The 52453-nt window shown below is 39.5% G+C and overlaps 1 protein-coding gene across 1 annotated transcript; it reads left to right on the forward strand.

Annotated features, from left to right (window-relative positions):
- Nucleotides 1-20380: 20380 nt before the first annotated feature.
- On the forward strand, nt 20381-48094 carry LOC101340630 (myosin heavy chain 2). Its single transcript, XM_004375975.1, has 40 exons — nt 20381-20401; nt 20646-20688; nt 22321-22549; nt 22642-22785; nt 25318-25474; nt 26884-26911; nt 27413-27527; nt 27607-27699; nt 28088-28151; nt 28303-28401; nt 29196-29299; nt 29831-29969; nt 30318-30436; nt 30526-30675; nt 31873-32043; nt 32172-32478; nt 33015-33088; nt 33953-34040; nt 34126-34243; nt 35396-35519; nt 35609-35745; nt 37366-37621; nt 39189-39431; nt 39550-39726; nt 39809-39954; nt 40039-40129; nt 40216-40605; nt 41278-41404; nt 42081-42199; nt 42309-42505; nt 43422-43605; nt 43682-43847; nt 43951-44075; nt 44243-44551; nt 44640-44843; nt 45385-45510; nt 45603-45773; nt 45857-45961; nt 46083-46178; nt 47813-48094. Exons 3-40 carry the CDS (start codon nt 22346-22348, stop codon nt 47963-47965), a joined length of 5820 nt encoding a protein of 1939 aa, XP_004376032.1. The 5' UTR covers nt 20381-20401; nt 20646-20688; nt 22321-22345; the 3' UTR covers nt 47966-48094.
- The last annotated feature ends 4359 nt before the right edge of the window (nt 48095-52453 follow it).

The raw sequence follows: 52453 nt of genomic DNA on the forward strand, positions 1-52453 counted from the left end.
GGGAGATCCAGATCAGCAGGAAGCCACACAGTGGTCTTCCTGGCCCAGAGAGGGAGAAAGCTGAGTGCCTGGGGTGCCTCTGGGGACTTACTGGCAGGGGCTAAAAGAGTTTGGTAACACTTGCCTGAGCAGGGCAGAGGCCCAGGGCCAGGGAGAGGCGTGCCTGTGAGCACAGCTGAAAACAGGCTGTCCTGATGGAAGAACTGTATCCTGAGTGTTCTTGAGCCTGAACTGCAACCTGTTACTTCCCTAATAAACCCCATAATCATAAGTATTGTCTGCGAGTTCTGTGTGGCCATTGCATTGTATTATCGAACCCAACAGAGAAGTAGAGAGGGCCATGAGAGGGACGGTTGGTATCAGAACTGGTAAAGATAGCAGAGAGAGGAGGCACGTCTGACCTCTGCCTCACGGGAATCAGCCTTGGGCTGTTGATCTTGATTCTCTTCCCACCCTGTGAAGTTAGAGGTCAGACACCACCTCCACATTGTTTTCACACATGGTTATATAAGATGTTAACCTAAAGGGAAACGGAGCGAAGGGCATATGGAACTTCCTCTGTGGTGTTTCTGTAAATCTAAAATTATTCCAGAATAAAAAGTTAATTTTGAAAAAAAGTCTTAAAGAAAAGAGTTTGGATGCCTTATGACTTTAGGGAATGAACCACTGAATTAAGACCAACAATGGCCTACCTCCAGATTTCTTGCTTTGTGAGAAAAATGAAACCCATTTTTAAAGACCAAATGTCACTTAGACTGTTACTTGCAGTTGAATAAACATGAACTGATAAAATGTATTATTGTTCTTCTGATGCCATCATCTCATAAAACCCACTGTTGAGCACAATGGCGCGGACTACCTCGCAGCAGCTGGGCCAGTTCCTTACACTCAGCACTAACCAGAGATGTTGTTTCAGCAGAGCTTGGGTGACCACCACCTCACCCTTCCCTCATGCCCGTCCCCTCGTTCACATGAAGGAAACACAGGAAGTGAGGAAGAAGAAAGTTGTCTCTTTGAGGACCTGCCTAAAGCAAACAACTAGATGACCCCTTAGTAAGTAGTTCTGATACAAGATCAACACACAGAAACAACAGCTTTCTTTTCCATTGACTATAATCAATTAGAAAATATAATGGAAAACAAAGTTATTCAAATATCAACAAAAACTTCAAAATTCCTAGGAAAAACCTGATAAAAATGTGCGAGATCTATTTGAATAAAACTATACAAGTTTACAGGACATGAAAGAAGACTTGAATAAATGAAAAAAAAATATTATGTTCCAGAATGTAAAGATGCTATAAAGATGTCAGTTCTTCCTAAATTAATCTATACATTAAATATATTGTCAATCAAATTTCCAATGTAAAACTTAAATCTCACACTCTATACAAAAATTAACTCAAAATGGATCATAGATCTAAACGCAAAACATAACTATAAAACTTTTTAGAAAATGACAGAAGAGAAAATCTTCATGATCTAGGGTTAGACAAAAAGTTCTTGGACATGATATCAAAAGCACAATCCATAAAAAAATCGATGAATTGAACTTCATCAAAATTTGAAAATTTTGTCCCAGGAAAGACACTATTAAGAGAATGACAAGCTACAGACTGGGAAAAAAATATTTGAAATCATATCTCCAACAAAAGGGACCAGCTATATGAAGCCAGCCCTGCTAACAAAGGACTTGTATCCAGAAAACAAAAGGGCTCTCAAAAGTTAACAGTAGGAAAATACACTTTAATAGTGGACAAAAGATTTGAACAGACACTTCACTAAATAAGATACGCTGTTGTGTGCTGTTGCATCAATTCCAACTCATAGTGACCCTATATGACAGAGTAGAACTGCCCCATAGGGTTTTCTAGGCTGTAATCTTTATGGAAGCAGATCAGCAGGTCTTTTCTCCTGCAGAGCAGCTGGTGGGCTCAAACCTTTGACCTTTTGGTTAGCAGTCTAGCACTTAACCGTTGCACTACCGGGGCTCCTTAAATACGGTATAAGTATGGCAAATAAGCACATGAAAAGATGTTCGAGTTCAACATCATTAGCCATGAGAGAAATAATAATTAAAACCACAATGAGATACCACTACGCATTGATCAGAATGACTAAAACAGAAACTACTGACAATACCAAATGCTGATGACGATGTGGAGGAACTAGAACCTTCATACATTGCTGGGGGAATGCAAAATGCAACAGCCACTCTGGAAAACAGTCTGCCAGTTTCTTGCAAAGTTAAACACATACTTACCATACAGCCCAGCAATCCCACTCCTGGGCATTTACCCTAAAGAAACGAAAACTCATTGTCCTAGGCTGGGTTCTCTAGAGACGCAAAACCAGTGAAGTGTCTATACACATAGAAAGAGAGAGAGAGATTTACATCAAGGAAATGGCTCATGTGGTTGTAGAGGCTGGAAAGTCTCAAGTCGGTGGGTCAGGCTAGAGGCTCCTTCGGACTCACGTTGCTGTAGGGGCTGGCAAACCTAAGATGAGCAGGTAAGCTGCTGGCTCAAGTCCCAGGAACCAGAGTTCAGAGGAACAGGAGCCAGCTGTAGGATTCAGTGCAAGCAAAAGCCTGCGAGCCTTGCCAGAGAGTCCACCTATATTGGATGCAGGCCACAGCCCCAAGGAAACTCCCTTTCAACTGACTGGCTACTTATAGCAGATTCCATCATGGAGGTGATCACATTAGATCAGATCTCATTATGGAGGTGATTAAAATCATTTTAAGACTGCCAAACTACATCATAACTGCCAAACCACTGAGAATCATGGCCCAGCCAAGTTGACACACAGCCTTAACCATCACAGTAACCATGTATCTGCTAATGGTTTACTATCTCAAATATATAAAGTACTCCTGCAACTCAACAACAAAAAGACAAACAACCCAATTAAAACATGGGCAAAGGACTTGAATAAACAGTTCTCCAAAGAAGATATTACAAGTGGCCAATAAGCACATGAAAAGATGCTCAATGTCATTATTCATTAGGGAAATAAAAAGCAAAACCACAATGAAATACCACTTCACACCCCTTAGGACAGCTATTATCAAGAAAAAACAAGTGGTGGTGTGGAGACAGAGAAGTTGGAACCTCCTGCGTTGATGGTGGGAACGTAAAATGGTGTAGCTGCTGTGGAAAACAGTTTGCTAGTTCCTCAAAAAGTTAAACATCAAATTACCATATTCCACTCCTAGGTAGGTACCCAAAAGAATTAAAAGCAGAACTCGAACAGATACTTGTACCCACCGATGTTCACCACAGCACTCTTCACAATAGCCAAAAGGTGGAAATAACTCAAGTGTCCAACAACAGATGCACGGATAAACAGCATGTGGTCTAACCATACAGTGGAATATTCTTCAAGCATAACGAGAAATGTAGATCTGATACATGCTAGGAGAACACTATGCTGATTAAAATAAGTAGCACACAAAAGTACCAATATTTTATGATCCCACTTACCTGAAGTATCTAAAATGGGCAAACACATAGAGCCAAGCATTTATTAGTGGTTGTCAGGGACAGGAGGAAGCGGTAGGCATGGGGACTTACTGCTTAAGGGGTACTGAGTGTCTGTTTCAGGTGGTAAAAACTTTTGGAAATTGATAGTGTTGGTGGTTGCACAACATGATGACTGTAATTATTGTAATGAATTGTAACCTTAAAAATGGTTAAAATGGCAAATTTTGAATTATATATATTTTATCACAGCAAATTTTTTTAAGTTTCTGGGGTAATTTTTTAAATGGAACTTGGCACACTAATGCTAAAGTCCAGCCAGAAGAGAAAATGTACCAGGTTAATGAAAACATTCTGGAAAAGGACAGTGTTTGAAGACCTGCCCTGCCAGATTTGAAAACATTCTAGAAGATTACCATAACTGGCAAGTATGGAACTGCTAAAGACAAATAGATCTGCAGACAGACGAATGAATGGAAGCATCTGAAGCAGGTGTACATCAGGACTGGGAGGTTATGACAAAGTTAACATTTTAGACCAATGGGAACAAGATAGACCATTCAATCAGTGCATGGGAACTAATGGATATCTTCTTACAAAATAAAATTAAGTTAAACTTGTACCTGATATTATATATAAAAATAAATTTTAGCTGCATTGAAGAATTGCATAAACAAAATTATAGTATTCTTCAGAAATATGTGCATGCGTGTATGTGTGTGTATATATAAGAAGTGTTTGCTGGAGCATTGTTTGTAATAGTAGAGAGAGAGAGAGAAGAAAGAAATGTCCACCAGAAGTTAAAATACATGCATTTGTAACATAGAATAAGTGTTCTGACATGAAAAGAGAGAAAAAAAGATTGTAGAACAAAATGCATAGAATGATTCCTTTTTTTGAAAACATATTTTGTACGTGCATCTTAAAATGGCATAAAAATTGGTCTGGAGGGCTATGGACCAAATTGCTGACAGTAGGCGGGAGGGAGGGAGGGAAGGGAAGAAGAATTTTCACTTTTTACTCTACATACTTATATACTTAATGTTTTAAAAAGTATATCCCATTGCCATCAAGTCGATTCCGACTCATAGTGACCTACAGGACAAAGTGGAGCTGCCTCAAAGGGTTTCCAAGGAGAGATTGACTGGTGGATTCCAACTGCCGGCCTTTTGGTGAGCCGCAAAGCTCTTGACCACTGCGCCACCAGAGCTCCTATCACTGCACATAGCAATGTATTATTTATTGGCCAGGGGGCTGTTTGTCAAGGCAGACCTTTCCCTTTGCCATCCACGGCCCCAGTTCCACAGCAAGAAGTAGCTGTTAAGGCAGAAGAGTCCTCATCTAGCTGAGATCCAGACCTGGAAAGGGTTTACCGATTTACACTTTCCAATACTTTGTATAAGAAGAAGAAAACGTAAGAAAAAGAGAAAAATCAAGGCAGTGTTAAACTATGAAAAAAATTCTCTATTTGTGCTCTAAAATATGACTGCCAGTCATATTCAATGTTACTAACTGAGGTTATAGCGTGAAACTAATAATGAGGACCACTGAAATGCCCTGATAACATTTTCCCGCTGGATGTATAAAAGCGAGCCATTATAGAACATCATCAATAATAACTTATATTTATATACTGTTTTGCAGTTCACAAAATCCTCTATATACAATCCCCATGCTCCCCAATGACTGTGATCTTTTGAAAGTAGATTGCCAGGCCTTTCTCCTGAGGTGCTTCTGGGTGGATTTGAGCAGCCAACCTTTTGGTTAGCAGCTAAGTGCTCAATCATTTGCACCACCCAGGGAGAGATCCTTAAAGCAAGGCATGTGTTATTACCCTGCCTTTACCAAAAAAACAAACCAAACCTATCACCATCAAGTCGATTCCCACTCACGGCAAAGGTATATGACAAAGCAGAACTGCCCCATAGGGTTTCCAAGGCTGTAAATCTTTACAGAAGCAGACTGCCACATCTTTCTCCTGCAGACCCTGCCTTTATAGAGAAGTAAATAGTAGCTTGAAGAGGTTTCATGATTTGACAACAAGCCTCTTACCAGGTCACGTGTCTGGCCTGGGAAGATATATCATACAGAACAAACCAGAGTCAACTTTGCAGATTCTTTAGGAAACACACAGAAAGGACCATCTCATTTTAGCAATCACTAAAAAATATTTAATTGGTGATTATATAAATATAACACATTTATTTATACGAACACATAAAAACTCCTTTTGTTAGAAGTATTGACACCTCAAGCAATAAGACAGAATTCAAAATTACTTCAATAGAATAAACAAACAATAGTACTGTCAAGGTAAATCAAGTACTGCCTTGTGTTTTCAAATTAATCTCAGTCACTTTTATTTTGCTTGTAAAACACATTGCTGCAAGGAGGGAATTCCTTTAGCTGTGCTCCTAATTTTCAAAGAATACTCATAGTCCTTTTATATTGCTTGAGTAAATTGGAGCTATATTTGGAAGTCACAGGAAGTTAATTCTCACAAGGCTCTTGGGTAAAATTATCCTCTATGACAAACAGAGTTTACCACTTTAATTGAACTCACACAAGTTTCTACAAGAAAAAAAAAATTTAAGGTAACATATATAATTTTTTATGAAAACATTTGTAGTTTCAAAGTTATAAGTCAGCAGTCCTTGGAACTGCTAAAATGTAATTTTTACTACTATGGGAAATCACTTTGCTCATCTCAACAACGAGACATAGAGAAATGAAACTTCATGTGAGAAGATACGGAGTAATTACCGACTTATCTTAAACCTTGTGTAACAACGTGCTAATCTTTTTCTTATGTTCCAACACGATGTGATGGCTCCCTGAGTGCTCATCTCAAAGCATCTGAGTCAAGGTTTCTTTGTAAACTTCCAACTGGTTTTGTAGTTTCCGTCTTCAGTTATAATTTCTAGCTAAAACAAAACAAAACAAAGACAAAAAACCAACCAGTTGGCTATTAACTGTAAGGGTGGCGGTTCAAATCCACCTATAAACAAAAAAGCAAACCCACTGCCATCAAGTTGATTCCAACTCCGAGCAACCCTATCGGGCAGAGTAGAACTGCCCCATAGCGTTTCCAAGGAGCACCTGGTGGATTCAAACTGCTGACCTTTTGGTTAGCAGCTGTAGCTCTTAACCACTACACCACCAGGGTTTCCAATCTACCTATAGGGACTTGAAAAAAAGGCCTGGTGATCTACTACTGAAAAATCAGCCATTATGGAGCACAGATCTGCTCTGACACACATGGGGTTGCCATGAGTTGAAATCGAGCTGGCAGCAACTGGAATTTCTAGCTCAGAATGAATTAAAGAAGACGCGGCTTAAAACCTTCTGTTTCTATAACAGCTAATATTTACCACACAGTGTGTTAAGTGCTTTATCTGCATTATGTCCTTTAGTCCTCAGAATATTACAAAGAATGAGGCAACGGAAGTTGTCAAAAGTTAAGCAACCGAAGGAAGGATGCGGCGTTAGTGCGGCAGAGGTACTAAGTTTCTGCTCGGCGTGATGAGAAATGTGGAAATGGATTGTGGCAATGACTGTACAACATGGTAAATGTAATCAATGTCACTAAATTGTACATTTAAAAAATGAATACAATGGTAATTTTTGTTACATATGTGTTACCACAATATGATTTAAAAAAATAATATTAAGAGGAAAAAAAAAATTAAGCAAGTTGCCCAAGGCCACACAGCTGTAAATTTCAGAACCAAGTCTTGAATCCTGTATATCTGTGTGACTCCAGGGCACAAGTCTTCATCAGAGAACATGAAAATAATGACCTAAATGTGGGACCTAAGGCTTGAAAAGTAGTAAACGCAACATTTAGCTTTGTAGTTTCTTCATCAGTACTTCACTCAAGAACTACTTATTGTGCCCCACCATGCTGGCATCAGGATTGGAGGAAGACTCATTAATTGCGTTATGTGGATGACACAACCTTGCTTGCTGAAAGTGAAGAGGACTTGAAGCACTTACTGATGAAGATCAAAGACCACAGTGATCAGTATGGATTACACCTCAATATAAAAAAACAAAAATCCTCACAACTGGACCAATAAGCAACATCATGATAAACAGAAAAAAGATTGAAGTTGTCAAGGATTTCATTTTACTTGGATCCACAATCAACACCCATGGAGGCAGCAGTCAAGAAATCAAAAGACACATGGCACTGGGCAAATCTGCTGCAAAAGACCTCTTGAAAGTATTAAAAAGCAAAGATGTCACCTTGAAGACTAAGGTGCACCTGACCCAAGCAATAGTGTTTTCAATTGTCTCATAGGCACATGAAAGCTGGACAATGAATAAGGAAGACCAAAGAAGAATTGATGCCTTTGAATTACGGTGTTGGTGAAGGATATTGAATATACCATGGACTGCCAAAAGAACGAACAAATCTGTCTTGGAAGAAGTACAACCAGAATGCTCCTTGGAAGCAAGGGTGATGAGACATCGTCTCACATACTTTTGATGTGTTACCAGGAGGGACCAGTCCCTGGAGAAGGATATCATGCTTGGTAAAGTAGAGGGTCAGTGAAAAAGAGGAAGACCCTCAATGAGAGAGACTGACACATTGGCTGCAACAATGGGCTCAAGCATAACAACGATTGTAAGAACGGGGCAGGACCGGGCAGTGTTTCCTTCTGTTGTACACAGGGTTGTTATGACATCATCAACAACAACAACCACCACCACCACCACGCTGGCCAGACACAGCAGTAAATGAGACTCCTGGAGCCTGTGTTCTAGTGAGGAGAAAAGACACAAAGAAGCAAATAGATTTTTAAAAGAAAAAGAAAAACACTGAATAAGGGCTCCGTAGAGAACTAACGACAAGGCCAGTGGTGGGTCAGTGGTAGAATTCTCCCCTTCCATGCGGGAGATACTGGTTCAGCTCTGGCCAATGCACCTCCATCTGTCAGTGGAGGCTTACATGCTGCTATGATGCTGAACGGCTTTCAGCAGAGCTTCCCCACTAAGAGAGACTAAGAAGAAAGACCTGGCAATCTACCTCTGAAAATCAGCCAACGAGAACCCTTGGATCACAATAGTCAGATTCTCAACCGATCATGAGGATGGCACAGGACTGGGCAGTGTTTCCCTCTGTTATGCAAGGGGTGGCCATGAGTTGGGGGTCCACTCCACGGCAGCTAACAACTACAACAGAGAATTTTTGAAGAAAATCAGGGATTGAGTTATTTGTCTTCCCTATTCTCATCTTCTCTCCTGGGTTGTAAGCTGTCTGCAAGCAGAAGTATCTTTCCCGTTTTGTCTTAAACAACAATTTGTATGTAGTAGGGTCAGTGATACATTATTTAAAGGGCAAAGTGAGCCCTCTGACAACCTGCTATTTGAATGTAAACCACAGTCTTTTGGAAATAATAGCAGAGACCTTTGAAGCTTTAGTTTCTTCTACCTGTATTTGAACAAAGAATACAGAACGATTTTCCTCCTTTACTCTGTAGGTCCAGGAGCCCATTTCGTATTCACTGTAATCAGGAAGAACAGAAAACCCAGGGAGCTCAACATAACAATTTCTCCTGATAGAAAAAAATGCACAATTTAATTTAACTCAATGAAGATATTTAGGTTTTAAAAACCTGACTTTTGGGCTTGTTTATCAAAAATTTCCCACAACCCAAATCACTATCTGGAGCTATTAGATGAGCCCCAAGTTCCTTGTTTGTTAAATAATAGATGCCCCACAATAAATGGTACTTCGAAGGGACTATTCATCTTCTGAAGGGCTTGCTGTACCTAATTCCTATAAAAGTCACCAGACACTGAGAAATACAGTTGCTCATTCCTTGATAAGTGGACCTCAAAAACTGCATTTCCTTCTTTTTCTCTAGACAAATAATTTTACGTTTCAGCCATGTGTCGGGCACTGAGACAGGCGCTGGAGATACAAGGGTAAGAAAAGCCCCACCCTGCCCTTGACTTCATGGAATTTACCAAATAATGGTACTTTTTCATACAGATTTTTTTTTTTTTAATTCCACCTTATATCTTCTGAATCAAAATCCCTAGCTCAGTGGTTCTCAAACTTTAGAACCAGTTGCCGTGGAGTCAACTCTGACTCATGGCAATCCCATGTATGTCAGAAGTTTTCAATGGCTAATTTTGCAGAACTAGTTTGCCAGGCCTTTCTTCCAAGGCACCTCTGGGTGGATTTGAACTGCTAACCGTTTACACCACCCAGGAACTCCTCTCAAACTTTAGTGTATAGTAAAATCGTAGATTGTCAGGTCCCACCCCTAGAGTTTCTGATTCAGAAGGTCTTGGGTGGGGGTTGACAATTTGCATTTCTAACAAGCCCCCTGTTGATGCCTATGCTGCTGGTTCCAGGACCGTGCTTTGAGAACCACTGTGCTAGGGTGATTCTGACGTGTGCCCAGGACTGAGAACCAAGGGAGTGCTGTGTTATTGGTTGCAGTTATTGCAGGAAATGTCAAAAGAAGCACAAGTCCAGTCCCTGCTTCCAAGAAACTACACTGAGATAGAAGAGATAAAACACAAGGTGGACATTTTATGAACAACTGGAGTGCCTTGCTCGGTGCTATTATAATACGGACACGCAGGCTTCAGAAATGTGGGATCTCAGTGGGGTGTTGGAATGGGTGGAGAAATCTGCTGGGTCTTCAGATACAAGCAGTGTTTGGATAGGGAGTGGGAAAATGGGATGTTATTCTGGGGCCATTAAGCTGGTGTCTATTTCCTTCAAACATGGTGTGGGCAATAAACCACAGTGCTAGTAGCAGTGCCTGTGACTTGGTCAAAGAGAGAAACTACAGGTATTTTCAAATCGTATTTGAAGAGTTGTAAATATTTCAAAGTATTGTTTGGAGGCATCACTACACTGAAATTAATAATAGTTATAGATCTGTATCTAGATCTTAATGTGAAATAGGAATATATTTGTTTCTTTATTAACACTATTTTTAACATGGTTTATTTTATGCATTTAAAAGCATTATACTGAAGAGGAGTCTATGGTATGAATGCAGACGTGGTGGAAACAGCATTAGCATAGCACAGAGGCCACGTGAAGGAGAGTCTGAGCAGAAGACAGTAAGCAGGGCTTGGGGTCGGGGATAAAAGTAAAATAAGGTTGGACTGGTTGGGTGGGGCCTTAAAGACCAGGGAGAGGATCCATAAGGTTCTATAGATTCGTTATCATCTAAGAAACGTAATTGTCTAGCTTTATTTCTGACTGAACAGCTATATTAGTGCTTCTCAAACTTTACTATGAGTAAGAATCCTCTGGAGAGCTTATTAAAACACTGATTCCTGGGCACCTCCTGCGGAGACTTAAATTCAGTAGGTCTGGGGTATGGACCCCAAATCTGCATTTCTAATAAGTTCCCAGGTGATGCTGAGGCTGCCTGGCCACACAGACCCCACTTAGATCACCCTGATGTACATAATGGCACACTGAAAACAAAGCTCAGACACAGCTATACGCTGTGTTAATGCTTTCCGGCATTTGGCAGTATGGTACTAAGTACTAAATGGAAAAAAGAAAATACCAAGGTGAAATAAATTTATGAAAAACTTAGTACAATTAAGTTAGACTTAGGCTGGGAATCTTTATCTTACCAATGTGCGTGGTTGCTCTTCAGGAAGGAATAGAATATGCAGTATGTCCCAAGCTCATCTGACTGAAAAACTGCTTTGTCATTAGTCATGCTGGACTCAACTTTCAAAGCACATATTTTGAATAAAGCTAGTCTGTGGCACTTTTGGAGAACTCCCCGAGAGGAGGTGAATACCAGAGATGGGGGTAAAAGCAGTCTATGGACAGGACTTGTTTGTTTGTAAACCTTTGACCCTAGGTCCTGAGGCCAACCATTTTGGAGAACAGTAGCTCTACCAACATTGAAAGATTCAATTGAAGCCAGTTTCCAGAAGTTCAATTTCCTTAATCTACTTAAATTATTAATTTTCCTGAATGCCAATTTATCATCATCTTTTTGTAGTAAAACATTAGTGGGTAGGGTCTATCTAAATACCCAGCTACCCCAACAATGAATCTGAAGAATCCAAGAAAGTAGCTCCGTCTTTCTTGCCTTTCTCTACCTGCCCAGGATACTTTTTATTAAGCACAGGCTGGGTACGTATCTCACCCTCACCTACACCTACAAGCACTGAATCCTTAACCCATCATTTCTTCACTTAATCTCTCCTTTGAGGGCTGTTCAAAATTGGTCAGCTAACATTTTCCCATAAGAATATGGCATATCTTGGGGGTTTTGATGGTTATTTTTGGAAAGAATACAGTATATAAGGCTAGAGTCTCCCACAGTGCAATCGAAACAAAGCAAATGCCCACGTCCATTGATAGTGACAAAGAATGAGAAAAAACACTCAGACTTCTGCAGTTGAGTTTTTCGGATGGAAGAGAATAATGACTGAGTTTCCGTAGCATTTGGCTCTCAGAACCTGACCTCTGACTGCATCCCTTTTGAAGTGTGGTTCTCAAGGCCTGCCAAGGCCTAGCTTCTACACAGGACTAATGCTTTGGATGACATTATCATCCTTCCTTCACATAAAAAAAACCTTCTTCCTCAAGACCTAAAAATACCCCTCAGCCTTGGAGTGTGGTCTTGTTTTCATCAGCTCCTGTCTGATGGACTAGTTTTTGGACCTGCGACAAAGCCAAAACTGCAAAGAAAAATAAAGAGTTTCCAAGAAGCTGGTCCACATCTGGGGCTCCTTGAAATGTCCAGCTCACAGCAAATAGCAAATATCTTTCCTCCTTCAACCATGACAATTTCATCCTTAGCCCCAACTCACACTTCTTTTTTTCTTTTCTTTTTGGGATTTTTTTGAGGTGGGGGAGAGTCTTGGCAGGACAGAATTTAAAAAATTTTTTAATTTTGTGTTTTATTCTTGCAACTGGGAGAAAGGAAGCAGAGTTGGACTAACAGAATATTTTTTTCCATTTCTAAAAGTTGACTCTGAAAAATCTCATGATAGTCATGTCACATAAAATAAAACTTTCTCATAGAAACTTTGGGAAGATTTTATTTTAAACCATTTTGTGAGAAGACTGTAGTGCTCAATGGTATAGCATTCTAAATTCATCGAAGTGCTGTTTTGGCTAATAGGCCCATATTTGGGGCTAAATATTTATTTTATTCCAGTCAAATTCTCATGCCTAGCATTCAAGACCCTTTTCTGTCACATCCTGTGAATGGGCTTGGGAGCACAGAGTGGGAGCTGGGTGAAAGCCATAGTTGTTTCCAGCTGCAAGAGGCATTCTTTGGGAGGAAGGACCTTGGTTGAGGAGGAGGTTAAGGGGTTCAGTGTCCTGCCAGTATTGGGGCAGAGATCAAGGGAAAAGGAGGAATAAGACTGGTGGAGGCCGAATAAGAAGGCAGAGGATAGAAAACCAATCTGAGAGTCCAGAACTGAGTGAAAAATTAGGAGACTGGGGGATGGATGGTCTGGGGACAAGAGCAGAAAGCTCCCACATCAGGAACTCTGGTCAGCTTCACTGGAGTTCTGGGGCAGGACACTTACTTTTAATGAAGCAGTCATAGAAACAACTTTAACACAATGTGCTTCCAACTGATCTCCCTAGACTTCTCCTCTACACGTATATTACTCTCTTGTCAGACAAGACCGCTCCCTCTTTCTCAAAATAATTCAGACGTCCTCTCTTCCACACTCTTGTTCTTTCTGTTTCCTTTCTTGCATCTAGACTGTCTTTCTTCCTGGATCTCCATCTGTCAAATGCTACCCATTCCTTCAAGGATCATCTCAAATGCCGCTTCCATGCAGCTTTTTCTGATTCCTTGCCCAAACATCACCTCTTAAAGAAGTTGCATATACTTTCATTGTCAGTGTGCTAATTTTGAGAAGACTGAGAGAAAGAGGTAGCAAAAGGTTAAGTGGGAGGGGCTATTCCATTCCATCTCCTCTGGGGCTTTACACTTAAAATTTTAGGCATTCTGGAATAATTACTGGCATATTTATTTTACCTTCCCCACAATAGCGTAAGATGCCTTGGTAAGGCTAGTATTTTCCTAAATTATACCCTAATAGTCAACCTAAAGGAGTTAGATATATTAGGAGTTACATATATTAGGCATTAGAAGCAATGATAGTGGAGCAAAGGATCTTTATCTGAGTTCTACTCTATTTAGGCAAGCCATTTAACACCGCTCTGAATCATGGCTTCCCCAACTATAAAATGAGGAGAGTTATTTGTCCTACCCATGTCCCAGAGCTATTGAAAGACAAATGAGAGATAATGTTCACAAGATGTTTATAGGGTATAAAATGATATGTATATAGGATGACATGTATGATACGTAAATAGGACATTATCAGTATAATGTTCATTTATTCATTAGTCTTTATTAGTCATCCAACTAACATGTATTAATACCTACTTTTTGATAAGCAGGAGGATGATAGAGACTGTATACATAATGATTAATTCTCCTTAACTGCATAATCAGATTAATCTTTATTACTTGCTTACCCCAATGCAACTTGGTAAGGAAATGTTTGGGTATGCAGAAGTGAATGTTTTCTTCTACAACTACCATTAAAGAAATAACTTGCCATGACTTTTATTCTTTTGTTGTTCTTTCTCCAAATTTCTAGAATTTTCCTATACCTATATTATTTTTGTAATTAGGAAAACAAACAAGCACTGGTTTGATCTTAGAGGAGTTAGTTTTGCGTCTCCAAAATTTCTCCATGAAGGGTCACCAAAGTCCCTTATCTACATACAGGTTGTACACTTTGTACTGATGGAACTTCTGGGTGTTAGGCACCAAGTATGTCCATCATCCGCTCTCCTATGTACTTAGCAGGATTGCTTTACCTACAAGACTTTGGAGTCTTGTTGGATTTTAATATAGCACACTCCCAGTAATCTCCTATATAGTTCTACTGATGAATGCTCACGGATACAAATGTTCTTTTTTCCCTTTTCCATACCTGTTTTAAATTAGGACTAATTATTATTTGAAATGTAAATCCGGGACTACCAAAAAGAGTCATATGATATATGACAAAACCAAATTATAAATGCCTTTTGAATGATTCTTACCACCTCTCTAATAACTTTAAATGGTAAGTACTCCTATAGGTCTCTTGCAAGCTTTTTTTTTTCTTTATAAAGAAAATTCTATGACTGGACATTTGGATTGCTACTGGTGGGACTTTATACAAGTGGGTTGCTGTGCAAAGGTATCAAGTTTGAACCAAGCACATTCCTAGAAAACAGCATGGAAGCCCATAGTTTTCAGTATGCAGACTGAAGGACCTGGAGTTTGGTCTATAGAAAAGAGAGTGAAGTGGATACTAGAAAACTTACATCTTGAGTCCTGCTCTAGGACTTATTCTTCTCTTTTAATTGTTTGGTCATAACTTCTTAGAAATCCACTCATTCTTTTCCTTCATTTTTTAGGCAGGGTGCTCTTTTTACAAATGATCACTTCTCATTTTTAAAGCAGTAATACATGTACCGAGTACAAAATGCAAATGGTACAAAAGGGTATAGTATGAAAAGTCAGTAAAGTCAGTCTCCCTTCCACCTTGTCACCAAACACTCCGTTCCCCTCCCTGGAGATCACCCCAACACCCGTTACCATACCCGTTCCAATTCACAGCAACCCTATAGGACAGAGTAGAACTGCCCCATAGGGTTTCCATGGAGTGGCTGGCGGATTTGCATTGCCGACCTTCTGGTTAGCAGCCGTAGCTCTCAATCACTGTACTACCAGGGCTCGGTGGAGATCACCAGTTAACTAATTTCTTGAGCACGCTTTCTTTTCCATTTCTACCACCAACTCTCTAGACCGGGCTCTCATTTCTTCACACCTATCTGTATGTAACGCCAGTTTGTCTTTCTCTCGGTCAAGTTACCCTTCCCCGTCAGGAAGAAAAACCAAGAAAATTGTCTGGGTAAGATCTGAGCTGGATTTTGACATAGGTAAGACATATAAATGATATAAAAGAGGGGAGGGCATTCTATGGTGGCCATGGGGAGCTTACCTAAGAGCCTTACATACAGTCAAAGCTTTATAGATGTTTATTGGGTGATTGAAAGAGTCAATGAAACCAGCATGTCTTGTGTAGGGATCAGAAAGGAAACTAGCTTCAATGCAAGAGGATGCCAAATAAAAACTAACAAAAGTTGGGGGCCATAGTAATCACAGTTGTTGGTATCAACTAAATGTGTAATGGGTGCCAGATTTGTTCTAAGCTTCCAAGCACTTTATTACCTTAGTAATTCTTCACAAAACCCCTATGAGGTAGCATTTTATTATCCATTTTATAGAGCAGGAATCTGAGTCTTGGGAAGATTAAGTAAACTGACAAGGACATGGAGCTGGTGTGCAGTCAAGATTCAAATCCAGGTTCCAATTTCAGTTTACAGGGACACAGATAATTAGGATAAAGACACCTAGAGCAGCTTGGAATTTGTAAACTAGAATTTTGGTTGCACTTTCTCTATATTAACACCATTTTAGGTGTTGATGAGGATCAAATAGATGCATAAAATATGAATCTTTCCCTCCAAAGAACTTGTACACGGTATTTCTTAAACCTGTTGTCATGTTGTTTTGAAGGTGACACAAGTCATTTCATTAGAGCTCTCCTGGTTTCTCAGATTATAATCCTCCTGAAGACAGGGTCACTGGCAGCTATTTCCTGTGAACCTCCTTGCACAACATAGACCGGTATTCTTTTTTTTTTAAATTTTATTGTGCTTTATGTGAAGGTTTACAGTGCAAATTACTTTCTCATTCAAAAATTTACACACAAGTTGTTTTGTGACATTGGTTGCAATCCCTGCATTGCGTCAGCAGTCTCCCCCTTTCCCTTTGCACCCTGGGTTCCCCATGTCCATTCATCCAGGTTTCCTGTCCATTCCTGCCTTCTCATCTTTGGTTTTGGGCAGGTGTTGCCCATTTGGTCTCACATACTGGCTTGAACTAAGAAGCGCATTCCTTGCACGTGTTGTTATTATTTTTTTATAGGTCTGTTTAATCTTTGACTGAAAGGTGGGCTTCGGGAGTGGCTTCAATTTTGAGTTAGCAGGGTGTCCAGGGGCCATCGTCTCAGGGGTTCCTCCAGTCTGTCAGACCAGTAAGCCTGGTCTTTCTTTGTGAATTTGAATTTTGTTCTACATTTTCTCTCTCTCTCTGTCCGGGACCCTCTACTGTGATTCCTATCAGAGTAGTCGGTGGTGGGAGCGGGCACTATCTAGTTCTTCTGGGCTCATACTGGTTGAGAGTGTGGTTCATGTGAGCCATAAGTCCTTTGGACTAATACTTTCCTTGTGTCTTTTGTTTTCTTCATTTTCCTTTACTCTCGACAGGATGGGACCAATAGATGTATCTTAGATGACCACTTGAAAGCTTTTAAGACCCCAGATAATCACCAAAGTAGGATGTAAAACATTTTCTTTATGAACTATGTTATGCCAATTGACCTAGATGTCCCCCAAGACCACGGTCCCCAGCCCTCAGCCCCAGTAACTTGGTCCTTCAAGGTGTTTGGATGTGTCTAGGAAACTTCTATCACTTTCCTTGGTCAAGTTGTGTTGACTTCCCCTATATTGTGTGTTGTCTTTCCCTTTACCAAAGTTAACACTTGTCTTCTTTTTAGTTAGTGATTCCCCCTGCTTACTCCTCCCCTTCCTCGTAACCATCAAAGATTTTTTTTTTTGGTCTGTAAACCTTTTCTTGGGTTTTTATAACAGTGGTCTCCTACAATGTTTGTCCTTTTGTGATTGACTTATTTCACTCAATATAATGCCCTCCAGATTCATCCATGTTGTGAAATGTTTCACAGATTCATCATTTTTCTTTATCATTTCATGCTATTCCATCGTTCGTATGTACCATAATTTGTTTATCCATTCTTCTGTTGATGCACACTTAGGTTGTTTCCATCTTCTTGCTATTGTGAATAATGCTGCAGTGAACATGGGTGTGCATATGTCTATTCGTGTGACAGATCTTATTTCTCTAGGATATATTCCTAGGAGTGGGATTGCTGGATCATATGGTATTTCTATTTCTAGCTTTTTAAGGAGGCGTCATATCGTTTTCCATTGTGGTTGTACCATTCTACATTCCCACCAGTACTGCATAAGAGTTCCCATCTCCACGCAGCCTCTCCAACATTTGTTATTTTCTGTTTTTTTGATTAGTGCCAGTAATGTTGGGGTGAGATAGTATCTCATTGTAGTTTTGATTTGCATTTCTCTAATGGCTAATGATTGTAAGCATTTTCTCCAGTATTCATTCTTGAATTACCTCTATTCTTCAGTTGCTACCAGACCCAAATGTGACAGACACCCCAAGGGTGTACAACAGAAAGTAGAAAGCCCTGACTCCTTAGAGAAATGGTCAAAATGTTGGTGAAATCAGGAAAAAGGACTGAAATGAATGTGCATCTTTGACCTCTTTGCAGAGTGGGAAAGTAGATTATCCTCAATGACATATTGCTCAAACTCTAGTTCTTGGAGAGCATTCACCAGTCATGATTTATGAGCTGTATCTCTCAACCAATGGGAAGGAAGCTTTGTATCTTCTTCTTTACAGTCTAAAATAATACTTTAGGCAGCTTCTATCTGTAGAATGGAAGAAAGGCCTGGCAAGCTACTTCTGAAAATCAGCCAATGAAAACCCCATGGATCACAAGGGTCCGATCTGCAATCGATTGTGGGAATGGTGCAGGACTACGTAGCAGTTTGTTCCGTTGTGTGCGGGGTGGAAAAGAGTGGGGTGGTGGTGGGGGACGAACCAACAGCAGCTAAAAAACAACAATCTATAGAATATGGTATTTATTGAATGAGTTTACAAATTGGGGAAACAAAATATATAACCGTGAGATGACTTAAGATTGAAGATTTAAAAAACAACATAAAACAAGCAATGTTTGATAGAGCGTAAAGAAAATGCCCACAAGCAGCAGAGATGTGCAGCGAGTATCAGCCAATGGTATTGGGATGCGCACTAAATATGTCTGCTTGCTATGGGGAAACCCCACCACAGCTCACCTCAAAGCACAGCTGCTCAGCCAGTGTGTCTTGGCATCAAAAAGGTTACAGATGTGCCATAAAATGTTGATTCCTTCAGCCTTGGAGTGGCTGGATGGGCAGGCGAGGCCAGAGTGTTGGGGAGTGGTGTTAGCTCTGAGAAACCAGGCCAGGGGCTCCTCAGAGGGTGGCCTGGGCTGAGTGGGAGTTTGGGAGGTACCTTACAATCCCCAAAGGAGCAAGCACAATGGTGACATTTGCTATGGGCTGAGTGGAACCAAGTAGGGCATTTACTTCAGCTGCCAGTTGAGAGTGTAATGCTGTCTGCCGAAGGAAGAGACCCCGGAGTTGCTGGGCGGCTTGGCGCTCCAGGGTCCCTGGAAGCAAGGCGTGCAGCCCCAAGTGCAGTCTGCGGAAGCCGGGCACCGGAAGGCCGAGCAGGGTCTTGCGTTGGGGGCAGCTCCAAGCATTGGCTGCACATCTCAGACTTTGAATAGATCAGACACTTCTGTGTATCTGTGGTGGCCAACCTGTCAGCAGGGTGACTCCTTAAATAGCACATTGGCTTTTTCGAAGATTAGAGCTTCATCATCTTTTGAAATATTTGATATGAGAAAAAGTTCAAATGGATTCAAAATGTATTCTCATTACCCTAGAAATTCCAACATTATATCTGTCAAAGAAAGAAAAAGAAAAATAATGAGATAAAAAAAGATACTTAAAAAATTTTAAAATTTAAAAATGTTATTGTAAAATATCAGTTCAATAGTTATAAGAAACATGGATTTACGTTTTTATCACCTTCTTGCGTAGTTTCCACACGATGATAATTATGAAGAATGTAAATACTGTCTACTGTCATTTAAAAATTTTTGATCAAGAAATGCGTGTCATCATTTCAACTACAAAGCCAGATAGAAACAGGTTTTGTTCCTGAAACCTGGTTCAAGTGTCTACTTAAAATTTTTTTTTAAAAAGATGTTATTAGGAAATTTTAGACACATCTGGCATTAAATATTTTCTTAATGCTGTGCATATTGTATTTATTATAATTATATTACATAAATAGATGTAAAGAAATATAGAGAAATTTTCTTACCAAGCCCTTTACATATACAGCTAAGTCACTTGCATATTATCTAGCATAATATACTAATATTATCATTTTTTTCCTCAGTGTGTTACGACGTGAAAAATGTTGGGAAGTACTGCCTTAAAACGTCTTTTACTACTAGAAAATACTCAGCCTTTTTATTGCAAGCAAGTCAAATAAGTGAGTAGGCAGGCAGGAAATGGTGTGCTGTGCAGGGGGAACAGCTTGGGCAAAAGCAGAGGTGGAAGAGTAGGAGAATCCCTGGAACTGCAAGAATATTCCAACACTGAGAAGACTCTCTGGTTTTAAGCTGTTGACAGCACATAGGCTTAATTTTGCAGGGCTTGGAAGAGAGGATCAAAAGGTGAAAATTAACCCTCACGAAATTAAAATAAATATTTGTATTTTATTTATATCATTTAATATGTTAAACATGCAAACATAATGCAAGACAGGCCCAAAGCCAAGAAGAATTTATGACAGAAGCCAGGTATCTGGCTGTCCAGCCACTGCCTTTATCCACCAGCTTGTCCTTTCCTTTCAGATCATCTTCTCAAATTATCCATAGGAGATTTATTCACATACTTAATAAGAAAAATATTTCTAATTATATCCAGCCATTCTTAATATGAATGAGAATTATGCCGGGACGCTTGATTGCCAACATGCTTTTTTTGCCAAACAATTTCTTTTGACTTAAGAAAGGAGAGGCAGCTGCATTGTTTTCATAACTATCCATATAAAAGAACCCTTGGAATGAGGCTGACTCGGCCTGCTTTAAAAAGCTCCAAGGTAAGTGGGAGCAAGACCTGGCTTTTCAAGAGGGCCACTCAGGCCACACCACCCTGTCTTCCCTGTCTGGGCTGCAGCTGCTAGATCTGGTCCTGCTGCTGCTCTTTCTGGTACCACAGGTTTTACATCTGGGTTCCTGTGAATTCTGTTGCCTTTTGTTTACAGTAGCAAGTCATGCTACAAATGGGATTTTTTTTTTTTTTTTAGTTAATTAATCAAGTGTTTTTCTCTTTTTCTTTCTCAGAACTGTGGCACTTCCAGGGTACATCTCCTCACTTGCTGACAAGGTAAGATCTGGACTAACTAGTCCCTGAAGAAGAATGAGAGAGCTTCTGGGATGGACTTATGTCACTGAGCAGCCTTTGAGAAAGTGCTTGTCTCAGTAAATACTCAGTTCAGGGAAGTTACTAGAGAGGGAGAGAGTGAGGGCTTTTCTTTTACAACAATGCACATAGCCTCACTTGTGACTCAGCCATCAGTGGGGTAACATTTTAGCAAGAGAATGGTTTTTGCTAGAATATTACTGTGGATCTGCAGGAAGAAGATTTGCACTAAAATTACCTTGCTAAAAATGTGACATTTGATAAAAACGTATCTGGTTATTAGAATCCATTTAGTAATAAACACACTGTCCAATAAGTAAGAAAGGAAGTACCTCGGACTATGGTTCCTTTAAATGTCTTAGAACACTTTGTGAAAGTCACCTCATCCAAAGCAGACTGTTGTAGGAAACCGAAACACTTTGGAATTCTGGTTACAGACATAATTAAGGGACTAACCTGCTCTACTGCAACACACCGCATTTCTAAAGAGACACTGGTGGGTAGCTGATTAAAATGAGTTTCAAGTAATTTGATCATGTAATGACTGCAGTAGCATTATTTGCCAAAAGGGCTGCAAACAATTCTTTCCAAGCCCAGCTCTTTCTTCTACTGATGTCACTGGCAACATGCAGAAACGCAGAATGGAGCAGCCGTGCCACATTCTTCAGAAGGATATTGGGAAAATAACAATAAAAATCGTCTTCAATGTAGAAGAATGTGGATAATGTTTGCTATGGTTTTTATCTTCAATTAGTATAACTGGGTTAAACTGATTGATTAACTGGCTTTGCTATGCAAAGAAATTATATTAGAGAAATTCTACAAAGTGCCCACTTAAAAAAAAGTAAACAAAATTAAAATCACAAAAGATACTGAACTTGAGTGATTCTGGCTGAACATCCATCCATAAGAGGAAATGAAGTTTGCTTACATTACATTGCAAGCAATGGAACTTTGTTACGTTATAATGAATGATGTTTTATATGTAATTGGAAACCCTGCTGGCTCAGTGGTTAAGTGCTACAGCTACTAACCAAAAGGTTGGCAGTTTGAATCCACCAGGCCTCCTTGGAAACCCTACTGGGTAGTTCTACTCTGTCCTATAGGGTCACTATGAGTCAGTATCGACTCAATAGCAACGGTTTTTTTGGTCTGGAAACCTGAACTATTTCAAATTGCTTTTTTCCCAAACTATCTTCACAATATCTCACAGGTTGTGAATTAAGGAAGGCAGATATTATACTCCCTGTTCTAAAGGTGGAAACATCGAGGCTCAAAAAGGTCAAGTGACTTATGCAAGGTCACAAGCTACTTAGCATTGCTAGGACTGTAAACCAGCTTCCTGATTAGAATGCCAGTCTTTGTGGATTAAAGAAGATAACATATGTAAATCCCTGAGTACAACATTGGGTACAAAATACCACCCAATACATTTTAGTTCTTGTGATTACAGTTGCTTCAATAACGATAGCATGGTGTGCTGGAGGCCTGCCTAGTGGAATTTCCAACTGGGCCCATGAAAGAGAATCAATACAAAGACTTATCAGTGCATCTGGCGGTGCAGAATTCTAGTGTGAAATGTTTTCTCTCCTTTAGGACCTCTGGCCTCTAAACTGCAGCCATGAGTGCGGACGCGGAAATGGCCGTTTTTGGGGAGGCTGCTCCTTACCTCCGAAAGTCTGAAAAGGAGCGCATCGAGGACCAGAATAGGCCCTTTGATGCCAAGACATCTGTCTTCGTGGTGGAGCCCAAACAATCCTTTGTAAAAGGGACTATCCAGAGCAGGGAAGGAGGGAAAGTGACGGTGAAGACAGAAGCCGGAGCGGTGAGTAGAGCTCCAGGAATCAACTGCATTGTATTGATTTTTTTTGTTTGGTCACTCAACTGATACACATGGCTACCTTTCCTGTTTATCAGACTCTGACGGTGAAGGATGATCAGATTTTCCCCATGAACCCTCCCAAATTTGACAAGATCGAGGACATGGCCATGATGACCCACCTGCATGAGCCTGGAGTGCTGTACAACCTCAAAGAGCGCTATGCAGCCTGGATGATCTACGTGAGTGCCGCTCCTCCCGGTGGTCTTTATAATCTCTATCATCATCACCATGTACCCTAGCAGCCCACTGCTTCCATTTATACTACAAGGGACTACAAACTGTTTTTACTAGTAGTGTAACCAGTTTAAAGGTTTATTGTTGCTATTGTAAGGTACAATCTAACAACCTGCCAACAGTCACCCAAAGCCAGGGAAGCCAGTGTCCATGCTGACTCGCTTTGCCACACATCGCTTCAACAGACATTTGAGCAGCTACTGCCTCACACCTCACATGCCTAAATATCTTCCCCCTACTTCAGCTGCAGAATCATCCAGAAGGAAAAGATAAGCTTATTTTTTTATTGTACTTTAGATGAAGGTTTACAGAACAGACTAGCTTCTCATTAAACAGTCAGTACATACATTGTTTTATGACATTGGTTAACAACCCCATGACATGTCAACGCTCTCCCTTCTCGACCTTGCGTTCCCTATTACCAGCTTTCCTGTACCCTCCTGCCTTCTAGTCCCTGCCCCAGGGCCGGTGTGCCCCTTTAGTCTCATTTTATCCTATGGGCTTGTCTAATCTTTGGCTAAAAGGTGAACCTCTGGAGTGACTTCATTACTGAGCTAGCTAAAAGGGTGTCCGGGGACCATACTCTCAGGGTTTCTCCAGTCTCTGTCAGACCAGTAAGTTTGGTCTTTTACTGAGTTAGAATTCTGTTCTACATTTCTCTTCAGCTCTGTCTGTCTGGGACCCTCTATTGTGATCCCGGTCAGAGCAGTCAGTGGTGGTAACCGGGCACCATCTAGTTGTGCTGGACTCAGTCTGGTGGAGGCTGTGGTAGTTGTGGTCCATTAGTCCTTTGACCTAATCTTTCCCTTATGTCTTTCAGATAAATTTACCTTTTAATACTTAAAAAATGATTTTCAATCAGTTGTATTCTCACTTCTCCAAAACAACAATAACTTGTACCTTTGTGTTCTATTCCCTACTAGTCTAGTATGTCACCTCCCCAGTGAAGCCTTTCTAATTTCCCCAGGCAGAGTTGATGTTCTGTCCTATTGTTTCTATCTCTGCAATTACACTGACCTTGATTTTCTGTGATCATTAATCAACATATCTGTCTCCTACAAGGACTAGGAGTTCCTCAAGGGACATCATCTCATTTACATTTCATTCCTAGTGCCTTGCATAGTGCCTGGCATGTAATAAGCACTCAGTAAATATTTTTGCATTGAATCTACTGTGTTACATTCATATTTTTGCATAGTTTAGCCAGGGCTGATGTTCAGCTGAGCAGCACCTAGGTAGGTGTACCTGGTGTTTATGGTCAGAGTGTCCATTCTGATTGATTGGTGCCTGTCCTGGACCAGTTGTCAAAGATTTGTAAAATCCCCCTGGTGTAATCACAATATATTTATGTAATTTGTGTTCTGTTTCTTTATAATTTAACAGTATTTTGCAAAATATTTTCTCTGTGTTACTGCATACTTTCATGTTTCCTTTTAAAATGCCTGCATCAAATTGTCTTAAGAAGACTTACCGTAGTTCACCTAACCAGGCACTTATTGTCAGGCACTTAGGTTGTGTTCAAATTTATACCTTCATAAGTTTGTACTATCTTAATGTTGAAAAGAAAATATATACTCATTTTCTATAATAGTACAAAAGTCTTATTGTATGCATAAAACAAAACAAAATGCCCATTGTTGCAGCTACTGTGTCAATTCATTTCGCTGAGGGTCTTCTTTTTTGCTGACCCTCTACTTTACCAAGCATGATGTCCTTCTCCAGGTACTGGTCCCTGACATGAAGTCTCACCGTCCTCCCTTCTAAGAAGCATTCTGGCTGTATTTCCTCCAAAACAGATTTGCTTGTTCTTCTAGCAGTCCATAGTATATTCAATGTTCTTCGCAAACACCATAGTTCAAAGGCAACAATTCTTTGGTCTTCCTTATTCATTGTCCAGCTTTCGCATGCATATGAGGCGATTGCAGATACCATGGCTTGGGTCAGGTGCACCTTAGTTCTCAAAGTGACATCTTTGCTTTTTAACACTTTAAAGAGGTCTTTTGCAGCAGATTTGCCCAGAATAGGAATTGCAGAACCCTTAATTGTGCTCATGAGCAACTAATATGTAGACCAAGAAGCAGTTGTTCAAACAGAACAAGGGGATGCTGTGTGGTTTAAAGTCAGGAAAGGTGTGCATCAGAGCTGTATCCTTTCACTATACTTATTCAATCCGTATGCTAAGCAAATAATCTGAGAAACTGGGCTATATGCAGAAGAACGCGGCATCAGAATGGGAGGAAGACCCATTAAACAACCTGCAGTATGCAGATGGGAATAGTAAGAAGTCTAAACTGTGGCATCTTCCCTTAAGGATTTTAGTTGTTGGAACTTCCAACTAGTTTTCATGCTAGTGCCTTAAAGAAATGTAAAGTATTTATTCAAAGTGCTCCATTTTTGTGAAAATTCACTTGATAAGTGAATTACACAAATAACAGGAAAGGTCTCTGTTAGTTATTCTTTCTTTTTCTCTTGCACAGACCTACTCAGGCCTCTTCTGTGTCACTGTCAACCCCTACAAGTTGCTGCCAGTGTATAACCCTGAGGTGGTGACGGCCTACCGAGGCAAAAAGCGCCAGGAGGCCCCGCCCCACATCTTCTCCATCTCTGACAACGCCTATCAGTTCATGCTGACTGGTGAGTGAGACAAGGGCTTTCTATCTATGTAGTCTTTTTAGAGCAGAACCATAGGAGGAAGAGAATCTAACCAATCTCAATGCCAGTGGAGTCTTTGAGATGATGACCTCTTGTTGAGGCTGGTGGTATTTGCAAGAGAGAAGGTTCCAGGAAGGAGAGAGTGTAAAAGATGATTTGCAGTCCCTAATATTACATATTTGCTAATCAAACTTTTAAAAGTCAACAAAAGTTGGCCGTAGTTACTTTTGAATGGCTTAGAAACTCAAATTTGAGCAAAAAAAACATACATATATATAAACCATTGCTTTCAAGTCAATTCCGATTCCGACTCATAGTGACTCCATAGGACAGAGTAGAACTGCCCCATGGGGTTTCCAAGGAGCGGCTGGTGGATTAACCATCGACCTTGTGGTTAGCAGCTGAGCTCTTAACCACTGCACCATCAGGGCTCCAGATATATAGATAGATAGATATAGATGTAGATATACACATACATACACACACACACGTATATTCACACATACAATCACACACATAAACTGAATCTCCATTACCAAGAGCCAAAAAATAAGAGTAAAATTTGACTCTGTGGCCTTATCCTTAAATGTGACTAATGAACAGCCTCTCCACATGAAGAATGGCACAAATACTATTGCCCTCTGCCCAGAACCAACCTGAACAGGCTCTATATTTCAAGGTGCATCTGGTATAAAGACAGTTACGTCATGAGTCTGCTTCTTAGAATATTGTCTCATCAAAGCAAATCGAAGGTACTTGTTGCACCTTGAGAAAAAGGCTGAGAGAAATCAGATTTCCTTTTAAGAGAGAGTAAAACATCAAAATGAGTTTTTCCTTTTCCCTAAAAATGACAAAACTATGGATGATCATGTCCGAAGCTACCACCTTGACTGTGCTTACGCCTCACACACAAAAACAACTGCAGTGACCATTTTTCTCCACTTACAGTGCCTGCAATAAATGTCACTAAATTAAGCTGTCATCTAACTTATTAAAGACCCAGGTCCACTTCTGGTATTTGTTTAGTGGTAGATATTAAAAAGAAAAGATCTGGTGTTCCAGGAGAATGCAGCCATGTGATCACTTAGACTGTGGCTTTCAAAGCTTATTTTGTCACCACAGATATCTTTTCTTTAACTGAAATATTCTTGGGGAGACTTGAATGTAAAACAGAAACAAGTGGACATGCTCTGTGTAAGGAGGTGCGAGTATGCAAGGGTGGTGGGGGCAGTGGGGAGTATAGAGAGAAGGACTAGAAAATATGGTGGGCCTAGGGCTCACCTAGGGATTGCAAAGCCCAGGCTGAAAATGGCTAAGTCCATGTTACTTTATTTACCATTTACAAACATATAAGAAAACAGTGTTCAAAGTCTATAATTTTTCTTTTCTAGATCGGGAGAATCAGTCAATCCTGATCACGTAAGTAGATTTTATGTTCTGGTTTGGTTTGTGGGTTTTTTTTTTTTTTTAATGCATAAACTACTTTCTAAAAAAGTTTCAGGTTTACAGAAAAATTTAGCAGAAAGTACAGAGTGCTCCCATATGACCCTTCTATCCCCACGCACCCACCTTTCCCCCCGCCCACAGTTTCCCTTATTATTAACATCTTGCATTAGTGTGGAACATTGGTTACAACTGATGAGTGAGTATCCATACGTTAGAGTTTACCCTTAGTATTGCACAGTTCTGTGTTTTGAAAAACACACCTACCATCAGTATCATGCAGAACAGTCTTACTGCCCTAAAAAATGCTCTGTGAACCACCTATTCATCCCTCTCTTCCTCCTCCTGAACTTCTGGCAACCACTAATCTTATTGTCTCTATGGTTCTGCCTTTTCCAGAATGTCATATGCTTGGTTTTAATGGCTGCATTAGCCGTCAGTTTGGGGACCTTATCTCATTTGGTTTTTATTTGACAGTGGAGAATCTGGGGCAGGAAAGACTGTGAACACCAAGCGTGTCATCCAGTACTTTGCAACAATTGCAGTTACTGGGGAGAAGAAGAAAGAAGACATCACTTCCGGCAAAATGCAGGTGGGTCTGGTTGCCATAGTCAGAATCTCAGGTAAGAAATTCTCAAGGCCCAGATGTGAGGACCGCTCTTTCCTTGCAGGGGACTCTGGAAGATCAGATCATCAGTGCCAACCCCCTACTGGAGGCCTTTGGCAATGCCAAGACTGTGAGGAACGACAACTCTTCTCGTTTTGTAAGTCTCTTGGAACGACTATGGACACTTTTCATTGGTCAAAATTTATGGGAAGTTTGTGAATACTTTTTCTGAGTCTTTTTCATTCGTGCTATATTACATCATGGTTGTATCCTTTTTCTCTTGAGCATGTAATAACATGAATCAAAGTCCCATCTAAAAGTGTATGTGTGACCCGTTTCCTGACTTCTTTCTTATCTGTCATATTCCTAACATCAAAGATAAAATTATTTTACCTACAAAATAGGAGATACACCTTTTTTCTACCTGATATAAACATCCTCTGAGCTGATTTAATATTAAAGCATTAGCATCTCCAGTATTTTGAGTATCTCAAAGATTTGGTACTATTTAAAAACAAGGTAGTAATGTTAGTTTTACTTTCAAGGGTAAATTCATCAGAATCCACTTTGGCACCACAGGAAAACTGGCTTCTGCTGATATTGAAACATGTAAGTGTCTAATGCCAAGTTACTGTCAACTAGGGCTCAAATATCCTTTAAAATCATTTTTGTTTCTTATGACCTGTAAGATTTACCAATAATCCGATTTTCATCTCATGAATTTTGACACCTTTCCTGTTTGCTATTTGTTTCCTTGTAGATCTGTTAGAGAAGTCTAGGGTTACTTTCCAACTTAAGGCTGAAAGGAGCTATCATATTTTTTATCAGATCACATCAAACAAGAAACCAGAACTAATTGGTAAGAAATCTCATAGCTTCCTTCTCAGAATTACTACATCAGCACCTATCACTGCATGATCCAACCTAGTATTCCATATCTGAATTTTGTCAAGTTTATATTTCATTTTGTTTTTGAAAACTGCTTTATAATTTTTGGGAAAATTTACATGTGCTCATTACAGAAACTCACAAGAAAAGCAGAAGGAAAACTGAAAATAACACCCTGAAATTCTACCACTATGACATAACCACCATGAACACTTAGATGAATATCATTCTAGTAATTTTCTATCTATATCTTTACATATAGATATATACATATAATTTTAGATAAGTGGAATAATAGTTACATGCTCTTCTGTAGTCTACTTTTTTTTTTCACTGAGCAGTAATAAGGCTTTTTCTATGTCAATAAATGTAGCTCTTCATCATTAATTTTAATGGTTGCATAGTATTCTACTCTAGAGATAATCATAATTTACTTAACCACACTTTAAGGGTATTTAGGTTGTTTCTAACTCTTGATTTTAAAGAGTAAACACTATAATGAATATCTTTATAGATACAACCTTTCCTTTTATGTGATTATCTTCTCTGAATTACAGTGGTTTGAGAGAATGGGAATGATAGGAGACACCGAAACATCAAATTGAAGGTGTTTGAGTGGTGCTAAATATCCTTTAAAGTTCCCTTCAAAGTCTATCATTCATCTTTCAACCAAGCATCATATAGAACCTTAGATCTTGTCTAGAAGTCTCTTGTTTTTATGAAGAGAATAACTCTGCTGATATTTGCTCTATTCCATGCATTTAGAAATGCTTCTGATTACCACAAATCCCTATGATTACCCATATGTCAGTCAAGGGGAGATCAGTGTGGCCAGCATTGATGATCAAGAAGAACTGATGGCCACAGATGTAAGTTGAACACAAGAAAATTAGAATTGTTACGGTGGGGTGGAGCAATGGTTCATCCAGATAAATATCTAGTCCCTAGTAGAAATTGCAAAGGTCAATTCAAGGATGAGTGTGGATATGTCACCTGGAGTCATCTGAAAAGATTAAGATGCGACCCTAAAACATTCTACTTTCCTTTAATAGTATTCTAAAGAGCTGTCATTTCTGAATTTACCTAAACCATTTTTTTTAAATCCACTTGCATTAGACCCATACCAACTATCAAAATAACAAGTTCCTTCAGTTTACTATTGTTGTTCTGTATCTTGTTTACTTTTTGAATCTTCAGAAGATATGCACCTATAATTCTAATGCTTTGTGCTGGCTTCTGGTCAACCACATCTCTGTACACCCAATCTAAGGGGTTCCTTGACTCCCATTAGTGCTGGCAGTGCCCTCAGCTTAACCAACAGGTCAAGAATGGGAACATGAACTCTGAATAGTAAGTGTGTGGACATAATCTAACAGCTACCCTATTGGTTATATTGGCAGAGTGCTATTGACATTTTGGGCTTCACTAATGATGAAAAGGTCTCCATTTACAAGCTCACTGGGGCTGTGATGCATTATGGAAACATGAAATTCAAGCAAAAGCAGCGTGAGGAGCAAGCTGAGCCAGATGGCACTGAAGGTATCAAGGGAGTCACGCACTTGATTTCACATTTATTTGAAAATCACATTCTTCACTGGTTACCCTTAAGTTTTCCTAGAATGATAAATCCACTTTTAAGCATTGAGTTTCAAAGTATAACTAAGCAGTATACTAAGTGAAGCACGGGCATTAGATGAATGGTTCCTACAATTTCTGAAGTTCTTTAGAGAATCAAGTTATTGATTTTGGTGTAAAATGGGCAAAAATATTCAAAAAGATTCACTGAAAACACTGAATGAGATGACTGTAGCTTAAAAAATACACACTTTTAAGCAAGTGGGTTTCTTTGAGTCATAATAACATTGTTCTATCCTTACTTCTTTTTAGTTGCTGACAAGGCGGCCTATCTCCAGGGTCTCAACTCTGCTGACCTGCTCAAAGCCCTCTGCTGCCCCAGGGTGAAGGTTGGCAACGAGTACGTCACCAAAGGCCAGACTGTAGAGCAAGTAGGTGCAGAATTCAAATTTACCGCCAATGATGCAACCACTTTTAAAGTCCTCTAGTAACGTCAAGAGTTCTATCTTCGTCTCTCAAGGTGATCAACGCGGTGGGTGCTCTGGCTAAAGCCGTCTACGACAAGATGTTCCTGTGGATGGTCGCCCGCATCAACCAGCAGCTAGACACCAAGCAGCCCAGGCAGTACTTCATTGGAGTGTTGGACATTGCTGGCTTCGAGATCTTTGATGTGAGTTACTTCCTGGTTGGTGTTGGGGTTTTACAACAAGGCAGTGGAAACATCAATAAGGATGAATTTGTGAATATTATGACCTTTCCTTCCCGTAGCATAAAACATTATGTTAAGGCTTAAAAAAGTGATTGGACAGCTGATCGTTTATTGTGGTGGCAATTCTACTCCTATAGAAATAATATACGTAATGAAGACTCTCCAATTTGCTACATGATCCAAAGGGGGTTAGAAATTAGCTTGGCGTAATGGAAGCCTCTAAAAATTTCACAAAGCAAAATAGGGTTAATATAAAAATATTAAACTTGTGCAACATATAATATACTCTAATTATATGGAAGATAAATCATTTATAAATAAGTAGGTGGCTAATAAGGGCTGAGAATAAGTTAGTGATTTAGAGTTGGCATTAGTCGATGCAATCAACTCTTATTTCTCCTCATTAATGTGGTATCATAGTATGAAAATTCATATTTGATTATAGAATATATTTTTTCCTGCATATAGTTTTTAAGAAGTTTATCTTATTTTTTCTAAATATAAAAGCAAAACTTGAGCATTATAGAAAATATGGAAAATCAAGGAAAAACATTCCACATAATTCAACTATTTATATCTAGTTAATATTAACATTTTAGTGGGTTTTAAAAAAATACAAGTATGTGCTATCATACTGGCCATAATATTTGGTGTCTTGATTTTTTTTTTTTTTTCTCATTTCACATTAAAGAGCAGAAGTGGCAATCATTGTTCACCTGAAACACTGAGCATGGTGACTTCCATGCAATAAAGTCTTCCCCCAGCCAGCTTCTAAGAGGTTGAAGGTTGACTCTTAAATGAGTTGACAGAAAACTATCAGCCCTCTGGAAAATGCAGAAAGAATGGGAATAAAGCACAGGATGATTAAGTAGGACTCAGGAAAATCCCCAAGTAAGCAAGTGCAAAAAAAAAAGGGGAAGCGGGGAGGGTAATTAATAATGATACAGGATTTTCTATAAAATGGCAGCAGAGAAAAACAATAGATTCCACGTGCCCCTAAATCTTCCAGCACTTTCACCTTGAGAAGAGTCTTTTCAGGTCAATGATTTTGACAGCTATAATCTAAAAGCTATTTGATACGTATTTTTAAATTAAAAAGTTCTACATAAAAAGTACTGAATTTGCTCAAGAGAGAAGTAAACACATTTATTTATTTAGTTCAACAGCCTGGAGCAGCTGTGCATCAACTTCACCAACGAGAAACTACAACAGTTTTTCAACCACCACATGTTCGTGCTGGAGCAGGAGGAGTACAAGAAGGAAGGCATTGAATGGACCTTCATTGACTTCGGCATGGACCTGGCTGCCTGCATTGAGCTGATCGAGAAGGTTTGTTTTGCATTTCAGAAACCATGTTTTGTGACAACTATATTATTCATTGCATCTTATTTTAATTCTATAGACAAAAAAAAAGTTTAAATAAAACTATAATCTTGTGCTTGTGGTCTGCTTTTCAGCCCATGGGCATCTTCTCCATCCTGGAAGAGGAGTGCATGTTCCCCAAGGCCACAGACATTTCCTTCAAGAACAAGCTGTATGAACAGCACCTGGGCAAGTCCGCCAACTTCCAGAAGCCCAAGCCCACCAAAGGCAAGGCCGAGGCCCACTTCTCCCTGATTCACTACGCTGGCGTCGTGGACTACAACATTACTGGCTGGCTTGACAAGAACAAGGACCCCCTGAATGAGACCGTGGTCGGGCTGTACCAGAAGTCTTCCATTAAAGTTCTGGCTCACCTCTTTAGGGCACAAACTGCTGAAGGAGGTAACACTCTGACATGTAGCACTTTCTCTAGGTATTATAAAACATGGCGTTAGATTAGGGTGGTGATCTCATTTCTAGCCCTGGCAGAAGGGTTATAGGGACGAACATCTTATTCCTTCAGGTTCTGAGTAGGTAAAACCTAGGCTTCTATGATTATTTCCTGCTTCTTCCTCCATATCTGCTAGATATTACCTGGGGATATTTAAGGAAATATAGCAACAAACTTCTTCCTTTCAAGATTAGCTTCTATTGATGATTTTTGAAGTTAATGTGTCCTGAAATGCCTTAATATTGAGGAGTCCATGTATATACAGTGAGGTGAATGCTCTTCACTTCTTTTCCCAATATAAAAATAATCACAGAAAAATGAGTGAAAACTTAGTTGACAGATAAGATTCATTCAGGGTCAAGCAGAGAGGCCAGTTGGGTCTCAAAATGTTCCACTTGATGAGCACAGAAATCAGCAAATGGATAGGAAGTAGCCCTGTCAATTCAAAACTACATTTAAATGACACCTTTTCTTCTTCTTTCTCCAGAGGCTGGTGGGACTGTCAAGAAGGGTGGTAAAAAGAAGGGCTCCTCATTCCAGACTGTGTCTGCCCTTTTCAGAGTAAGGAAGAACCTGTTTCTAACACTCCCCAGTTACTCTGGGAATTTGTTTTGGAAAGCACAGGATCTTTTCCCACAAGTCATTTAGGAAAGGACTGATATGAATTAAAGACTCCTGTTGATCTAGCACTAGAGAGAAGGGCTTTAAATTACTCACTATGTATTAGGTCATCTTTCATCATAAGCCAAATAATGAAGAATATTTTATAGGAAATTTCATAAAACTTAATACTCTATCATTCATAATCTAGTTGAGTCACGAAAATAAGCAATGATATGAACTTGGGACTAAAATACATTAGGAAGACGAATGAAAATCTAGTAGCTAGCTTACAATGAACCTAAGATGGTGTCCTTGCTCTTAAACCAGCCAATCCCCAATTACAACTGGTAGGATTATTTCCCTTACAGATAATCTTATGCCTTCCAAATTGATAGATCTGGAAAAGGGGGAATCTATATTTGTAAAAGAAAAAATAGAAAATGTGGTGCTAGCTTGCATTTCCTTATTGGAGAACTACAGAGTTTAGTAGAAGAAAGAATAACCACATAGTATGTGAAGGGAATGGCCTTGTTGAATGCATGTGTGTGGCCAGGGACCAGGGTAGTAAGAAGGACGGTGCTTGCAGAAACTGAGAAGAATCACATGTCAGGCTGCTTTCTATGTGTAATTCCTGCCAACTCAATTGAGAAAGATATACTGAGGAGGAAATTGCATCTCAGGAAAAGCATATCAAGATACTACCTCAAATGAAAATGGTCTACACTGGCCATTCAACTCAGCTACAGACAATGATTTTAAATTACCAGATGCTCATAACCATGTCTAAAGTCTGTGATAACAGAGGTTTTCCTAATTTTACAGGAGAATCTGAATAAGCTGATGACCAATTTGAGGAGCACCCATCCCCATTTTGTGCGGTGCATCATCCCCAATGAAACCAAAACTCCTGGTAAGAGGTTCTGGAGTAAAAGCACAAAGCAGGTAGCCCCACCCCTTTCTTTGAACCCTGCAGTAAATGGATGTGTATCTTTTAGGTGCCATGGAACACGAACTTGTGCTGCACCAGCTGAGGTGTAACGGTGTGCTTGAAGGCATCCGCATCTGCAGGAAAGGATTCCCCAGCAGAATCCTTTATGCAGACTTCAAACAGAGGTCAGGCTCTGCTCATCACAGCTCATCTTGAAATTTAGTGCAAACAAATTTAGTACAAACAAAACCATTTAGTGAAAAATATACCTCTAGTTGTTATGTTTAATTTGCTACAAAAAAAGGAGTAAAAATTATAAGCCTTCAAATACTTTTAAAATATAGGTATATGGCATTATAGTACTATGCAGAATTTTCATTGAATTCACCATGCTCATAGCTTAGATCATAGTTCTGTTCATTAACTTGAACAACTTAAAGAACTACCATTTTGAGTGCTTGATATGTATAAATTATCTCACTTTATCCTGACAAAATTCCAGTAAGTACTATTAATACCTCAATTTGTACATGAAGAAACTGAGGCTCAGAGAGATTAAGCTACTTGCCCGAAGTCACATAGCTAACATGTGGCCAAGTCAGGAACTCTCCCGTACATGTAAACAGAAATAAGTCATTTTCTGTCCCTTCATTTGGTATTATGTATCTTCATCCTTTTCTGTCACACACTAGTTTCCCAGTGTTTCCAGAAACAGAAGGCATATGACACATAACACCTTGTCAGATCCACTTTTTCCTAACTAGAGAACCCCATCTTGAGAGTCAAAGAGAGGCAGAGGGATAGGGGCTGGGTGTCACCTGTAAGGAGCTGGGTGTCTCCTAAGCCTGGGTCTGGTGGAGTTGACAGAGAACTCCAAGTGCTCAAGATCCAAAGCACCCCAGTAAGAAAGAAGCCCTCTAAGTAGTCTGATTTTAGGTGATTAGGACATTTTCCCATGCCTAAAGTGTACCTTCTACCAGATTCCTTAATAAAAACTTCCTTTCTTAGACTCAGAACCTTAACAAGTGAATGCATCTAGCAAGGATAACATACTACATTTTATTAGTCATCTACACCTTAATGTGAACAAGATTATTCACATTCCTGAGAATAGGGTCTGATGATGAGAAAGGAAAGGTGCAACTGTGAGGGAAGGTAAAATGGAGCAAAAATAGAAAGTTGATACTAGATTGACCATCCATGTAAACAAAGTCCTCCCTGTGAATAAGAATAAAAAATAGCTTTGATTCTTTAACGGATCATTTAATGCTTAGCTGCTACAATTAGTGTCATCAGTTAACAAAAAAAACCCAAAAAACCTTTACTTACTTTAACAGATACAAGGTACTAAATGCAAGTGCCATCCCTGAAGGACAATACATCGACAGCAAAAAGGCTTCTGAGAAGCTCCTTGGGTCCATTGACATTGACCACACCCAGTATAAATTTGGTCACACCAAGGTAATAATTCTTTACATTTTACCTGATGCAAATCCTGTCCCTTTTAACTTTATGTAAAGTTAATGATCTGAAACTTTGCCTGTTTGCAGGTATTTTTCAAAGCTGGACTTCTGGGGCTCCTAGAGGAGATGAGAGATGACAAGCTGGCCCAGCTGATGACCCGCACCCAGGCCAGATGCAGAGGGTTCTTGGCAAGAGTGGAGTACCAGAGGATGGTGGAGAGAAGGTAGAAAAACATATTTATTTATTCATATCTTCCTTCTTCAGAAGTACTTTTGAGGTGGTTTATAGTTAAGATTCAGATATAAGTCCACCAAAGTAAGAAGGAATGAATAAGAGTCCTACAATAAAGTGGGGATATACATGTACCTGAAAACTGAAGGTGGGGATCATCATCATGGAATACATTCCAAACTGTCAGGAAAAAAAAAAAAAAAAACAGAGGTTATAAAGTGTGCATGGTTCTTATTTAACACGAGAAAATACACCACTGAGTAAGTGGAGGTAAACTTTTGCCTACCACTTGGTTTTAATGTGTATTGGGTAGATCATTAAGTAAGGGACACTTAACTGCATAACAGACGGTATTTTTAATAGTGGTTTTATAGAAGATGCAGAAACAAACTTCTATCTGATCATTTTTATTATCAATTTGTCATGATTGAGACTATTGAGAACACTCATGTGTGAAAGATTTTTTTGCAGTAAGTTAATACAATCTCAATGAGGGATGTAGCTTTCTGGTGGTCTAATGGGTTGCAGCGATGTAGAGTCAGGCATCTCAAAATGCAGGATGCAGATGACCAGGACCCACAGGGAGAAATGCATTTTACATTGCCACCTATATATCCATATGTATGTGTGCATGTGTGTATAAATAAACAATTCACAAGAAACAAATTTAATTCTTGCCACCTGTAATCAGTGCTACTACTTTCTAGTGTATTCTACTCCTCTAATAAATTTTGGTCATGACGCCATTACATTGATTTCATAACTTACTATTGATGTGTAGCTTGAAAAACATTACATTAGGAAATAGTGAGAGACAACAATATATATATTTTTAAAATTATATAAATATACAGAATTGCTTATATATGAGGGCAATTACTTTCTAAAAACAATTTAGATTAAAACAAATGTTACGATATTATACAGTAGAATGCAAAATTCACATAACATTAAAATATAAAACCAGAGATTTTCAAAGAAATTCTGAGTTTTTAATGAGTCTCTATATTCCATGCCACACATCCCTCAGGAGTCTAGTTTCCTCTTCGCTGCCGTTAGTGATGTTTTAGTAGGAAAGTTCGAGAAGCACTGATGTGGAGCAATGCAAAGGGTGGTCCTTGGACCTGCATCACCAACTTCTCCTGTAAACTTGTTAAAAATGCAAAATTTTTGCCCCCCCCCTTCAGAATCTGAATCTGTGAGGTGGGGCTCAGGAATCAGTGTTTCAACAAACCCTCCAGGTGATTCTTATGCACAACCAAGTTTGAGAAGCACTGATATGATTAGCATATAATCATATCATAATGAGTGATTAGCAAGTTGTTGACAAACACCACCAATAGCCCTGGTGGCGCAGTGGTTAAGAGCTCAGGCTGCTAACCAAAAGGTTAGCAGCTTGAATCCAGCAGCTGCTCCTTGGAAACGCTGTGGGGCAGTTCTACTCTGTCCTATAGGATCGCTCTGAGTCGGAATCGACTCAACGGCAATGGCTTTTGGGCTTTTAAAAGAAGGTGAGGAACAGGCTGGGAGCAGAACCTCCAACTCTCACTGGCAAGATTTCGTATTGTTTCCTCACCCACACAATATCTAATTTACATCAATTAAATTTCAGAGAAGCCCTTTTCTGCATCCAGTATAACATCCGTGCATTCATGAACGTCAAGCACTGGCCCTGGATGAAGCTGTTCTTCAAGATCAAGCCCCTGCTGAAGAGCGCGGAAACCGAGAAGGAGATGGCCACAATGAAGGAGGAGTTTGCAAAAATCAAAGAAGAACTTGCTAAGTCAGAGGCTAAGAGGAAGGAATTGGAAGAAAAGATGGTATCATTGTTGAAAGAAAAAAACGACCTGCAGCTTCAAGTTCAGTCTGTAAGTCGTGGTGTCAACTCTGTACCACTAATCAGGATGCAAGAGCTACAACTCTGGCCAACTACTAGTAGTGGGTTGTGTAGTAAGCAGGGGAGACACTCACTGGAGTGAGATGGTGAATGCACTCAGATGGTATTAATAAAGGCCCAATATATTCTTTCATCGCCCAATAAACACCCAAAACCAGCACTAGGGCAATGAGGTGCATCTTCCCTTCTACAAAATTTCATCAAACTATAGGACTTACAGGAGTCCCTGGGTGTGCAAATGGTTCAGCACTCGAATACTAGTCAAAAGATTGGCAGTTCAAACCCAACAAGAGGTGCCTCAAGGTCACAGCCTTGAAAACCCTATAGAGTAGTTCTATTCTGCATACATGAGGTTGCCATGAGTCAGAATTGACAGCAACTAAAATAACAACACAATTTATACCTCTTTTCCATTTAAGACAGTCCTTAAAAGTGATTTTAACATGAAACAATCCCAAATAAAATACTGAAGAGAGGATATCATAGACAGTGATTTTTATCTAAGACTTCCTTGAGTTACTAGATATCCATGGGTCTTAAATCACTATATGAACAACTTACGTGGGGCAGTATACTACATCAAATTTAATTGAATTATTGTTTGTTATTGATTTCAAAAACTCTGATTTACTTTTTCAATCCATCTTCACAATCAGTGCCCCATCACGTCACACCTGGATTACTGCAGCACAACTAAATTGTTCTGCCTCCCCTGAACCTCACTCTCCTCCCATCCAGCCTACTCACTGCTCACTCCTGGACCCATCATTCTAGAACTGCTTCCATCAATTCTGAAATCTAAATTATAAGACTGCTTTTCATTTGGAGCAAGTTGAATTGGTCTGGTATAATTTACTTATGAAAAAGTCATAGATTTTTCCTGTTGATTGAGATTAGTCTCCTCTGTAAAGTTTGGGCAGTGTAGTAACTCCTTCTTCTAGGTTACAGAAGGGAAAAGGACCATTTTTCTGCCCTTCTCCCCCCAGTCTACCCTGATTTTCTTCTGTTGTCTCCAGAGAATTACTCAGAATGTGCCCTACGCCACTACAGTCATGCATTGCTTAATGTCCACAATACGTTCCAATACTACAGCAAGTAGCAACTGCATCTTTCATTTCTTCTGCTGGAATGCCTTCTCCACTGCCCAATAAATTTATTTCTGTAAAAGTAAATCCTACCCATGTCTCAAGATCAAACTCAAATACCACCTCTTTCATGAAATTATCTCTGATCGAACTTCTCTGATCTCTATGTAACTGATTGCTTTCTACATTAATGATGGCTTTTAGGGGGTAGATTTTTCTCATCACTGTACAAAAAACCCTTCTGAAGGAACAGGACAACATTGACACATTTTGGTTTTCCCACAATGTGAAGTATCCTGCGTTTGCATACTGTAGGTGGTTCATGAAACAAAAGTTTGTTAAGACACAAATGGATGTAGTAAATCCAAAGGACCAATAGCAGAAATTTACACTGTTATCATTGTAAAATATTTCATTCTTTTATCCCAATTTTAATTTTGTTTCCAACTCAAGGAAGCTGAAGGCTTGGCTGATGCAGAAGAAAGATGTGACCAGCTGATCAAAACCAAAATCCATCTCGAGGCCAAAATCAAAGAGGTGACTGAGAGAGCTGAGGATGAGGAAGAGATCAATGCTGAGCTGACGGCCAAGAAGAGGAAACTGGAGGATGAATGTTCAGAACTGAAGAAAGACATAGATGACCTTGAACTGACATTGGCCAAGGTTGAAAAGGAGAAACATGCCACAGAGAACAAGGTATGAGGCACATACAGGCAAAGTTTATGTGTGTGTGTGTTTTTAAATTATACAGTACAGCATAAATTTGAGTCCACCAAAATACAACATTTAAGGGAAAGCATTTTTACTTCCTAAGGTGAAAAACCTCACAGAGGAGATGGCAGGCCTGGATGAGACCATCGCAAAGCTGACCAAGGAGAAGAAAGCCCTCCAAGAGGCCCAACAGCAGACCCTGGATGACCTACAGGCAGAGGAGGACAAAGTGAACACCCTGACCAAGGCTAAAACGAAGCTGGAACAACAAGTGGATGATGTAAGTCTAGCATTCTCCAGGAAATTATTTTCTTCTAAAGAAAGCTAAGCATTCCTTCTGACTCAACATTATTAATGGTTAGCTTGAAGGGTCCTTGGAGCAAGAAAAGAAACTTCGCATGGATCTAGAAAGGGCTAAGAGGAAACTTGAGGGTGACCTTAAGTTGGCCCAAGAGTCCATAATGGATATTGAAAATGAGAAACAACAACTTGATGAAAAGCTCAAAAAGTAAGTATGAAAGAATTACCTATGAATTTGCTTCCAAATGCTAGATGTGGACTAAATTCCTACCCTTTGTTACTTTTCTAACAGGAAAGAGTTTGAAATGAACAATCTGCAAAGCAAGATTGAAGATGAACAGGCCCTTGCTATGCAGCTGCAGAAGAAGATCAAGGAGTTACAAGTAAGTATATGATTTCCATTCGTCCAGCTGAAAGAGGCACAGTTATGACATAAAGAAGCTGAGTTTGAGCTTTTCACTATTCCCAGGCCCGCATTGAGGAACTGGAGGAGGAAATCGAGGCAGAACGGGCCTCCCGGGCCAAAGCCGAGAAGCAGCGCTCTGACCTTTCTCGGGAACTGGAGGAGATCAGCGAGCGGCTGGAAGAAGCTGGTGGGGCAACTTCAGCTCAGATTGAGATGAACAAGAAGCGGGAGGCTGAGTTCCAGAAAATGCGCAGGGACCTGGAGGAGGCCACCCTGCAGCATGAGGCCACAGCAGCCACCCTGAGGAAGAAACACGCGGACAGCGTGGCTGAGCTCGGGGAGCAGATTGACAACCTGCAGCGGGTCAAACAGAAGCTGGAGAAGGAGAAGAGTGAAATGAAAATGGAGATTGATGACCTCGCTAGTAATGTAGAAAGTGTCTCGAAAGCCAAGGTACTATAGGAAATTGGTACTATAGGCAATTGTTATTATCAACACTCATCTTCTTTATGTACATATCATAGTTTGCACTAGGCACTTTATGCACATTATGTCTTTTGTTATTAACAGTAATCCCAGGAAGTAAGCAGGAAATATATTAGTTTTTTTAAATTATTATTTCCACGTAACATAGAAAGAAACTGAAATTCAAAGAAGCTAAGAGCATCTGCCATGTCACACAAGTAATAAACGGTAACACCAGCTTTTGATCACAGGTCATCTGTGTTCTCCAGGTCGCCTATTGGAAAACACAAGTCTCCAATATTTACAATTAACCAATAAGCAAAATTTAATTATACATAAAGGCAAGAAAGCATATATGAATATGCTTCTAGAAAAAATACCATATAATTCTTATGAAATCTTGAATCTAGAACATAATCTTACATTAATATTGAACAGAGCTTCACCATTAGCTTTTTTTTTTTTTTTTTAAATTCCAATGTATGTTTTCAACTTTGGGTAGCAATACTAAAATATAAAGAAAAAAACTGTCTTATGTATCCCATTACATATAAGAGAATTTGACTTATTGGATACATCAAAATAAATATTTTATGGTTTTGTTTTGCAAAGATTATTAAATTACAGGGTCTTTGCTCCCTTGCACTTTTTCTCCTGTAGGGAAACCTGGAGAAGATGTGCCGCACTCTAGAGGACCAGATGAGTGAGCTGAAATCCAAGGAAGAAGAGCAGCAGCGGCTGATCAATGACCTAACCACCCAGAGAGGACGCCTGCAGACTGAAGCTGGTAATTTGCCGCCTCTTCTATGGCGCCTAAGAGTGGAGATGATGTGGTTAAGAACAGATGATTTGGTGACGTGAGAGTCAAATAAAAGCAACTGAGAACATCTGTGATTCACTGGCTGACTCAGACCCTCAACCTATGTGCAAGGTCATTTTGGGATGATGCTGGAGATAAAGGCTTCAATAGGATTGGGTCAAGCTCTGTTCCAGAAAGGCCTTGAATATATGGTAACACGGAGGCGATGCTTGGGATTAGGGGTCCAGGGCTTCTGTTTCAGGCCAAGCTTCTTCTTATCTACATCAGAGTGAAGCAAATTCCTGGATAGGACAATGGACAACTCAGTCTCACTGGGCATTACTAGCTCCCTTCTTTGATAGTCTTCACTAGGTTTTGCATAGCATCATATAATCCAGAAAGAATTACTAACAAGGGAGAGAACAACAAGAATTTTAGTCATATTTACTCATGCAGATTAATGTATAAATTTCATCATACCCATTGCCACTGAGTTGATACCAACTCACAGTGACATTGAGCATGAAGATATCAATAGAGAACTCAGTCATCTGAGCACTCAGTTTGGGAGGACAAGTATTAAAAATTATTTCTAATATGGGCTTGCAGAGTTTTCTCTTCAATTTTTTTTTTTTTTTTTTGCCTTTTTTTCTGTGTCTATCAGGTGAATTTTCACGACAGCTTGATGAAAAAGAAGCTCTGGTATCTCAGTTATCAAGGGGCAAACAAGCATTTACACAACAGATTGAAGAATTAAAGAGGCAACTTGAGGAGGAGATAAAGGTAGCTATTATTATCAGGGAGTACATTGCACCAAGTTCTAAAGAGGGCTGAAATGTAAGAATTAAATATTTAAATATCCAGTAAAATGAAGGCATAACTATCTCTGCAGGCCAAGAGCGCCCTGGCCCACGCCCTGCAGTCCTCACACCATGACTGTGACCTGCTCCGGGAACAGTACGAGGAGGAGCAGGAATCCAAGGCTGAGCTGCAGAGAGCACTGTCCAAGGCCAACACTGAGGTTGCCCAGTGGAGGACCAAATACGAGACGGATGCCATCCAGCGCACAGAGGAGCTGGAGGAGGCCAAGTATGTGCACAAACACAAGAGACTGTACAGCAAATTGAATCAGAAAGATACAGCCTTTGCAGGTTCAGTGAATTAGTTCACAAATGCTCCTTAAGTAGCTTCTATTTGCCAGACACTATCATACACTGAGGACCCCTGGTGGGGCAGTGGTTAAGCACTTGGCTGCTAATCAAAAGGTCTGTGGTTTGAACCTACCAGCTGTTCCACAGAAGGAAGATGCAGCAGTCTGCTTCCATAAAGATTACAGCCTTGGAAACCCTATGGGGCAGTTATACTCTGTTCTATAGGGTTGCTATGAGTTGGAATCGTCTCAACGGCAATGAGTTTTGGGTTGTCATGCCCTGAGAATAAGACATGAATAAAGCAAGTATGGTCCCTGCCCTATAAGCCTAAAATCCAGTTAAGTAAACAAAGAGTAACAAGTAATTACACAGATAATTAAAGGTCTTATTGCTGTTTGTCCAACACACCAAGTTCACTGCTGTCCCAGCATTTTGTACTTGCTGGTCCCTCTGCCTGGAATACTCTTCCCCCACATCTCCTTCTAGCTCACTCTCTGACTTCTTTAAGGTCTTGACTCAAATGTCATCTCCTCAGGAGGCCTCCTCTGGATATCTACAGGAGCTGCCCACCTCTTCCCCCGTTTAATTTTTCTTCACTGCACTTATATCTGCAATATGCTATGCATACATTTGCTTATTAGCTTATTGCTTATCTCTGTTGCTTGTTGGTACAGTTCTTTATTGGTCTTGTTCACTGTTGAGTACCCAGCTTCTGGTACATAAAAGGAGCTCATCAATATTTGTTACATGAATGAATGAACAGTATTAATATGAAGTTTCCAACATTTTTCACCGTGGTATTAGTTCACAATTCCAATTTTGGTTTGCTTCTCTCTAAAAATATAATTTTTAAGGAAGAAGCTGGCCCAGCGTCTGCAGGATGCTGAGGAGCACGTAGAAGCTGTGAATGCCAAATGTGCTTCCCTTGAAAAGACGAAGCAGCGGCTGCAGAATGAAGTGGAGGACCTCATGCTCGATGTGGAAAGAACGAATGCTGCCTGTGCAGCTCTGGACAAAAAGCAAAGGAACTTTGACAAGGTAACTTGTGCTGAAGCCTCTGTTCTAACCATTTTCCTTTGGCCTTTACTGCAGCTAACTGCTCTGGGTTTCTCAGGTCCTGGCAGAATGGAAGCAGAAGTATGAGGAAACGCATGCCGAGCTCGAGGCCTCCCAGAAGGAGGCCCGCGCCCTTAGCACTGAGCTGTTTAAGATGAAGAATGCCTATGAAGAGTCCTTGGATCAGCTCGAAACCCTGAAGCGAGAGAATAAAAACTTGCAGCGTGAGTCCCTTTCACTTTCAATAATATTCATTACTTGGAGAAACCTTCCTTTAATGGCAAATGTCTGACCAAACATCTACCTGTCTTTTACCCAAAACAATAGAGGAGATTTCTGACCTCACGGAGCAGATTGCAGAAGGAGGGAAACGTATCCATGAACTGGAGAAAATAAAGAAGCAGGTGGAACAAGAAAAGTCAGAAATTCAGGCTGCTTTAGAAGAAGCAGAGGTACAAGTCAAATTGTGCATTAAAAACACATATTCTGAAAAGATTTAGGCCCATTTGCATTAATTGAATGAAAAGATACACAGCAGAAAATTATTGAAACAAGTTGTACAGAAAAACTTTAGAATGTTTCCATTCCCCTGCTAATGTCACCCCTTACTCTCACTAAGGCTTCCCTTGAACATGAAGAGGGAAAGATCCTGCGCATACAGCTTGAGTTGAACCAAGTCAAGTCTGAAGTTGATAGGAAAATTGCAGAAAAAGATGAGGAAATTGACCAGCTGAAAAGAAACCATGTTAGAATTGTGGAGTCAATGCAGACTACACTGGATGCTGAGATCAGGAGCAGGAATGATGCCATCAGGCTCAAGAAGAAGATGGAGGGAGACCTCAATGAAATGGAAATCCAGCTGAACCACGCTAACCGCATGGCTGCTGAGGCCCTGAAGAACTACAGGAACACCCAAAGCATCCTCAAGGTAATGGGCTCCAGAGACAGTCCCAGAACAATTGGAGTGAGAGTAGCTCTCAGAACATGGTATCTCAATGACTGTGTTCATTCCACAGGATACCCAGATCCACCTGGATGATGCTCTCCGGGGCCAGGAGGACCTGAAGGAGCAGCTGGCCATGGTTGAGCGCAGATCCAACCTGCTGCAGGCTGAGATCGAGGAGCTGCGGGCCACTCTGGAACAGACAGAGAGGAGCAGGAAAGTTGCAGAACAGGAGCTCCTTGATGCTAGTGAGCGCGTCCAGCTCCTGCACACCCAGGTGGGATTCAGCACAAAGAATTTACCTTCACTAGGTTCTATGTGTCCCAGAAAATATCAGCTTGAATTTTTTTAAATATGGCAGCCAGATTTTATACTTCTATTAAATTTTCACTGTATTATTGAGATATCTTTCACTTTTCTTTTAAATAATTATTCACTTCCTAAAACATTCTGAGGCAGTCCCATATAGTAGTGTGTTAATATCTTTGTTGGCCCTTGTTCTTAATATTGACATTTTTATTGTGGAGAAATGGTACGTTAGGAACATCTGTTATAATTTTATTCCCATGAATGGTAAATGGCAGTTATACAATTATAAAACATTGTTGGCTATTTGGTCTATTTATGAACTATACACTTGAATATGCTTAATATTTTATAATATTTCTATTTTATTTAATTGTGTTACATAACAAAATTCTTTAATATTGAAGAGCATTTTGACACGTAAATTTGTATCTAAAGTTTTTCAAAGAAATGGCTTCTATTAAGTATTTTGATGACAAGATGAAAAAAATATATAATGTATTTTTAAACAGAACACCAGCCTAATCAACACCAAGAAGAAGCTAGAGACAGATATTTCTCAAATGCAAGGAGAAATGGAGGACATTCTCCAGGAAGCCCGCAACGCAGAAGAGAAGGCCAAGAAGGCCATCACTGATGTGAGCAGCAGATGCATCTCTCCATTCATTCAGCAGGGAGATTTCCTGACATCTATAGCTTTCTTCATTTCCTTGGTTTATTTGCTAATCAGGCGGCCATGATGGCTGAGGAGCTGAAGAAGGAGCAGGACACCAGCGCCCACCTGGAGCGGATGAAGAAGAACCTGGACCAAACAGTGAAGGACCTGCAGAACCGTCTGGATGAGGCCGAGCAGCTGGCCCTGAAGGGAGGCAAGAAGCAGATCCAGAAACTGGAGGCCAGGGTGGGTCTCCCGATATCTGCCTATTTCCATCTGCTCCCAATGCCTTATTAGATGAAAGTTCTTATGAGCCTATTTATTTGTAGGTGCGTGAGCTTGAAGGAGAGGTTGAGAGTGAGCAAAAGCGGAATGCTGATGCTGTCAAGGGTCTTCGCAAACATGAGAGACGAGTGAAGGAACTCACTTACCAGGTATGGCGATTGTTTTTATCAGCTAAACACTCTTCCATATATATGTAAAGTACTCACATGCTATGGTGCATTGGTCACTTGGCTTTTAAAGTAAAGCCCCACTGTTTTTATAATCTTTCAGACGGAAGAAGATCGAAAAAATATTCTCAGGCTTCAGGACTTGGTAGATAAACTTCAAGCAAAAGTTAAATCTTACAAGAGACAAGCTGAGGAGGCTGTAAGTATCCTTAAGGTAGAAGGGAAGACAGAAGTCCTCAGGTTGAGAAAAGCTTATAAAAAAAATTAGATGTACTACCCATTATTGTAAATAAGCTGTTTGCTTTACAGAAGACTGTGTACTTCTTAAAAAACACTTGTACATTTTTGTGATTGTCATTTGTATACTAATAGTTTGATTTAAAAATAAATTTTTAAGCCACAAAAAACCCTCAAAAAATTTAAAAGTCAAAATAATACAGTCCACATTCTCTGGACACAATGTAATAAAATTGCAATGTGATAGAAAATATAAACAAAAATTCCAAGGTACTTAAATTTTTTTTAAAAAAAACACTCCCCTAAATAATTCTTGGGTTAAATTCAAAATAAAAAAGCATAATTATGAAATAATTATTTATAAATAAATGACAAAGAAGATAGTACTTACACAAACCTGTAGAATGTAGTCAAAGCTGTCTTTGAAGGCCAATTCATTGCTTTAAATGCTTTCTTTATGAATAAAAAATAAATGAAAAACCTGACAGTCCAATCAAGAAGTTATAAATAATAATAATTTAAAAAAACACTGGAAGTAAGAAGTACTGTTAAAGATAAAGGTAGAAATTGATGTGTTAGGGTATATTATTTTCTAATTTGGTAATTTCAATAATGTCAGATAATTGCTAATTTAATATAATCTAAATTCTAATTTGATAGTAGATAAACAGATTAGGTTCTTTGTGGAGAAATTAATAAAATAAATACACTTATAAATAGCTTAATAAGAAAAAAGAGAGAGAAAATGCAAACCCACAACACTAGGAATGAGAAATGGGTAAACCATATGCACAGAGGATTATTTAAAAACTATAAAATATAATTCTGTCAATAAAGTCAAAATCTTCAAGAAATGGATGATTTTTCTAGGATAATGTAAATTACTCAGTTGGCTAAATAAGTTATTTCTGAATTACTTCTGAAAATGGACTCAGGTCCAGATAGGTCTTCCAAAATTTCAAGGAACAGATAATCCCTGAGCTATGGAAGCTGTTAAGAGCATGAGAAAAGATACAGAGCTTTCCAATTCATTTTAAGAAGCTAGCATAACCCTCATACCAAAATCTGTCCAAGAGAGACCAGGGAAGAAAAAAATTTAAAAACAAGCAAACAAAAACTAAAGGCAGTTTTATTTATAAGCATTGTTATAAACCAAAAGTAAAAAACCAAACCCACTGCCGTCGAGTCGATTCCGACTCATAGTGACCCTACAGGACAGAGTAGAACTGCCCCATGGGATTTCCAAGGAGTGGCTGGTGGATATGAACTGTCAACCTTTTGGTTAGCAGCTGAGCTCTTAACAACTGTGCCACCAGGGCTCCTCTACTTGTGATACATATCCTTTAGTATGTTTGGTTGCAAAAACAGGTATGCAATTATTTATGAGACACCAGACCCAAATAAATCATAAAGTTAATTTCAGTAATAAACAAAATGTAGGAGGCGATAAGATAATGATGTTTTTCGTTGAGTATTTTAAGACCTCGGTAGATGCCAAGTCCTTGGTAGATGCCAAGTCCTTTTTTTCCCCTTAGACTTACAGAGTCTAGAAAGATGAACAGTATGCGTTCCTTACAATTACATTTTCATTCTCAGGAGGAACAATCCAACACAAATCTCTCTAAATTCCGCAAGATCCAGCACGAGCTGGAGGAGGCCGAGGAGCGGGCTGACATTGCCGAGTCCCAGGTCAACAAACTGCGGGTGAAGAGCCGGGAGGTTCACACAAAACTCATAAGTGAAGAGTGATTAAGTCCTGATGCTATAGAATGACTGAAGAGAGGCACAGAATGTGAAGTCTTTGGTCATTTCTCTCTGTAATTATTGTCTATTTTACCCTATTACAAAGGAAATAAAGAGTATAGGGTGCTTTGCAAATGGTATCCCTAGACTGGTCCTTTCTCTCTCTCCTTAAGTGATGGCAAAGTTCAAATAATCACAATGCTATCAAACAACAACATTTAACCTGCTGCTAAGAAGTATTTAGGTCTTCGCTTTTGTTTTAAATTTATTTTTAAAAAAAACCAAACCTGTTGCTGTTGAGTCAATTCTGACTCATAGCGACACTATAGAAAAGGGCAGAATTGCCCCATAGGGTTTCCGAGGAGTGCCTGGTGGATTCGAAGTGCCAACCTAGCTCTTAACCATTACGCCAACAGGGATACCCTTTAAGTCTACAGTACCACTTTAAGATTATAAAAGTATCGCTTATAAGGGAAGCCTGTTCTGATGGACAGAAATCTGGAAGTCATTTTTATTTATTTTTAACCTTTGCTCAGTATCTAAGCATAGTAAAATTTCAGAAAGCTCCTGCTTCCCTTACCATGAGCCTAATTTTCCAGGTCTATGCAAAGGATGGCACTAGCTCGATTCTCATATAAGTGATTCAGACCAAGCCGTATCATTTATTCTCCTTGCTTAATAACTGTTGTCAAGAATACAAGTCCAGAGTATTCTTATTAGCTCATGAAAAGTTGTATCATTGGTGCCAATATACTGAATGTCCATATAATATGCGTTTGATATGAAAGAGTGAGATGTGGCCCCTCTCCCTATGAAAGCTATAGGGTGGCCATAAAGTCAGGAGACATAGCAAATATTACTCTATTACATTATAACAGAGTAATATCATAATATCAGTAAGCTATTTATTAGCCTATGTCTCCAGACTTTATGACCACCTGTCTACACATGTAAAGAACCTAAATAAATGACTAAAAGTGTCAATAAACCACAAATCTCAAAGTAGATTAATGTATACTCAACACATTTAATGATGAGAATGAGTTTGGTGCAAAAAATAGATATGGCAACAATCTAGACTACTCACAGAAGTTCTCCTGGAGGATGAAGATTTTTAAACTGGATTCAATTGAGATGTATAGCTAAAAAGGCAACACTCCTGGAGAGCATAAAGAAAAAGCTAAATAGCCTGAATAGAAAGCAAGAGTATCTTGGTTTAATGGCACCATGTGTGAATGACTTGAATTAGATGTGTGCAAGTAGTCTAACAGGTAAACTGGATGCCCAGTGTAGCCCGGGACTTCCTTTAGGAAGCGTGTGGGATCACTGCTCTCACTGCATCGGCACCTCGTTCTCTTTGTTCCCGTCTCCTGTTAACGTGTGTTAGTGGCTCACACTTGGCAGTAACAACAGAAAACAAAGTCTTGCTTTCTAGTTATGAAAATTTATCTGAATCAGGTCAAAAGTCTATCTTAAAACTCCCATCAGATCCTCTGTAAAGTATTAAAATGTTCTCTCTTCCCGAGACTCACCGCCCACATTTTGCAGATGAGTCATAAAGAAACAGAAGTGTAAGAAAGTAAAACGATGTACCTGTGGTAACACAGTGGGTTAACAGCTGTCTAGGAAAGCCTCTCAGATGCACATCCCCTGGGAGACCCTTCCTGTGGCCTTAATCTACTCCAGCTGGAAGAGGGCGACCAGCAGCCATGCTGGACTCAGTCAGGTGACCAGGGTCTAGACTGCTGTGTGGCATTTGTGGAGAGTCTCTTCTACTCTTTGGATCTCAGTGATTTTATTAGTAAAATGAAAAATTTGGAATAGATGGTCCCTTACAGTAATAAAGTCGTGTGATCATTACAACCAGTATTCCCAGATATCTGCTTTCACAAGGCACCCTATTCCATAAAGTCAATAAAAAATGAAGTACAATAATATACTCATGAGTGCAAAACAAAGTATGTTAAGCAAATTTGGCCCCAGTCCTAAGCAGACAATGCAGACATAAAAAGATGCAAGGCCATGGAGACAATAAAGCAAACATTTTTTAAAACGGAAAATTAGAATAAAAATAATGATCAGATACTATATGCGAGCAAAATGTGAAATATATACCATGGGTAGTTGATGGAGGAGAAGTCCTACAGGCTGCATATTCAGACCGAGAAATGTCCTATTTTCTAATATTTTCCTATGTTGAGTTTCACAGAGGAGACAGGATTCCATAAGCAACTTGCACAAAGAATGTAAGAGAAGCAGGAAATCTCCGCTCAGCAAGGCAATGCCATTTCGGAGCAAGTCTGAAGTGGGAGTGGATGATTTAACAATGAATCAGAGGAGACTGACTGGAGGAAACAAAAGAAACTGTCTCTCTTTGGCTGCTCTCATGAAGCAATTTTTAAAATTAAATTTCCAAGCATCCTCGAAAAAGAACAAAAAATTGCAACAACAAAAAATTTTTTGTATAACACTCTGGAGAAGAGCAGAAACTTTCCTCCCAAGTACAATAAGCTCTGCAATTGCGCAGGGCAGCTGAAAAGATTTCACGCAGGCAACTGGGTGAAACAGAAAAGCAGTAGGCAGTAAAGTCCGGGGATCCCAGAACATAGCTATCTTTGAAAACCACCTTACATTATTCCAGAGGCAGATCACTTTCAGATTGCCAACAACTCAAATTATTTATAGGAGATTGATTCATATACTTAACCCAATATGAGAGGAAATCTTTCTAATTATATCCAAACATCTTTAATATGAGGGGAACTGTGCTTGGAGACCTTCATTGCCAAAAACATGTTTTGCCAAATATGTTCCAAGAAAGAGGAGGAGGCTACATGTTTTCCATATCTGATCCTATAAAAGTACCCTTGGAATGAGTATCACTTGTCTTTCGTCATAAAACCTCAAGGTAAGTGTGTGTGAGGACAGGGCTCTGTCTGAAGGGCAGTGAGGGATGGGGAACAGAAAGTAATGTCTGGCTGCCCGAGTGCATGCCACACATCCTGACTCCCGCTGTCCCTGGCAGCCCTTCCAGGGGAGCACCAATTTCCTCCACAGCAATTTTAATTAGATGTTTTAGTGTGTCCAGTCACTTCCAGATTTACAGCTGAGAACTATGTTATTATTGGGAATGGCTAGAATTTAATCAGAAGAAATGTGCTCTTTTTCTTAAACAGTTCTGACCCACTTCAAGGTTGCATCTCTAAGGTAAGAATTTTTTTTCTCATCCCCATCAGGGCGCAAGGAATCTTCTTGGGGGTTAAGAAAAATAAAAGCACTTGAATTTAATGGCTGATCATGCTTTTCTTGAAAAACCCTGAGGGGGATTTTAGAACTGGTTCTCACTAACTCATATACTCTTAGCAACACATGAAATGATTTCTTAGAATCTTTGGGAGTTTTGTAAACAGTTTGGTCCATTTCCAGCATTGTGGTTTGCCTTTTAAATTATTTAATTGCAGTGTGCAATGCAACACTTCAGGATGTTACCATTCATTTATAAAGAAAATGTAAATCACTGTAGCACTCTATAACATAAAATGGGTACATAGAATAGATTGAATCCTTGCCTTCAAAAAGTTACTTAGATCTGCATCTAATTTCACAATCTGTACATTAGGAATTAAAAAAAAAAACAAATAAACCATGATATGAAAAATGACTGTGAGCATTTTCAGCAATACAAAGCATCTTGTGTTATCTGAGTCACTGCAGTTTTGAGTTGGAAAATGTGAAAAGGTTTATCCAGCGCTTTGAGCTTTCCTGGAAAAGGTATCTTATTATTACAAAATAGACTATATATGATTATTATTGAGAAAATTAATAATGAATGAATGAAAGTGGCTAGAGATATGTCTCTAAAAGTTTTGTGAAATGTTTTATGAGAATATTAGCGACAGAGCAAGAAAACATAGGTAATAACACTTTACAATAAATCTTTGAGACATACTAAAGACGTGAAGAACATAAGTTTGTTAAAACAATATTGCAGGAGCAAGAGAAATTGATGTACAATGAAATATTTTTTAACAAAACAATGCAAAACAAAGCTCCTCACATTTCTGCTTCCTTTTATACTAGGTAGTCTTTATAAATCCCAAGTGATATAATCAAAAGATTTTCACCATGGACAAAATAATTCCTATAAGTTTAGCAATGTATTTCTGCTGTTCTTTTAATTCTCCGAGCCAGCTTTGAGCCCGGTCTCCGTCTCCAGCATGTGTTTTAAGAGGTGTGAAGAATGGCATAAAAGAAACAGAAAAAACTCCCTGCCCACAAGGAGTTTATAATCCAATGGGGAAGATAAGACTCTATACACGAAAGAGCTGGAGAAGACCTTGCCATTATTTTAGCTCTGTGTTCTGTATAAGCAAATGATAGGCAGCTTACAAAGATCAGTATGCATAACAAATTAAATAGAGAAAGCTGCTGAACTATCACAGTTGGTGAGCCAGAAACAACAGACTCTTTCCAAAGGCATGATTAAGTATCTGT

The sequence above is a fragment of the Trichechus manatus genome, unplaced genomic scaffold (genome assembly GCF_000243295.1).
Source record: "Trichechus manatus latirostris isolate Lorelei unplaced genomic scaffold, TriManLat1.0 scaffold00040, whole genome shotgun sequence".
Taxonomy (NCBI): domain Eukaryota; kingdom Metazoa; phylum Chordata; class Mammalia; order Sirenia; family Trichechidae; genus Trichechus; species Trichechus manatus.

What these genes read in the sequence shown, in the direction of transcription:
- LOC101340630 (XM_004375975.1), top strand. Translation starts at nt 22,346, where the DNA reads ATGAGTGCGGACGCGGAAATGGCCGTTTTTGGGGAGGCTGCTCCTTAC. An exon ending in CTGTGTCTGCCCTTTTCAGA is followed by an intron (nt 33,089 to 33,952) that starts GTAAGGAAGAAC and finishes CTAATTTTACAG; the next exon opens with GAGAATCTGAATAAGCTGAT. An exon ending in CCAAGAAGGCCATCACTGAT is followed by an intron (nt 45,511 to 45,602) that starts GTGAGCAGCAGA and finishes TTTGCTAATCAG; the next exon opens with GCGGCCATGATGGCTGAGGA.